Source organism: Rosa chinensis, chromosome 2 (genome assembly GCF_002994745.2).
Source record: "Rosa chinensis cultivar Old Blush chromosome 2, RchiOBHm-V2, whole genome shotgun sequence".
Taxonomy (NCBI): domain Eukaryota; kingdom Viridiplantae; phylum Streptophyta; class Magnoliopsida; order Rosales; family Rosaceae; genus Rosa; species Rosa chinensis.
The window spans coordinates 27,073,251-27,130,496 of record NC_037089.1 but is presented as its reverse complement, the minus strand read 5'-3'; the positions used below and the strand labels follow the sequence as shown (position 1 = coordinate 27,130,496).

Below are 57,246 nucleotides of genomic sequence, written 5' to 3'. Positions count from 1 at the left end.
CTGCCTTTGTGGCAAAAGACTACACTGCCACCATTACCGATCCCAAAGATGATGAACTATCTAATAAGGTGAAAGCAAATGCCTTAATGTTTCTAAGGTGACATATTGATCCTAGCTTACGCTAGGAGTACCTTCAGTTGAAGACACCCAAAGAACTGTGGGATGCCCTTAAGGGACGTTTTGGGAACATTCATGACACTTTGCTCCCAGAACTGGTCATTCAGTGGAATGGAATTCGCTTGCTTGACTACAAAAGGGTCAATGACTTCAACAAGGACATGTTGAACCTAAAGGCACGTCTCAATTTCTGTGGAAGGGAAATCACAGAAGATGATATGATCTACAAGACTCTTTCCACCTTTCCTACTTCAGCGCTTATACTAGCGGACCAGTATAGGCTGGATTATGACAACAAAAGAATCACAACCTTCAATAAGCTGATCAGCCTACTGCAAGTGGCTAAGAGACATAATGAGGTTCTCTTGAACAACAATGCCAGGCCCACTGGGACAAAGAAAATTCCCAAGGCTAATTATGGAAAAATGAAAGGTGGAAAGAACTCTAATGCAAGGGGGTTTAGACGTGCTGATCCCTACCCACGTCGCAACAATGCACCACGTGGAAGGGGACATGGGGATCGTGGAAACAAGATGCAAAAGGAAAGAGTTGACAATGAACCATGCTATAAGTGTGGATTCATTGGGCATTGGTACAAGAACTGCCAAGCAAACAACAGAGTAGCAGCCAATTACAAGAGGTATAGAGAGTCTAAAGAACAAGAGGCTCACTATATGGAAGAAGGAGGTCATGACCTAGACGTCAACCTTACAATTGCAGACTTTAATGGCAAAGAGGAACTTGCTAAGTCAATGGATGCTCTCAATCTTGACTGATCTGCTTTATTTTCCAAAGACAATTGTGAAGGCATAATGCTTCATTTTTAATTAGACTACTACTTGGTCTTAAAGTTTATTTCAATAATGGTTTGATAAATTAGATTTCTGAACAAGACCTTGATTGGATTATCGTTGGCTTACTAATAAATTTTGGATTTTATTCTAAAGCATTGAATTTATTCGATTTTATTTACTACATGCATGGTTCGAAATAGCACTATAAAGATGTAAAGCAATACATCTAGAAAAAGGAAAAATTATTAGAATGAAAAGAATACCATTCTACGCAAATAGAAATACTCTAAAGAATATGAGTTATATTTTCTAAATACCTCCCATTTATTTGTAGGAATGAATGGAGGAGAACTTGAGTGCTTAGTTGATAGTGGGACTATCCACACAATATTAAGAAATATGCAATTATTCATTGAATTAATAGCCTATAATTCCTCTGTGACTACGATGATTAGATTATCACAAGTAATAAAAGGGCAAGCAACTGCCAAATTTTTACTGCCTGATGGCACAACATTTCAAGTCACAGACCCTCTATATGCACCACGAGCTAATCGAACTTCGTTAAGTTTCAAAGCTATTTGTGCCAACGGTTATCCAGTAGAAACACACTGTGAGAATGGAATTGAATACCTTGATATTAACTCTAATGAATGTGGAAGGAAACGCATTTTAGAGAAACTTATGAGTCAATCTAGTGGACTGTACCTCACTACGATTCGGATCATTGAATCCTATGCTACCACCAACAATGAAATGTGGAACACCGACTCATATAGGCTTTGGCATGACCGCCTAGGGCACCCCGATTTTGACATGATAATCCGTATTTAAAATAAAAGAACTCATACGGACATCTCTTCTTTCGAGTGAAAAATAAAATGGGACAAAAATCCGTCACACTGCAAGGTGTCGGTCCTAGTACTACTTCAATGTAGCCACTGACTTCTGACGTACCAGAAACACTACCTCCCTCCCATTATGCCTCATTGACCATTTCAAAGGCACATCACTCGTTTTGCACAGCCTGCTCTTTAGCAAAAACAAGATCGAGACCTTCCTATGCTAAAGATACAAAACAAAACATTCCATTCTTACAAAGGATACAAAGAGATATCTCTGGACCTATCCATCCAAAATGCAGACCATTCAAGTACTTTATGGTTCTGGTGGATACTTCGACAATCTGGTCACATGTCGTTTTATTGTCCACAAGAAATGCTGCATTTGTAAAACTCATAGCACATATTATATGTTTAAGGACTCACCACCCTGATCACCCTATCAAGTCTATTAGGCTTGATAATGCTGGAGAGTTTACATCAAAATCATTTGATGATTATTGCATGTCTATCAGGATCGATGTAGAGCATCATGTACCCCATGTGCATACACAAAATGGTCTCGTAGAAGCCACCATTAAAAGGCTACATATGGTGGCTAGGGCATTGGTTATGCGCACCAACCTGCCTATATCTGCCTGGGGTTATGCAATATTACACGCAGCTTTACTTATTCGTTTCAGACACACTGCTAGCCAACCATTTTCTGCGTACTAGTTGGTAACTGGATATGAGCCTGACATTTCACACTTACGCATATTTGGTTGCGCAGTATATGTGCCTATTGCGACCCCACAGCGCACCAAAATGGGTCATCAGAGATGATTAAGTATATATGTTGAATACGAATCCCCAACAATTATCTGCTATTTGGAACTCTTGACAGGCGATCTCTTTACCGCTAGATTTGCGGATTGTCACTTTGATGAGACAGTCTTCCAGTCGTTAGGGGGAGATAGGAAAAAGGATTTTCCAAGGGAACGACAGGAATTGTCATGGTTTGTCCCCACTCTGTCTTATTTTGATCCCCACACTTCACAATGTGAAAGTGAAGTGAAAAGAATAATCGATCTTCAAAACGTAGCAGATTTGATGCCTGATGCGTTTACTGATATCGCAAAAGTGACGAGATCACATATACCAACTAAAAATATGCCTGCAAGGTTAGAAGTCCCCAACAAGGGGCATGGTGCCCCAGATAGAGGCACCGCAACCACACTTAGTGGAGGTGTGGTTGAGGCCGTGGCTTCCCAAAGGAAGAGGGGGAGGCCACTTGGTTCGATTGACACTCACCCAAGGAAGAAGAGTGTGAGTAAGGCACAAACCGATCCATTAATCATCAATGTAGAGAATCCCTCTCAAGAGATTGTCTCTGATTACAGTTATGTCTATGAATCAATACTGAAGGACGCTCCGATGTTTGAAATGATTCCAGAAAACAAAGAAATCTCAATGGATTATGAGAGTGCGTATGAGTTGATAGAAAGATTTTCCATACACATTGATGATGAATTTGCATACATTGTTGCTCAAGAAATCATAAAGCACGATGATATCGAACCATGCTCTGTTGCAGAATGTCAACAAAGAGCAGATCGACCTAAATGGAAAGAAGCAATCTAGGCAGAATTAGATTCTCTGATAAAGAGACAGGTATTTGGTCAGATAGTGCTAACCCCACAAAGTGTAAAGCCTGTAGGACATAAATGAGTCTTTGTCAAAAAGCGTAATGAGAAGAATGAAGTCCTGAGGTACAAGGCTCGCCTTGTGGTACAAGGTTTCTCACATCACCCTGGAATTGACTACGAGGAAACATACTCTCCCGTAATGGACGTTATAACGTTTCGCTACTTAGTTAGCTTAGTAGTTTCCAAAGGACTGGAAATGCAGCTCATGGATGTGGTTACTGCATATCTCTATGGGGATTTTGATTCATATATATATATATATGAAAGTGCCTGATGGCCTTACATTACCCAAGTCAAGTGACTCTAAACCACGGAGTGCGTTTGCAATTAGGTTGAAACGCTCACTTTACAGATTGAAATAATCCGGGCAGATGTGGTATACCCGTCTAAGTGACTACTTGATTGAGAAGGGATATAAGAACGATGAATTATGCCCCTGCGTATTCATAAAGAAAACAAGTTCCGGATTTGCAATTGTAGCAGTATATGTCAATGATCTGAACATAATAGGTACTCTTGATGAAATAAAAGAAACCGCGAGCTATTTGAAATCCGAATTTGAGATGAAGGATCTTGGGAAAACTCAATTTTGTCTAGGCCTTGAACTAGAACACCGAGTTTGTGGAATACTATTCCACCAATCTGCGTATGTCCAAAAGTCAGGAAATTTAACATGGACAAAGTGCATCCTGCTAGCACTCCCATGATCGGTTGAAGTTTGGATGCAAAGAAAGATTCATTTCGTCCAAATGAAGATGACAAAGAGGTGTTGGGAGATGAAATTATTATTGTACTTAGCCCAATGTACTCGACCAGACATTGCATTCTCAGTGAACTTGTTAGCTAGATTTAGCTCAGCGCCAACGCAGCGTCACTGGAATGGTATCAAGAACAATTTTCGATACCTAAAAAGAGCTATTGACTTGGGACTGTTCTTTCCCTATAGAGAGACAAGAGGGATCGCAGATGGAACTGCAATCCCTATAGGAAATGTTGATGGCAAAAATGCCACTCACTACACTAAAACTCCAAATGACGTTTTGGTCGGTTTTGCTGATGCTGGATACATCTCTGACCCACATAAAGATCGTTTCCAAACTGGTTATGTATTTACCAATGGGAACACGGCGATATCTTGGAGATCAACCAAGCAAACCCTTGTGGCTACCTCCTCGAACCACTCAGAGATCATTGCTCTACGTGAGGCAGTTCGTGAGTGTGTATGGTTAAGAACTATCATTACACATATTCGAGGGACTAGTGGTTTGAGTTCTACCACTGATACTACTTGCATTTATGAAAATAATGCAGCTTGCATCGAACAAATGAAGCTAGGATATATCAAGGGTGATAATACAAAACACATATTGCCAAAATATTTCTACTATCAGCAACAACAGGCCCTCCTCAAGATTCAAGTGAATCAAGTAAGGTTTGAGGAGAATGTAGCAGATTTGTTCACCAAATCATTGCCTAAGGCCATATTTGAGAAACATGTGAAAAGCATAGGAATGCGAAAACTTTCCAAGCTCCCTTGATTAATGTAAGGATCAAGGGGAGGTGTAGACGTCAGGGGGGAGTCTAATACACAAATGTCATACTCAAACGTAGAAGGTGCGTTGTGCTCTTTTCCTTCGACCAAGGTGTATTTTTTTGTCCCACAAAGTTTTTATTGTTACTTGGCAAGGTTTTTAGTGAGGCAACAACTCATGCACCATTTCGTCTTTGACTTGGCGCAAGGGGGAGTGTTAAAGGAAAAACATATTATGTACCTTCATCAAAGTGACTGACAGAGAGGGAATAAAGGAATTAGCGATTACCATCAATCAGCACAATTACGGATCAATCAGCATTTAATGTTATCATTGTAATTGATATTTCCGTTATAATTCCATCCCTATATAAGGGGACTATGAAATAAAATAAGCAAACCAATTCCATCTCAATTTTACTTTAACATACTCTTATTTTTATTTTTTTGAAAAGGGTCTCAGACATATGAATGGATAATTGAATACTAGTCAAAGCTATTTCTATTTAATTAAAAAAATAGTTAATTATATATATATAGTTAAATATAATAAAAATTAAAATATAAATTAAAAAAAATACAAAACCGCTTAGGCACTAGTCTCCTATCTACCGCCCGACTAGCGCCTAGTGTTTTTTCGAACTTTGAGTACATCTCTAATTTACTTTTTAGAATACTTAAAAAGCTGAGTAGACACCCTTATTTTTACTAAAACACCCTTAAACATGAAATACAACAATATGTTACTCTACTTTTTATATCTATCTTCAACCATGAGAAGAAGAATGAATCAAAATGACATGATATTGCTCTCTTATGAGTAGGTCTCTCCCTCACCAAAATTAATCAAAGGTTAGTTTTCAATCTTAACATGTTCCTGGAATCCCTTTGAATTTGCTAAAAGAAGGATTTCAAGGGTTTTGAGTTGGAAGATCGAGTAATAACTATATTATAATATTCAATGAATTTAGTTAAGGAAATTTCAAATCAGATTATTTTAAATTTACTTTTGTATTAAATGGATCATGTATAGAAATTATTATTTTTACCTAATTGTTTTAGGTAAATTATAAAATAATATAGGCAATATAAGGAAATTCCGGAATTTTTTTTTTAATTGAATGTTATATTTGTGGGAGGTACGAAGAGTGTGTGTGTGTGTGTGTATTCATTTTTCTCTCATTATCCTTATTTGTCTTATGACTTGACATAATCTATTAATAATTGAAAAAAAAAACTGGAGGCCTAAATATCAAATTTAGAGATCCAACTAGAATCACCATACGTAGAAAACACAAAGTAATTAACTAGAAAATATCGAGAACTACGCTAACCACTAAGATATAGAGGAATTTGATATAATTAAATAGTGTACAATTACACTCTTATCATGTGGCCTTGTGGGGTCTTTGGTCCATTAGTTTTGCCTTTTTCTGAAATCCAATTTAGTCTCTACTTGTCTTCTCATTTGGCCTACCATAATAGTTTTCAACCAAGGAAACAAAAGTCAAAAGACTCAAAACCTCCAAAGACGAGAACTAATGACGTTATCTTGGAACTAAAGACGGTGTATCCTTTTCGGACAAGGATTGCTAGTGGTAGCTAGAGTCCAAAGGTATTCCTCCTAGAGTGTAAAATTGAAAAACTAATTAGACCACCAAAAAAAAAAAAAATCACTATGTTTTTTAGTGGATTCATTTTTCAACCTCATAATATTACTTGTGAGAAATGCAGACACTTTGCTAGTAATAATAATCGTTGGGATCACTTTTTATTTTTATATTTTTTAGAGGATAATTTTTTACTCTTAGTAACCGAGTCGTCCTCTTCTATCTTATCATCCATCATTGTTTTGTTTTTCTTTCCCCTCTATCTTTCTTGTCCATGTAAAAAGATTATTTTTTAGAGGATCTTTTTACATGGACAAAAAGAAAGCTTCTATTCAGACCACAATTTTTTGCAAGGATTGGTTTTCCATTCTGCCCCTATAGAAACTTGAAAAAAAAAAAAAAATCAATGCGTGCTTGACCTTTCTCTCTCTCTCTCTCTCTCTCTCTCTTTTCTTTCTCTGACTCTCTTCGTTTCTCTTCTTCTCTCTATGTTGATTCACTAGCCCTATTTTGTTTGGATTTGAAAAGACTTGGGTGACTTTAGTTGAATTTAAAAAAAAAACAAAAAAAAAATTCGAATGAGTCTCCATCTTGGTAATGTTGGTACGTGATTACTTTCTTAGAATTGGATGGCAGTATTAGTCAGGAGAAAAAATTGTCTTCTCATTAACAAGAAAGATAAAGGGGAAAGAAAAACAAAACAATGATGGATGATAAGATAGAAGAGGACGACTCGGTTATTATATTTGTTTTTTGTTAAGATATTTAGAGGGATAAAGTGGGAAATAAAATCTAACAAAATTGGAAGAAGTCTATATACCAAATGTGGATGCCCTATGGTACTGCTGGTAAAGGAAAGAAGGCAAAGGATGCAGGTTATGAGAAGAAGAAGACCTCTAAGGTCAGGAAGAATTTGACTGAGGACTTGGTTAATGCCCTTGACTCCAAGCCTAACCGGAAGGAGTTGGTCCTATTTTAAGTTTCTTTAAATTTTCAAGCTTGGTGTGTGTAATGGTAGCTTCTAGGAGTTCTCTGAGATGTTTCTATGTTCTCGGTTATACCACAATTGTGTGCCTGGAAGGTGAGGCATAGATGATTGATTTTTCCTTAGGAGGCGGGTCTATTATAGCATGTACCAGGCTTGCTTTTAAGCTAGCATTATTGGTTTGTAATGAGCTGCGATGCTTGGGTAAAGTTTTGGTTTTTTCCCCGCCAATTTCTTTTCTCTTAAGTGTTGTTAGTCTCTAGCCTATTAATGTCTGTGGATCTAATGTAATCAACTTTTTTTTTTTTAAATGTGGAGGTATGAATAGAACTTCCCGGACAAAAATGAAACGACAACGACATCACAGTTGGGTTTGAATTCGGGTTGTGAACAAACGGTTTCTCCTCTTTGCCGTCCTAATTAAGTTCTCCGAAAGCCTTGGCGCCAAAATCTCATCTTTCCAAACAGAAAACACAGAAAAGGAAAAAGAAAGGGAAAATCATTGATCACATCAAACAAGATCAGCAAGACCCAAAAACAGAAAATTACAGATCATTTGTATTCACCAACAGACCAAACCCGGAAAAGAAAACTCGCTCATTTTCAGAGATAATATCAAAAAATACGCTCACTGAAAGTGTGTGTGTGACCTAATCTTTATCAAATACTCTATCAATGAATGAATGTCTTCCCCTGGTGGAGATGCCAACCTCGATATGACCAAAGCCACCGACACCGTCATCATCACAAGCGACACCGCCATCACACCTGATAGTTCCGTCAAGAACGAAAAGAAAAAGAAGGTATATGGCGTTAATCATGTTTCTTTAGGTTCTTCTGTTAAGATTTTGTGATTTAATTGTTTTTTGTATTTTTCATTATATTTTTTGGGGTGAAGTCTATCATTCCTAGACTTTTTGGTGCAAAGCGAACCGCGCGTGAAAGCTCAGAATCAGATGGTGATGGAGATCTCGGTATATCTCTTTCCTTTTCTTTCTCTCTCTTTCTGTCTCTCTCGTGCTCTTTCAATAAGTTTTTTTCCTTAATAGATTTGGAGAAAAAGATTGAAGAAAGGAAAAAAGCTTTCATGGAGGCAGCCCCAATGATGAGAAAGAGTTTTTCAGGTATCTCATTATGCCAGAAATTAATTAATTAGGTGCCATAATAATTCATTAGTACAGAGATCTCAGAAACATACCATGTTATGGAAATTGTTTTTATGTACTTAAAAATATTGATGGGTAAGTTATTTTGGATTGGATATGAATGATGGAGACATGCCACTTACCATTAATAGAAGGAATTTTCCTTATCTTTCATGAATAGTTTTGGTAGCTTACCTAATACCGATGATGTGTTCTGATTATGGTCAATAACCTAATACCGATGATGTGTTCTGATTATGGTCAATATATTTGTATTTAAGGGATAGACATCAATGGGAACTTGAAAATTTCTTGCTTGATTTGACCCTTGGGACTTAGGCCTTTGCTTGACTAGAGAAACATTGAGTTTTAAAAAAAAATATACTCGCAGAAAGACATACAAGTCAAAAAAAAATATGATGGCTCCCCTTTCTTCTCTACTCGCAGAAAGACATACAAGTCCGGGGATTCAAAGCCTAAACCTATCAAACTTTGAACAACACTCTATGTTGCCATCAATTGAGACTAAAGAATTCAGGTAACGATTCTTGTCACAAGAGAAAGTTTACATATATATATAGTCGAAAATTGAACATAAGACGGGCGTAATTCGGGTGCAGGATATTCGTGGCCACATGGAATGTAGGAGGAAAGTCTCCCAACAATGGCCTCAACCTTGAAGATTTCTTGCAGGTCGAAGGCTCTTCAGACATCTATGTGTTAGGGTATGATTCTTAGTTAATGTGGGACAATTAATTTTTCATATACTAAGTTTACTAAAATATTGTTGCCAATTGACTGTGGTTTTCCATATTTCGGATGTTTTTTAACACTAAAGTTTTCTTCATTAGGTTTCAGGAAATCGTCCCTTTAAGTGCTGGAAACGTGTTAGTGATCGAGGACAACGAACCAGCTGCAAAATGGCTAACCCTTATAAGCCAAGCCCTAAATAAACCCCAGAATGCGTGCACCAATACGTTTTGTTGTTCTTCAGATTCTTCGAGTCATGGTTCCAATAAGTCCTCACATAACAAGGAATCCAAGTCCCCAGGCAGTCTCAACTTCTTTCAGAAGCCTTCTCTCAAAGTTATCAGCAAAAGCTTCAGGGCAGACAGTAGAATTCTCAAGTCTTGTAACTGCCCCTTTGAATTTCCATCTCGTGAAAGACGGCGGCTAAGAAAACTCAGTGATCCTGCAGATAGTAAATTAGACTCCTCATATGGTTCTTGTGACGGTAGGGTAGACGAATTTCTTGCAACTGCAGGGTTACAGTCGCTTCCTTCCTCCGAGATGAGTTACTCTCTCATAACAAGCAAGAAGATGGTAGGGATTTTCGTATCAGTTTGGGTTCGAAGAGAGTTGGTACAACACGTTGGCCATCTTAGAGTTTCTACCGTGGGAAGAGGAATAATGGGTTGCCTTGGAAATAAGGTTAGTAAAGCCAGTGTATTCTTGAGCCTGTGTTCATGTGTACCTGAATAAAACATTTGTGTACTGATTATATATATTGTAGCTCATATCTTTGACATAGGCGGGTCCTTTCTAATATAAGTTAGAAATATCTAGTCTACAATGTAATGGGCAAATGTCATATAAAGATAATCTAAATAACTCGATATTTGAACAGTGACTTGATTATTTTTGCAGGGATGCATATCAATAAGCATGACGTTGCACCAAACAAGCTTTTGTTTCGTGTGCAGTCACTTGGCTTCCGGCGAGAAGGAAGGCGATGAACTGAAGAGGAATGCGGATGTGGTGGAGATCCTGAAGGGCACACAATTCCCCAAGATTTGCAAGAATCCAAATCGTCTTCCTTGCGAAAGAATAGTTGACCATGAGTACGTTTTACCGGTTCACTGTCTATTGAGTTTTTTTTTTTTCCATTAATTTCATTATTTACTTTCATGATTCGATCAGTTTGTTACTAATGAATCAAATGTGTTCTTCTGATAAATGAAACTGTTGCAGTCGCGTAATATGGCTAGGAGATTTGAATTATCGGGTGGCTTTGAGCTATGAAGAAACTAGGGTTTTGTTGGAGGACAATGATTGGGATGCACTTCTAGAGAAAGATCAGGTTGGTTCTGTCAAGCACCATTCTAGCTAGATGATTGAGTAACTTAAATTTCATTATAAACAATACTGTAGAATGCAGACTACATGAGGCGAGCTGAGTGGTAGAATACTATTCTAGTTATAATATATGATGTATGTATGTGGTATACAATTTCAATACTACAAAAGAAAACCATTTTAGTATTAATTGTTAATTTAGATATGATTCACTTACAAGATCTGGTTTGATTTATGAGTACAGTTGAATATAGAGAGAGAAGCTGGGAGAGTATTTGATGGGTTCAAAGAGGGACAAATCTACTTTGCCCCCACTTATAAGTATTCCCATAATTCAGACTCTTACGCAGGAGAAACTGCCAAGTCCAAGAAGAAACGACGAACCCCTGCATGGTATATATCCTTCTCCTTGAATAAGAGTTTTCTTGGGCCCTAGTTTTACATTGAATCTTGATTATTAGGCTTTATGTTAACAAGATAAGTTTACAGGTGTGATAGGATACTATGGCGCGGTGAAGGTTTCGAACAGTTGTCCTATATCCGGGGTGAATCAAGATTCTCCGATCACAGACCTGTTTGTGCTGTGTTTTCAGTTGAAGTGAACCTACTTAGAAGCAAAAACAACAGATTCAGAAAGGGTTACTCGTGTGCTGCTCCAAGATTCGAATTTGATGCCTGCATGCCTCAAAGACACAGCTTCTATGAGTTATAATAGAAACATCAGATCGCTCAATCAAAATATTGTACATTGCATTAGGGAAGTTAGGAATTACTTTTCCACCCTTTTTTTTTTTTTTTGCTTCGTAAATTTTCTGGTTCTTTTGTAGAAGAGAAAGAAGATTAAACAAATGAACAAAATAGGGAACATTCATGTAACCGGTGAGGCTTTGTTACGGTGTAAGGAGGTAGAAAGGTTGACGTTTATAGATTACAATGTAGACGAGGACATTACTAATATAAATAGGAATAAGTAAACAAAAGAATTAATCCAGATGTGATCGATGAATAAATGTGGGACAAAAAAGTTTAGTGATACATAGCAACAAGCCAACAAACAGAAATTGTGAACATTTGACCTTATAAATTATCATAATCATATCCCATGTCCCAAATTGAAGTTGAGTCTTGATTCACCTGTGAGATCCCTTCTTCTGGACATAAATTCAAATCCATTTTTTGCCTTTGAATCTCAAATGCTGCATCCAAAGCTAATTCTTCCATTCCACCTTCCCAGTAAGTATTTGGAAAACCAGACAGGCCGGACCACTCCACCGACTTCGTTTATGCTGGCCTTTTGTAAGTCCATATTAATCCATTCCACCACACTTTCGAATCCTGAATCATTTGAGGAATGATCATACGAAGAACTTGTGTCAACCTCCCGCATTGAATCAGAAACATTATTTTGATCATGGCCTGCCCTTGATTTCTTATCCACAAAGCCTAAACCTAATTCACTGTTTGAAGTTTTTGGAAGAACATGTGGAGCATCGATCCAATTCAGAGCAATCGTCATCAAACATGCACTTCCTCTTTTCGTTAGAATGTAAGGCCGTGGTGCCCGCGATTTCGGGGCAGCTGATTGGTTTCTGATCAGTAATAAGTTGGAGAATTGCTTCTTCTTGGTTAACCACTTTTGACCAAATCGCGGTCTCCTTAGCAGTCATTTTATCTTGCAAGCACTTGGACTGCTTTACTAGCCTTCTAACCCTGTCCAAATTAGGAACCATATGCTTAATCACTGCAGCCAAAGAACTTACTATCCAAGCCTTTTTGAGATCATGAGGTTTCCTATATGGAGGAGGCCCATGCTCTTGAGAAACCCCTTGTTCACCCCACCATATCTCATTTCCGTTAGGCCACCACGGCGGAGCCAAACCTTTCTCCAACGGAAACCGCCTCTGTGGAGGCTTACAGTGTTGCATTAAAGCTGAAAGCAGCGACCCCTGCGTCGTGTCTTGCAAGTCATGAAGGAGATGGACATAAGAGTTGTCATGATCTAGCCCACTAGTACCTGCTTGTTCCGAAAGCACTTCAGGTAGATACTTGGATATTGCAAGTGGAGCGTTCTGGTCGAACCGGAGTTTGTCTTTCCACCACTCTCATAAGCTATCCGACGATCCTGTCACCGGCTTCCCCTTCTTCAGAACTATCCCATAGACGAAGCCTCGTGCTTGGCAAACTTCCATGATCTTCACCATGTATTTGAGTATGGAATCTTGAACTCGATCTAGAAATCTTCTTTCGGCGAGACGCCTCTTCTTTAGCCAAAGACTCAGGTTCTTCGCTCTTTCGGATTTCCTTGAGCTTCTCTAAGCGTAAACGATCCTTCCACATTCGCTTCTTGAGATCCTCGTAGCTGATATCTTCAGCTTCTTCATCTTCCAAGCTTCGAGGATCAACTTCTTCAAGGATCTCTACCATGATTATTGATGCAGTTACTACTTATGTGACTATGTTCTCTACCACATCACCACGTTAATATTGATTTGTGTGTTCATAAACAACCAAATCCAGTGGCGGTGGGAGAACATAAATGTGAAGTCGGCGGAGGAAATATGACAATTCACGAGGTTAAAGGAAAATTTGGAAGATTCTGAGGATTTCCAGGAACTACTGATGATTCAGTGAAGGTGGTTTTTTTGAATTATGGGTGCTAGGTTGCTTTTGTTGCATATTTTATAAGTGTTGCATGCATGTGGGACACATGGGTGTACTTGGTGCTTGCAAGCCACTTATTCATTGCAAGATTGATGACTAAATAATTGTTACCGATCAAAGCAGTACATTGATATGGAAGAGGTGAAGATTTAACCAAACTATAACAAGAGGATCGAGGTGCATATAAACTTATAAAGAATATTGTGATGCAAGTCACCGGCCAAAAAAACTGAAACGAACTTTGATATGGTGAGTCGATTTCAAACAATACATGCGTAAGAAATTGCTTCGCAGACCTAGAGAGTGATGTTGGCGGGTGTGAGCGGGATGATGCTCCAGTCCTCCACGGTCTTCGTTTTACACACTCCACTCGATTGTAAGGGCTAATCATTGTTACTATACTAATCTTAAAGGTTTAACCAATTATATTATTACTATGTTGAGATCTCATTCCTTTGTTCAGTCTTTTTAATTTTCTTTTTTTCCTTCTTTACACTACTGTCAGATTTTTTAGTATCTGTGTGTTAGTTTAGACTTTTTTTATAGGGTAAAGTTATGGTATGTTTACATTTCTCATACATCAACTATTTTTACAACTTTAGGGACTCATGTTACCACTTTGAGGACTAATATTACTATTTTGAAGACTCATATAGTAAATTGAGAAAATTTACCACTTTAAGGACTCATGTTACCACTTTGAGGACTAATTAATATTACTATTTTGAGGACTCATGTGGTAACTAAGAAAATTTACCACTTTAAGAACTCATGTTACCACTTTAAGGACTAATATTACTATTTTGAGGACTCATTTTACCACTTTTAAGGCAATTGTATGCATGTCATACGTTAACACATTGTAGAATTTTTCTTTTTTATAATTGCATTCCCTATATAAAATCTAGAGTTATAGGACTAAGCTATAAGTATGTGAACGGTTAAAGTGAAGATCCAACTGAATGAAAAGAAAGATAGATCATAAGATCAACATCTGAACTAACTCTTTCATATGTATACATTTTGGGTCTCACTCATAAGATTTATATATAGTTTAGTGCATGTTGGAATTCAAGACTGCTTTAACGTCAGTGAGGTTAGTCTTTCTCTCTTTTCTTAATTGTCAACATTTGCCGGAAAGCATATGTACATATCGTTTTGGTCACTGAGTTTTAGGATCATAGTTTAACTGATTGTTTTTTTTTTTTAAGGAAAACCACAATATATTAAGATATGTCGCAGGGAAATTAGATTTGGTGTGACTAGTCTAAATAAAAATGTGAAACCAATGTCAACTATTTCTTGTAAGGCATGGATTGGTGGACGAATGTGTGCCTTACACTAGCTAATACACCTCTCTGCAAACCTTCATCATTGTAAAAAACTGATGGTGCAGGGATCAGAACAAAAAAATCACCATCATTGAGTCTGTCATTGAAACACCATGTCTAGGTTGCTTAATGAACGAATATACTACGTACTGCTTCCAAATATCTAATTCAAACAGAACTGCACGTACAATAGAATTGTAAGAACCAGAGCAGTGAAACCATCAAAGTAGAGCTGCCACCACCATAGCCACCAAAGATAGTCAATTCTCAATCTAGACCACCATCGAGACCTTCGAATCACCTAAAAACGGCTCCAATCAAATAGATCTATTATCCACCAAGGTCACTACTACTTTTTCCACTAAACACACTTGATTGGACAAGCACCTCAATGATGTGCAACGCTATACAAGGGCTAGAAAACCCCAAGGCAAAACCTTAGTACCTAAGGAACACAAAACCGGACAAAAACCATTGAAAAAGGGGAGAGATGAGCTCTAGCTACTAGATCCACCCAAACCACATGGAAAACAAGGGGAAAACCTCAATTCGTGATCAAAATTTTGAAGGAAATTGTTGTCCAAACTTATGGTACTCTACCCTAGCTACTAGAACAAAGGAACGGGAAGCCGAGAATGTAGTATCTTTATCAAACTTTAATAGGTATATCGTTTGCTTTAGGTATAAAACTCATGTTTTATTTATTAAATTCTCTTAGAAAATTTTCTAGAATTCATGAAGTTACGCTATGAGAGATTGGAATTGTATGCATCCATTGTGCATGTTTGTCAGTTTATTTTATTTTATTTATTATTACTTTTATTTTTAAAGTAAGGGCCAGTGCGGCTATCATTAGACCTTGATTCATGATATTGCATAATACAAAAGGTATATGGTACCTATACCCCAGAATTTATGAGGTTTTTATTTATATTTAAAAACCATGAGATTCATAGAGTCGTTGATTTACTTGTTCCAAAGATAAATTAGTAAGACAAGCAAACAATTTGTTCAAAATGCATTTCATTATGCATATCAAAGCACCACACGGTCAGTTGGGTGTCATCTGTTTAGTAGCGAAGTCAAAATTTCATATTAGGTGGGGCCTTAGTTAAAAGAAAACTTTCTCAGAAAGAAATAGTTATGAATATAAAATGCTTTCTAGTACCGTTTGGAATTGAATATATGATCAGAATTGTGTTTGGTTTAATAATCTTCCAAAGGCTTTGTATCAAGTAATTTTGTTTGATAATATGTTATATAAGGTGCCACGAGGATTTTCTTTGCAATTTTATTTCTATAATTTAAAAAAAATTACACCAGACTAAACTATTATAAATTTAATTTATGAAGAGGCTTTGTTCTTTATGTCATCATATTCTTTGGGTCAGATCTCGGAGGTTTGTAGAAAGGAATCGGGTCAAGTCTTCAATCTTCCAGTTTCCGGCTGGTCCAGCGCTGTGTTGAAGGTGGTGTGTTAAAGGCGGAAGAGTGGCGTGCAGGTGAATTGGAATTGGTGCCAGTACGGGTGATTGGAGGCGATTCTTGGGCTACTGAAGTTTCTGTTTTTGGCTAGTGTTGATTGCAATTTGTGAAGGACATGCTTGGGTTCACCATGATCAGGTCTGACACTGATTGCGATCGGTCACCAAAAGGGTTGGTGGCGGTAGTGGTAGGTTGGCAACAGGGGTATATTTCTCTGGCCAACCTCTTTGCCTGGGTTTGGGCCTCGATTTGGGCCTGGATCATATGGGCTCAGCCTACTTTGGGCCCAATAGGTCTGATTCTATTCAGAATTGGTTCAGGTTGGAGAGTGCCTTGACACTTTCATCCATTGTGTAGTGCTTTGGGCTTGTCTGGCTTAAGAATTTGACCTGCTTGAGCAGTTTGGGCTTTTTATGGTCTCTAAAGTGCCAATTTTCATATTATGGTTCCAATGGAATTAGTAATTATCTCATATTAGACTGGTGTATCTCAAGCGACTTATGGATAAGAACTTGACTCCTATTTGTTTGTTGGGAAGTAGCATTCTTTTTTGTACCACAATTGTGTGTAGGCGGATGGAGGGCTAGTTGATTGTTTTTCCCTATAAGACATGAAGTTAGTCTTTTTCATAGGTTCGCTTTAAAAAGCGAGCTCAAATAGACTTGTAGTGAGTATCCACTACTTAGATAGGAATTTGGTTGTTATCCTGGCATTTTTTCTGTTTTCAAGTGTTTGTAGAATCTGATTTTTCAGTTGTTGATCTAATGCATTCAACTTCTGTTTAAAAAAAAAAAATTAGTTTTCTAAATATCAGGGTTCACCTCTAATGAAATGAAGTTCAAAGAAAAAATCGAGTGTAATTTCCCTTATATACACACACACACACACACATGTAATCATGAATGTACAATTGTTTCATAAAATTCACGAATTAATTCTTTTATTAATGTTATCAACGCTCTCGTCTCTCTCTCAAGTCATAGCCGCCGGGGCTTGATTGTCTGCATCTGCATCTCCATCTCTGATTGAATATGGATCACAATCCTGGTGTTTGTACGAGGCACTTGCACCCACCTTCTCCATCTTTCTTGGTGGGTAGTCTATGTCCTCTATGGCCGACGACAGAGGTGGATTTGGTTCGTTGTCCGGTTGAGAGTGGCGATCTCAATTGTATTGGTCATTCTTTTGTGGAAGATCGAGTGGAGGAGGACTGCAGAGGCTCTGGTGCTGGAGGGCTGAAAGTAGGGCTGCAATTTTTCTATTTTGTTTACTTTGGTGTTGGTTCGATGGAGAGGCAACCGCTCCTTTTCAATGGCCAGTGGATGATGGCCTTTGAGCAGCTTCTTGTGCCTCTGTTTTCCAGGGCTGGCATGGGTGGGATGGACCGTGTCACTATGGTGCTCAAGACTGTTGGCGGTGGACTAACTCTGATTTGGGTCATGGGCTTGCTTTGCTGCTAGGTCTGCTGCTTTGGATACGGGCTTTGGGTCTAAAACTAAGGTTTAGGTCGATTTCTTGGGCTATTTGGTTGGGTACTCGGTTTGACCCAATAATTTAGTGTTTTTGGCCCTTGCAGCTAGTATAGACCTTAGGGATACCCTCTCTACGTAGGGAGGTCCCAGGTGTTTTTGAATAAGTTAGGGCAGACTTGGGTCCATCACTCTAACATTGTCTTGGTAACTCTGGTTCTTGTGCTTATTTTAGGGTAGTGACATTTAGGTAGCTTTAGGGTTACCTTGCATGGCTCAATTTTGACGTAGCCTGGTAGGGTGAGTCAAGTTTATGTTATTACCTACATATTAATGAATGGCTTGACAACCCTTTAAAAAAATAATAATAATAATAAGAATAAGATTTATGTTTAAGGAAAAGAGAATGCAAGAGAGACTGTAGAGAATAGTTATATCTTTCATTGATAATAGAAGCTCCTATATAGGGAGTACAAGTACATAATATTTGAGTATAAGGAATCCTATTCTAATTAGAACTAGGAATCTAGAACATTATCTCCTATTACAATAATAGAAAGTAATCCTAGTTTGGTAAAGCACACATAATCTTGATATCCTTCAACTATCCCCCTTGTGTCATCCAAACGTGATGTTATCGTGACACCATGACACTTTAAATCTTGCCTCATTAAAAACTTTTCTCGAGTAATAAAAACCTTGTGGGACAAAAACAACCTCGAGGAGGAGAAAATGAGTACAACACGCCCTTCACTATTCAAGATCAAACATGTAGACATCATGCGTCTCCCTAATGTCGAGATCCTCTAGCAATCATGGGAGTTTGGATAATTTTCTCATTCTGATACTCTTCACATGTTTCTCAAAAGAGGATTTAGGTAATAACTTAGTAAATAAGTCTGTTACATTATTCTCAGATCGGATTTAATTCACTTCAATCTTTAGAAGTATTTGTTATTGCTGATTTAAAAAATAACTTAGGTGATGTATGCTTGGTGTTGTCGCTCGTGATGAAACCTTGCTTCATTTGTTCAATGCAAGCTGCATTATCCTCATAAATTCACGTAGGTTCATCTATGGTAGACTTCAAACCACAAGTTCTTCGAATGTGTGCAACTATGGACCTTAACCATATGCATTCATGATCTGCTTCATGTAGAGCAATAATCTCTACATGATTCGAAGAAGTAGCGACGAGGGTCTGCTATGTAGACCTTCAAGATATCTCGGTGCTTTCTATGGTAAAGACATAACCAGTTTGGGAACAACTTTTAAGAGGGTCAGAGAGACATCCTGCATCAGCAAAACTCATCAAAACGTCACCATCATTGTGAAGAAGGAAGGGAGGACACCGGCCACCGTAGCGGCGGCAGGGTTGTGCTCCCTGATCTTTAGCCGGCGGCGTGCAGTGTTGATGATGGCCTTCAGGCCAATAGAGTCCGATTCCATTCTTTCGTTCTTTCTTTTCTCTCTGTAGGGATAGAACAAGCCCATATCTATCGTACCTTTTAAATATTGAAAGATTGTCTTTTCACCAATCCAATGGTGTCACGTTAGCGTGGGGCTACATCTAACCAACAAGTTTATAACAATTGAGGTGTCTGGTCTTGTATTGTGTTAAGTGCAATAATGCACCCATCGTACTTAGGTAAGACACTTCTGCCACTAACACGTTTTCAACATCATCCCTGGAATGAAGTTCAGTGGCAGAGCCAAAAAATTTAGTTTGTTGGGGCACAAAAAAAAATATTAATCATAGCAAAACATTAAAAAAAAAATGTATATGTAATCTTTATATTACAACGGTGCGTAATTTTCTTCAATGAGATTTCATTGGTGTGAAAACTACATGAAAAATATAGAAAACAGAGCTAGAAGAAGCCTATAGCACGAATATTAGTATTGTATTGTATGAAGATGTCATAGGTATTGTATATTTGTATTGTATGGAGATTTGTATATTGTCCCTTTTATATATAAAAAAAAAACAAAAGAAGGAAAAAACCAGTATAATGCATGACTCGAACTAGGGACTTGGTGTCCACAACAAAAGGTGTAGGACCACTATGCCAAATTGGAAACTAGTAATGTGTGTAATCTTAGTTGTATTTGTATCAATCTTAGTGGGGCATAGGACCCACTAGGCCCCTATGTGGCTCTGCCTCTGATGAAGTGGATCCCTCTTAGGGTCAAGATTACAGGTGACCATGGGGGTGCTTTACAGGCTTGAATTTATCAAAATGCCTAAGCATCCATTGATACGGTATTCAAGTTCTAAACCGAGAATCATGTTCTCCCAAGGTCCTTCATCTCAAACTCGGATTTTAGGTGTTCAATGGTTTCCCTTAACTCATCAAATGTTCCAATTATATTCATCAACATAAACCGCGAGAATTGCAAATCCGAAACTTGTCATGGAAATGCGCGGGCATAGTTCATCATATCCCTTCCCAATCAAGTAGTCACTTTAGTGAGCATTTCAATCTCATTGCAAATGCGCTCTGTGGTTTAGAGCCACTTGACTTAAGTAAATGAAATCCACAAGAACCTTCATTATATTCCGTATCTAGATCCCCATAAAGATACGTAGTGACCACATTCGTCAGCTGTATGTTCAGTTATTCAGAAACTACCAAATTGTCAAGGTAGTGGAGTGCCATGACATCTATTACGGGAGAATATGTCTTCTCGTAGTCAATTCTACGGCTTTTTGTGAGAACCCTTGCGCCATAAGGCGAGATTACCCTTTTTCTCATCATGCTATCTAACGAAGACCTATTAATATCAACAGGTTTTATATTAGGAGGTGTTGGCATCTTAGGCCCGAAATCATTCCTCTTCATTAGTGAATCGAATTCAATCTAGATCACATTTTTCCATTTAGGCCAATTTTCTCTACGTTGACATTCTTCAACGGAGCAATGTTCGATGTCATTGGTCTTAATAATCCCATGTCCTCATGTACACTAGTGTAGTTTGTAGAGATCTCTATATTCTCATGAATTGGTTCTAACATTGAGGCGTCCCCAACAATGTCTCTTGGACATAACCACAATCCCTAATATTCTCATGAGATAAATTTTGAGTATCAATGATCAATGGATCAAGTTGTGCCAAACTCGCACTCTTCCTAGGGCGAGAATCCATCGAACTTATAGGTCTCTTATGCTCTCTAGCTATGACGCCATTATGCTACCTTGTGGCTTCACCATGTCACCATCCATGCACTACTAGAAAAATCCCCCCAATGCACACAGATAACATTCACACGGAGAGAAGTCTATGTGAAAAACACTGTGATACACACAGATGTTCGTGTGAAAATTATATTCACACAGTCATCTGTGTGAAATGTATTCTTAAAAGTGGGGCAGCAAAAATACACACGGATTTCCGTATGAATTAGAGTTCACACGGACAAAAATCTGTGTAAATTGTATTTCAAAATAAAAGAAAAATAAATTAACTGATTATTTGTATGAATTAGTGTTCACACAGACAAAAATCCGTGTGAATTGTGTTTCAAAATAAAAGGAAAATAAATTAACTAAATATAAATTAATAAACATATTTATATTTGGCATATTGTTCCCCACAAATATTTAATTTTACATAGATATCCATGTGAATTTTTTGTTGTACACAATAATCCGTGTGAATTTTTTTCAATTACTTTATGCAAATTTTATTTATTCTTCATTATCTCATTGGCATACTCTCTCTCTGTCTCATAGATCTGAGATCTCTCTCTCAGATCTCTTCATCATCTTCTAACTTCTCTCTTTCTCACAGGAACAGCTAGGTTATTAGGTTTGTAAACTAGTTCGCCGGCAACAAACCTCCTTCAACATAATCATCGAACCCTTCAGGGGAAACCCTAGTTTTGCAGTCAATCGTTTCATTTCTCAGATGCCCAAGCTGTTGATTGTTGAGGTTCTCCATCCTTTTTTATTTCCGGTATTGATTTCTAGGTTTTAGATATGAGTGGGTATTGATTTTAGTTTTCTTGGATTCCTTTGCAGATTTATGTTTTTTGCTCTGCTTGGTTTTGTTATCTGCTTCAATTTGTGTCAAAGAAAATGTCTTTTTTGTTGAAAAGTGATTCGGAATATCGATTGGAAGCGCAAGGAACAGATCCAGTGGAAGCGCCATTATGGCAAGTACAAGCCCCTAAAGAAACTAAGGTTGGCGGAGGTTGAAACCGAGCAAAAGGAGCTCCAGGAGGCTATCAAAAATGCAAGACAAAGAGGCTTGAATTGAAATGGTTTGAAGCATTTTCATTGCAGATTGTTCACTTGAATGCTTGTTATTTGTCTCTATTACTGTATCATCTATATCATTGGTTTTTGTACTTCCCTCCATGATAATTCAGGTAAGTATATATACTACATATTGATATGCTAATGTTTTTCTTTATCTTGTAGTTACTGCCCTTAATGGTGATGTATAACAGCTTAACCTGTAAGTCAAAACCAAGTGGTTGGAAATCAAGTGGCCGTGACCCTTGTGGTGATTCAAATTGATGGAAGTGTGCATATCATAGTCTCAAATTTGTCTTGCAATAGATGAGTTCAGGTAAATCAATGAAGACTACAATTGAGAAAGAACACAAGGTAGATAAGGCTGGGGATTTGGCCCTCTCTGCTTCACTAGAGGAACACGCAGAGGCAAGTCAGGCAACTAGAGATGATAATGGTGCTTCTGATGGTGATGATGAAGAAGAGGATAGGGAGGGTGTTCGTAATTAACATAAGTGCAACTTTTAGTAAAATTGCAAGATGTTTTGACTCATCAATTTTGTAGAAGCATCGTTCTTATGTGTATATCAATCGAGTTCGTATGTGTATATCAATTGAGTTCAATGAGTTTCTATTGTGAAGCAAAAAGAAATAAAAAATATTAAATAAAATATGTACATATTTAAATCATTCAATAAGCAAAAAACTGTATAAATATGTTCACACAGATTTTTGGGTGACTGGACGTAGGAGCAATAGTTGTGATTTAAGTGGGACCCACTAAATGCATTCACACAGACAACAAAAATCCGTGTGTAAATAGTATTAGCAACGCCAGTAATACGTACGGAGTTTTAATCCGTTGTTGTACTGTGTGTATTGATGTATTCACACGGATTTCCGTATAGAATACTATGTTTTCACATCCGTGTGTGATGGGGGGTTTTTCTAGTAGTGATGGTGGTGGTACCGTGCCCATCTCCTCTGGATGGCGCCATGTCCTCTTGTGGGGACATCACTCATTGTAGGCATGTTTGTAACAGGCATATGTGATCTTGTCACTTTTAGGGGATCGAGATAAAACATAGTGAGGACAGAGCACGACAATTCTTGTCGTTCCTGTTGAATGTTCACGTTCTAATCTCTCTCTAACGACGAGAAGACTGTCTTATCCAAATAATAATCCGCAAATCTAGAGAAAAATAGATCGCCTATTAAGGCTTCTACATAGTGGAATTATAGTTGGAAATTTATATCCAGCATATATATATATATATGCATTCGTTGCAATGACCCATTTTGATACGCTGTGGCGGAGCGATTGGCACATAAACCGCACAATCTAATATGTGTAAGTACGAGATATTAGACTCGCAACTAGTCACTAGCTATAACACAAATAAAGGTTGGGTGGCTATGGGTCGTAGAAGAATTAGTATAGCTGCATGCGATATTGCATAACTCCAAGCGGAAATATTAGTGCGTATTACCAATGTTCGGGCTACCATCTTAGTCGTTTAATCGTGGCTTTTTTGCGAGACCATTGGGGTGTGTATATGGAAATATGATGTCTAATATTAATACCCAATGATATGCAATAGGCATCGAAAATTTTCGATGTAAACTCTCTAGCATTATCAAGTCGAATTAACTAAATGAGATGATCCGGGTAGTGAACCCGTAGCCATATGATCTGGGCTAGGAGTTTATCATAAGCAGCATTATGAGTGGACGATAACGCGACACATGACCAGCGTGTTCGCACATCAACCAACACCATAAAACATCTAAGCAGTCTGCAAGTTGGTTGAATCGATCTACAAAATCTCCTTGGATTCTATGTAAGAATGAAATTATTTTCTTAGTGTCCTTTGCATAGGATGGTCTCGATCCTAAAGAGCAGGCTTTATAGAATGAAAGATGGGCCTTATAATCAACCAATGAAGATTTTGGTTGAACCACAATGTCACAATTAACTTGAGAAGTAGAGAAAGGAGGCAAGGAAGCAACTTTTGGTGTCAAAGCCATGCTTGGACCGTAGGGGGTGGGCAGTGTCGGCATTAGCCGGCCGGTGGTGCATGGCAGTGGCTCCCCAAGGCGCAGCGGCGGTGACTTTCTCTCCTTGAATCAATTATTGATCTTTACTTCTCTTCTTTCTATATGAAGTCTTTAGTATTACGGATCATATCATGACCTGGGTGTCCCAAACAGTCATGCTAAAGCCTATATGTGTCGGTGTCCCAAAAGTCATCTCTTATGATGTCATTGGACTTCATTCCTCGAATAGTGGATACATATAACCTACTAGAGTGAGACATAAGCTTCTCTAATACTTGTTTTCGTCCGTAGTCATTAGAGGTAATGCAAATGAACTTATGTCCATTCTCACTATGTATTTTCCACATAAAAACCATTGGCTCTAATATCTTTAGAATAATAAAGTTCAAATTAAAGAATCGACACTTTATTAATAATAATAGCCAATGATTACATCAAAGTTTCTTGACCAAAATCTAATCCAAAATAATAAAATCAAAAGTAGACAAATAGTAATTACTCAATCCTGTCAGCAATTCCAATTAAACATTACCAGGAAAGTAAGAAGAGATGTCGGTGAAGCAAAACTCGCTTAAGTACCACTAATCTCAACTAGTTTACTAGACATCATATTTAATTGGATGAGCCTAGTGGTGAAAGAGTCAAAACAATTGTCATTTATTGATTTAAGGCATAATTACCATTACATAATTCTTAGAAAATAAAAGACTGTACTAAAAATCTGTGGCATTTTATCTTTATCGCTAGATTTAAAGTCTTCCATAACTTGATATCTTGATCACCATTGATCAGATACTTCATAAAATACCATGAAGAGGATGATGCTCTCTTGATTGAGGTGTATTAACACAATACATATGTTCCCTAGGACCAATGGCGTTGGAATAGCATCACCATGGCTAGAAGTGGCGCTATGGTGTCCAACCCTTATGCCCTCAACGTCATGACTCCTTTGGTCATGTATTCGCCAATTTTGGCGATTACTTGCTTGAGCATGTTGATCATATGAATCATATCGTCCATGGTGACTTCTTCTAGCCAATGATTGGTGCTTATGGTAGCCATCTTGAGGCCTACCGTATTCTTTATTCACAAATTCGTGGTTGTGCCTTTCAACACATGCCATAGCTCCAATTAGCTGATGGAGATTTGTGGTCCGTCCTTCGTTGATTAAGATTCGAAAAATTTAGAGAATCTTAATCCAGTGACGGCGAAGGTAGGTAGGGTTTTCTCAATCAATTGTCCTTCTGTGATAGTTTTTCCACAGGCATGCATCAATGATCTGACGTGGAGAGCTTCCAAACAATATTCTGTAACTATTTCAAAGTTGGAGAATTCCATCGTGCTTTTAAGTTCGGAAGATGGTGAATGTTTACTAAAATGTTCACGAAGCGCTACCCAAAGGTTTCTAGCCCTATCCTCATTCACATACTCAAACTGGAGTGCCATCCCTATGTGGCGCATCATCAGGGTAAGTGCCATGGAATTATCTATCATACTTTGAGAGTCTTGAGCGGTTCCTTCATAACAAGGCTCTTGGATTGTAGTTAATAAATCAAGGGCAATTAGGTGGAGCTCAACATTATGAGCCCACATGAAATATCTCATGCCTATAGAATCCAATGGAGTAAAATCGAGCTCATTCAAGTTTGACATCCTTAAAAAGGGAAACAAGAACGAATTAGTTTCGGAGTCAATGCTTCCACGAAAACTAATAATAAGATTTCCGATATAATGATGTTTGAGTGGTCAAATCTGGATTCTTATGAACTCTCTTAGTCTGTAGCTTACGAACATTCTTAGTCCGTAATATTTTGATGCTCATGAACACTCTTAGTTCATGGTTTACGAACACTCTTAGTTCATAATTTAGCGTGAACTCCCCACAGTTTTGCTTTTATGAATCAATCACACATTATAGAAATGTGGGATGTAGAAGAAGGGAGGTTGCAAGTCCCCGAAGAAAAAGTAAGAGAAAAGTAAATTATTGAAAGCAGGAACGTTTATAAAAACTTACTAAGATGTCTTTTCTTGTTCTTCTTTGATCTTGGTCTTGATCTTGAACTTGAAGATGATGGCACACAGGTGTGTGGGAGGGGGAGGACTTGCGGGGATGGAGGTGGTGTGCACGGGTTCCTAGGGTTTGATGTTGCGCAGAGGATGCTTTGCAGAAAGTATTTGGCTTCTGATTTCAGTGTTAGAACTCGTGCTGATAACGTGTTTAAGGAAAAGAAAATGCAAGAGAGATTGTAGAGAATAGTTGTATCTTTCATTGATAATAGGAGCCCTTATATATAGGGAGTACAAAGACATAATCTTTGAGTACAAGGAATCCTGTTCTAATTAGAACTATGAATCTAGAACATTCTTTCCTATTACAACAATAGAAAGTAATCCTAGTTTAGTAAGACACACATAATCCTGATATCCTTCAACAATTTATATTATTAGTTTTTGAGCGCATTGGTATTAGGCTGATTAGCCATGGACGGGATAGTCTGATATCAGATACTGCCAGAGATGAGTTATATAAGAGCAGTGCCAAAAAAAAAAAAAAGGAAAAAAAAGACATGGCAACAAATTTGAGCAAGACCAAAAGAAAAGGTTGAGAAAAGAAAGACAGAGAAAGGAAAATCAAAAGGTCGATTACCCAAAGCAAATGGAAATCGCATCAATAATGCTACCTCCTTTGTTTTTTTTTTGTTTTCTCTCTCCCTTTATCTTTACCCTAAGAACCTAAAGAGAATTATAGTCATGGGGATGAGTAGCAAAGAGTCCGTGAGGATAAATATTAATCCAAAAGATAGATGTATACAAATGGAAAACTCTACCAAACAGACCAACCACCACTGAGTTCTGTCCCAGATTTACAAATCCAGTCACAAATGACCACTGCAATCCATATTTTCATGCCCTTATTTATGTTCTCTTTGCCTTTTATCATCTACCAATATTAATGGAGCGTTTGAACCAAAATAGGTAATATTTTGGTTCCAGTTTTCTCAGCTTTGAGGCCCCTAAAGTACCCGGTACAGGCATACAGCTATTCGGCCTATTCCTTTTGACTCTTCTGCTAAAGAACCAGTAGATTTATAATTGATGTTAAGCCAATGCTTAACCCCATTAATAAACTAAGATGCTATTAATAAAGAAATAATTAACTACATAGTCTTACATAGATTGCTAGATCTCTTCACCTCAACAAAACATGCATTCCTCTATCCAAAGACTCGTTGCCCATCAAAGATTGTCACCCCCTTTGATTAGTTTATGGAATCCCATACAGCACAAAGTGGAATACTATATGGAACTTGTATATACTGGAAGATTCAATCAGAGGTTTAATCAGAAAAATATGAGAAATTAGAAAAGAAGAGGGAAAAGAATATTCAGCTAGTGGGTTCACTTCTCCTTTTTCAATGAAAAAATAGGGTTTAGGAGACTTGGAGTTGTGCCACCACTGTCACAGTCCCACCTCCACTGCCGATTGGTAATATAATTGCAGAGCATTTCACAACCCACCTGGCAAATTCCAAAAGTGTCGACAATTCCCTCTTAAATTCATAGTTGAAAAAAAAGGCATCAAAAAATAATAAGGGTGTGATAACGAAATTAGAGTCATTTTTCACTCCACAAAGGATGCACCCGAGTTTTGAACTCAAAACAAAATCATACCTAAGGTCTTAGATTTGAGACTCGGGACGTCTACCTCCATAGTGAAGATTGGAAAGCAATCAAAACTAAGAATACATTCACCAAATTTGATTTGCAATGTATTATATCTAAACTTAAACCACCTCATACAATGTGCGATATGTTGGAAGAGCGTCAAAAAATTCAACCTTTTAACAATTTTGGTGTGTTACATCTTGTGCATATGACTGATATGAGCCGCTATAAGCCTATAACTATAACTATCTCAGAATTTTATTCAACCAACAGACTTACTTGCCTTTCCAGATCCAGATGAAGGCCACAAAAACCGGTGTTGGATATATTAAGGTTTTTATTACAAATTCCTTAGCCGAAGCCTAACATACAACTTGATTTGCCCCTTCTAATGACGGAATGTATTTTTCCAAAATTTGTAGGACATTATTATTAAAAAAGAAAAAGAGAGTGGGAGTCCCAATATGAGAAAGTCGACTCATTTTCTGTGCAGGGAAAGACCTAAAACAAGCGGATATTAAGGAGCCGTTAGAGCGTCCTCTCTCGTGAAGGAAAAAAAAAAAAAAACTGAGGACAATTCTGTCATCTTCTCACCATTTCCAACACTCCTCGGTCCTCACTGGTATGAATGCATTTTCTGAGCTTCTGACACCTCCACTGCCCTCTCTCTGTCTCTCTCTGGTTTGGATTAACGCAGCGTTAATGGTGATACTCAACCTCCTCCGCCGTAATCACAAACAAAGAAACTCTCAAATTTAATCACCAAAAAGAAAAAGAAAAAACAGATAGAGACGAAGCAGAGGGCTTTATTGAATTATATATTTTGGAAAATATCAGACACACACTACGAGGCTCCTTTTGCTCTCTCTTCTCTTCTCTTCTCTTTGTGCTTCTTTTTCTCACATTGATTGGGGTAATATTTGGCTCCTTTCATCATTTTAATATCAAGTTTTGGCCAAAATCCTTTGTATCAGATAAAAAGGTATCTGCTTCACATTGATTGCTTTCAAGTTTCAACCTTTCTGTTAATGGGTCTTCTTTTATGACTCTCCCAACAACTCCCTCTACACAGCTTTGCTCTCCTGCTCCCTTTCTTCCATGAAAGCCAGAAAGCAACCAATCCTCCCCTCTCTGTTTTGCTCTGTCTAGTCTGAACCCCATAGTCTTAGCTTTGCTCTGTAACAAAGTTCAACCATTTCTGCCTTCTGGGTCCTTGAAACCAAGCTTTTCCCCAACTGGGTTTTTCGTCTCCTGCAAAACCCATATACCATTTTGGTGCTGTGACTCTGTTTTCGTCTGATCAGGGTTTAGGGTTTAAAGAAAGGGTTTTTATTGGTTTTCTTAAACCCTTGTGTTCACTTTTCTTGGTCCAGTTGAGCTGGGATTTCTTCTTGAACATCTTTCAGTGGAAAGTTTGCGTTTTTTTTTTTTTTGGTTACCAAGCAACTGAGCTTATTTTCATGAACTGGGTCTCCACATTTCCGTCCAAAAATGGGTATTGCCAACTCTAAAAGTGAGAAGGACGCAGCTCTGTGTCTCTGTAGAGAGCGCAAAAGGTTCATCAAGCAAGCAATTGATTCAAGGTATGCTTTAGCAGCTTCTCATGTCTCTTATACCAACTCTCTTCGAAGCATTGGCATCGCTCTCCGGCGTTACGCCGAGGCCGAGGTGTTGATAGAGTCCTCTCTGTCCACCTCGGACAAAACCCCATCACACTCCTCCTACCCTTCGCCGTCGCCGTCGCCGAAGATTTCGGGCTCCCCCATGCACAATGAGAGGCCCATTTCGCCTCCGGGGGTGGCGACTTTGAGTTACATGAGGTCAGGAGGAGGTAGTGCTGCTGTGACCATGAGGTTCAATCCTGTTAGTAGTAGCTATGTGGATGAGGAGATTCCACTGCCGCCGCCGCCGCCTCCGCTGCTGGGGGAGGCGGAGGCGGATTCTTCTTGGGATTACTTTGATCCTGTTGATGCTGAAGAGAGTGAGAGCTTTCGGTTTGTGGGGAGTAGTGGAGTGGATGTGAATTGTGATGATGTCAAAGGGTGGAGACAGATGAGCAGTGAAGAAGGTAACTATAGTGTGGGGGAGAGTAGGGGAAGATGGGCAAAGGCGGGAAGTAATGAACTTGATGAAGGAACTAAGTTTTTGGAGCAGAGGAATTGCGAAGATTCGGGTGATTTGACTCAATATGAAAGTGAAGAGCATAATGCCAATACACTGAGCTCGGGAGGAGTTGATGGTGGATCCAGACAGTTAGTGGTGGGACGACGAAATCCCAATGGGGATTCAAAGAGGGAGAAGAGTGTAGGAGAGAAGGATTTATGTGATGAGAGAGAGGACCCTTCGGAGTTTATTACCCACAGAGCTAAAGACTTTCTTTCGAGCATAAAGGATATTGATAATCGGTTTGTCAAAGCTTCGGAATCTGGGAGAGAGGTCTCAAGGATGCTTGAGTCAAATAAAATCCGGGTTGGATATTCGGTGGCAAAAGGTAATGTTTATTTCTTTACTTTGTAAGAATGCAGTCCAGTTAAAGAGCTGAATTTGATGCAGAGCTTTTAATTGTTTTGTATTAACACCAGTAGTGATTTTAGTTTTCTTCATTTTTAGCTTCTGCTTTGCTTCATGAACCTTTATGTTCAATTTTGTAGGTAGGTCATCAGGGTCGGCTCTTCTTGGGACTTTCCAGCTTGTTTGTTGCCAGGGAAAGACTTCACTTGTTTCTAGTGGTAAGTAATAGCAATTGATTGATCACTTCACTAGCTAATTTCCAAGGCTGTAGCTCTAAGGTTGAATATGCATTTATATCTTTAGCAAATGCAAGAACTTCCTTATGCTTTACCTACTAATCAAAGATGAGGTCTTTTACATTGATTCACCACTTTTTGGGTGTGTCGAATTCCAAAAATCCTTTCATAAGTCGAACTTCTTTTTATCAAGGCTAGAAATTTATTCTTTGGTAAAAAGAATCAGATAAACACAGTGGATCCATTTAATTTTGATTCGTTGTGTAGAATAGATTGCGGAGTCATTTGATTTATATGTATTATTTTGTTTGTGCATACATACTGCCAAATAAATATGTATTATTTTGTTTGTGCATACATACTGCCAAATAAATGAAAGCCTCATTCTACCTGCATTTTACAGTCTGTTTGCAATCTCGTCCATTTTTTCCTACCATAATTTTGATATATTGATGTTTGTGTAGAACCTGAACATGTTACCAAAGTAATTACTTGGAAGCGGACAACATCTTCGAGATCTTCATCATCAAGGAATCCTCTTGCCACAGCATCAAAAGATGATGCTGATGATAGTGGAAGTGACTTTATCGAAGAGTTCTGTATGATTGCAGGAAGCCATTCCTCCACTCTAGATAGACTGTATGCATGGGAAAGAAAGCTATATGATGAAGTGAAGGTACATATGCCAAAGCTTCTTTATTTGAGTGAATCAGCTGGCTCCAGAATCTTATTGAACCTCTTGATTATAACCTGTTGCTGCATGGTTTAAATGATCTGCCATATGATTTGTGTGCTACTATATATGATTCAGAAAATAACTGTGAATATGACATCATGCTTTCCAAAGTAGTGTTAGTGTAATATATGAAATGGGATATTCCAACCCCTCTTTCCATATGTTGTACAACTGGGTTTTGAGTACCACCCCATAGTATCTTGTGCAAATAGTACTGTAGAGAGAGAGAGAGAGAGAGAGAGAGAGAGAGAGTAGTTCAGTTGGTAGAAATTTTGTAAACATCTGAGATTATTGACCAGTTGATTAAGTTTTAGTCCTTATATGGAAAAACCATGTCGATGATTGGTAGCAGAAATCTTACAAAGCTTCTTAAATCATTTCTTCTTTCTGTTTATTTTGTTGATGGTAGTGCTTTCAATAATATGAGAGAGAGAGAGAGAGAGAGAGAGAGAGAGAGAGAGAGAGAGTAGTTCAGTTGGTAGAAATTTTGTAAACATCTGAGATTATTGACCAGTTGATTAAGTTTTAGTCCTTATATGGAAAAACCATGTCGATGATTGGTAGCAGAAATCTTACAAAGCTTCTTAAATCATTTCTTCTTTCTGTTTATTTTGTTGATGGTAGTGCTTTCAATAATATGAGAGAGAGAGAGAGAGAGAGAGAGAGAGAGAGAGAGAGAGAGAGTAGTTCAGTTGGTAGAAATTTTGTAAACATCTGAGATTATTGACCAGTTGATTAAGTTTTAGTCCTTATATGGAAAAACCATGTCGATGATTGGTAGCAGAAATCTTACAAAGCTTCTTAAATCATTTCTTCTTTCTGTTTATATTGTTGATGCTAATGCTTTCAATAATGAATATTCTAACAAGCTAGCTACAAAATTTCCTATTCTAGTGATGATTTGCATTTTTTTAATCCATCTTCCTATAAACCAAAGTTCCAATCTTTGAGATACTCCTCAATGTGCTTTAAATGCATGCGTTTTAATTTGTCCCAAAAATCTGTGACCTTTTGGCCATCAAACAATCAACTTGGCAAAGGGATGGACTGGGAATTGCTGGAAACATTAACTTTTTATGGTATCTTGTGAATTTTGCTTCTCTCTGACATGAAGTTGAAATTATTAAGGTTTTTTGTTTTATAGTACTTTTGCTTAATCATCCTCTCACTTCTTGGTTCCTCGTGTAGGCTAGTGAATCTATCAGGAAGGTGTATGATGTGAAGTGTGATCAACTTAGGAATCAATTTGCAAAGGATTGTAGCAGTCAAATTATTGATAAAACCAGGGCAACTGTAAAGGACCTACATTCACGAATAAGAGTGGCACTTCATGCTGTTGATTCAATATCAAAGCGGATTGAGAAAATGAGGGATGATGAATTGCTTCCACAACTTTTAGAACTTAATCAGGGGTTAGTATGGTCCTTTTGTTTCTTTAATGCACATTGAAGATAATTCTCATGGCCGCTTGATGTCATTTATATCCCAGCCATTGAAGATCATATTAATTGTTTTCAAAGCAGGAGTAACCATGAATTCATTAATGGTGTTTCTGACTTTCTGTGCAGATTGACCAGGATGTGGAAGGCTATGCTTGAATGCCATCATGCACAATATATTACTATCTCGCTCGCATATCATTCAAAGAGCTCAACTGTAACTTCCCAAGGAGACACCCGCAGGCATATCATGGCTCAACTTTTGGAGGAGATTGAATGCTTTGGCCTAAGCTTTGCAAACTGGATCAACAGCCTTACTTCATATGTAGAAGCTCTGAATGGTTGGCTGCAACACTGCATTATGCAACCTCAGGAGCGTTCCAAAAGCAGAAGGCCATTCTCCCCTCGTCGAGCTATTGCCCCACCTATATTTGTTCTCTTTCGTGATTGGGCAGCTGGGATCAGAGGATTGCCATCTACTGAAGTTACTGATGCAGTCAGAACCTTCTTATCAGATCTGCGTCATATGATGGAACAAGCAAGTGCACAGAAACGACAGAGGGCAGCTGATACAAACAACGGAGAATCAGAGAACAAAGAAGATGAGGAGAACAAAGAAGATGAGAACCGTGAAGAATCATCTTCAAACCTGAGCTGCATACATTCGAGTTTGACAAAGGTTCTGGATAGACTGACTAAATTTTCCGAGGCATCATTGAAGATGTATGAGGATATCAGACAGAAAAGCGAAGCAGCAAGAAATGCATATTCAAACTTCAACAGGCCAAATAGAAACTAGGTTCATGTAATTATCACATACAAGCATCTCTTTTAAGTTTGTCATTCGAAACACTGTGTGTAAAGTTGGAGTGTTCCAAAGAGCGAGGTAGGAAAACGGCATAATTTGGGGCAGCGTGTGTTGGATGATTGAGAACTGAACCAAAAGGAAGAGTTTGCAAGCCAAAAGTTATGGGGTTTTTGTTCCTGATTGGATTTATTACTATTTTATCTAGTCTTGGAAAATACTTTGTTTTCTTTGCTTGTTTAGTTGAAACTTGACCTTGGTAATCTGTTAGTAAAAGCCCCAACCGACGAATAATTCATTGCAAAAATCCCTTGCCGGCAAAAATTGGTGCGGACTGGAAAAACCTTGCCGACGAAACAAAAGTCTGCCTTAAACAATGAGGGTTTAGACTAGTTGGATCATTCTACTCTCAATCCACAAGCAACTTCACCTTCATTTATCAACAATCGAACATTCTACTCTTTCACAACCTTTAAATTTTGCTTATCATCTTCAATGCCTCTTAAAAATTACAATCCGCCTCTTAAAAATTACAATCCAGTGAGGTTCTCTTCTGCTGCAATTCACAAGCAACTTGACCTCCTATATCAATATTGAAACACAAAGAAACATAAATTTGTGTGAAGCAAAAACTGCTCGTTGTATTAGAATTGCAGGTTCGTAATGTTACAAATAGAAGTGCAAGATTATATTCGTTCCCAGAGATATCACATCGACTGTGAGTTGAGACCATTAATTTGAGAAAAGGAAGGAAAAAAAAATATGGTAACAAACAATAGAGTACTCCCTTCATCGTTTGTTCCCATGTTTAGCCAACGTGGCACCAACAATTATTTGAAACCTATATTTCCTGTGTTTTGTTTCCCCATAAGGGATTAAAATCCCACATGCTGTGTGTACTGAGAATAGGCATCTGACTGCATTGCAATTGGGGCACGCGTAACATAATCTGGAATATCAAATGCGTCTATGAGTTCCCCTGCTATATTTCTCACTCGGAAACTCAGGTATGCAGTGAGCTTGTGGATTGCCTGCAAGAAACAGAGATGCATTAGTTAGAAACATATGAACCCCAATTTGAATAAACAGAATGCATTAGTCAAAACTTGAAAACATATATACTTTTAAAGTTTAAATTGAATAGAAAGAAAAACAAAAGAATCATATTTATTTCAAAAGCATGCTATCTAGTGATGTAGATCTCTGTTTCAAAACCAACTTAGTTTCAAGATCAACTCAATATGTGGATAGCATTCTATCAAGATGGACCCTTGAGCATTTTTCTGGCAGTGGTGAACTGGTGCATGACGCACGAGTTCGGTTTGGTTAGATGCAGAAATGCAGATTCAGAAAAAAAAAAAAAAAAAAAAACAATTTATTTATTCATGCTCAATTGGATTACCAAGGAATTTGTATACCTTAGCTTTGTTTGGTGCAACATAATCAACATTACGATAGGTTCCTATGTCTTTCCATATTTGATCCAAGGCATAAAGATCACAGACGAGTTTCAAAGCTGCTCGAGAACTTGCATCTGGACAGCTGAAAGAAAATAGCTCAAATTAGAATCTCACAAGCACAAAGCAAAGTAAAAGAATGTAAAACATGAGACAGAGATTGGAACTAGGAAGTACTTCTGCACAGCTTCTATAAACTTGGCAAGGATGACAGATTCAATATGGGACTCTGCAAGTGTCAAAAGGTGGTTTAAGCATCTATTCCAAGCGCCAAAACTTCCAAGAGTTTTAGAGTGCTTGCGAAGTCTAACAGCAACACTTTGAAGTAGTCGAGAAGTTCGGTACTGCAAGAAGAAAACCAAGCCAATCAAAATTCAGTTTTGAAATTTAATTATGCTAAAATGATGATTTCGATCAAAGAAGCAAACTCACTCTGAAAGCATCCAACTGGAACTTTGGATCTCGCAAATGGTCTTCACTTTCCCATCGAGCAGTCACTGGATTTGGCTGAGATAGGTATGAGTTCATGGATTCTCTAAGGTAATTCCAGGTAACTGTGAGTGTCCCGCCTTGAAACTTCTCCTTGTATTGCTTCAACAGATCACCTGCTACCTGCGTTACCACTGAAAATCTCAGAAAAAGAATTGTTTCATAAATTTAGTAGAATGTCTATTTCACATATTCAAACTCAACATTAATGCCAATATCCAAAATGCAGTTTCATGTAGAAATGGTAGAAGTGGCATTACTAAAGTAGCATAAACCATGAGAATATTATCTTTGAAACTTTTCTATTTAAAAAAAAAAAATTCAGTTTAAAAGCCTTGGAGAAACTAGTATGCTGATATAAAAACTGAGATATTAGAAAGTGATGCGATAGCAACCTGCTGTAGAAGCACCGTGTTGTCCCCTTCGAATGTCTGAAAAATGTCATGGTCATTCCTCAAACTGCCAAAGCGGTTGACAGCAGCGTACCCATGGCCTCCACAAGCTTCCCTACAGATACTCAATGACTTTGCTGTATATGACGTCACATAAGCCTTGAGCCCTGCTGAAAGAGAATGGACATCTGCAACCAATTGTTCATCATGAGTCTTCTTCATCTCTGAATATTTCTCCACCAAATGTAGTGTGGCAAAATGGAATGCGTAAGTTGAAGCCAGCATTGGCATCAACTTGTGCTGCTGGGATTGGTAATCAAGAATACTGACTTCAGGTTGCTTTGGAGGACCAAACTGCTGACGCAGTAGAGAATATCGGATTGCAATTGTGCCAGCAACCTTCAAGACACTGCCTGAAGAATATGCAAGGCCGACCCTCCCACCTACAAGTTCTCCTAGTGTGGCAGCAAATCTTTTATTTATAGATGGTAAGCTACTTGTGTATTTACCATCCCGAGAGACATCTCCAAAGCGATTAAGAAGATTATCACGAGGGATTCTCACTGCGCGGAATCTTAATGCTCCATTGTCCACCCCATTCAGACCAACCTTATGGCCACAATCGTTTATCTCAATTCCTGGAAGAGTTTGATGAGTCTTCATATCCCTTATTGGTACAATGAAGGCGTGGACACCCATATCAGATACTCCTCTTTCATCATGTGTCGGCAACATCAGCTTAGCAAAAACAGTGGCAAACTTGCCATGAACAGCAGCATTGCCAATCCACCATTTGATGGCCCCATCATTTGGTGTGTCAATTACAAACTCATCTGTGATCGGATCAAATGTTGCCATTGTTTGTAGACCTTGAACATTTGAGCCTTTACACACCAAATTGAACAAAAATGAATTAAGACATGAAATCTAAGTAAAGCAACATCCTGTTCAAATAAAAGCAAACTTGCACAATTACTTGTAATCAAATCCAAAAATATGTAAAAGTAGAATCTATGAACTAGATAATTGAAAGAAAATGTGAAACAAAAGAAGGTAGATAATTACCATCAAGCAGTCATCCATAATGATATGGACCAAGTGAAAGATGATAACCTTGTTTGCATTCCATACTATTTCAATACTTGGCAATTTTAATTGATATTTATATGAAGTGTGGAGGAAATAAAATCAAACTGGACCACCAGTCCATATAAGATAAAGAAGTACACCAAAACCTACAGAAAACAAACCATCTGAAACAAGATAGAAGCAAAACAACATAAACCATGTCAAAGAAATAGAAAAGTGAACAACAAAACTCCTCTACTCATGCCAAAATTACTTCCCAGTCAAGATCGATCAACCTAACTAACAAGACTTTGAAGATTCCATACTACTGCATCTCCATAAAGAAATCATCTTCCCTCTTAACTTCCAAAATCCTTCTTTTTTTTTCTTTTTTTTTTCATAACACATAAAATTCTAGCCTTACTCACTCAATCTAACCCCAAGATTCAGAACGATGGAGTAGCAATTTCTAGTCCGGCACACTCACAAGAGAAAAAATTTGCAGCAATTTCCCCCACAAAACAGAAGTGAAAAAAAAAAAATACTGTAGAAGTATCGATACTCTCAGCACCATTGCAGCACACAGAATATCAATGAGAAAAAGCAAGTATAAGGCCTTCTTTCTCGGAGAAGATTAAAAGTACTAATTCTGCCACAGGCCAAATCCAAACAAAATTCTGAATATTAGTGGGGATGAAAGCTCATCTAAGGAAATGAGCCAATGCTCCAAAAAAGGCTCAAGGAAAACATTTCAGGTGATAGTAGGAAATGTAAATACGACTGCAAGAAATGATTACTGATGTAGAAGGATTCCCACTCATTTATCAGGAATTATAGCATTTAAAGAGAAAGGACCCAGGTAAGACTAGAGCTTGGGAAATCTTCCCGTTTCCTTCTCATTCAAATTGTGCCTAAAAGTACCAAGAAACATGACTAGAGTGAAGTGGATAAGCAACAGAAGAAGTCATAGTAAAATGGTACAGAGTATAGTGGGACTCCCAGTACACATGAAGAGATAAGGATGAAGAGGAAGAACTTCCTGAGCAAACAAAATCCCAAAAATCTGATTGTAGAACCGTTATTGTCAGCATGACATTAAAACCCCTGAAAAGAAGTATGACAAATGAATTGCTGCAGCCTATGAAATGAACCATTGTAGGATCTCTTTTCAGCTGAAAGCAATCCAAATTTGCTTCAAACAACATAACCACACAAATGGAAATGCTACTTTAGACAGACTGAAGTAAGACACGCCTGTAGAAAGGAAATCCTTCCTCAATCCATCCAGACATAACCTCACTATCTCCACTGCGGGATCCAAGAAAACAAGACAAAACAGAATGCCTGAAAAATACTCAAAAGAACCTGAACTCCTGAAAAAGGTCAAGACTCCTAGTCTCAACTCACATTAATTCACATTAAACACTCTTGGACATATTTACCTTTAACACCTTAAATTAACCCAAACAACTCGATTATCAGAAGAAGGCTTCCGCATCTAAACTCATCATCTAAAATTTATAAACTAAGGTTGTCCGCAAACTGGAGGGTGGGGCAACTGAGTCGACTCACAACCCACCTCTGCTCAAGACATGGACGACTAAGGTAGAAGGAAATGATCCACAATGCAGACTTACAAATTTTTGAGCTCAAACAACCACTAATCCAAGTCCTCCAATTACTTATGAAACCTTTCATAGCCAAACTAAATTCAAGGAAGCCTCCATCAACATGATCATAAGCTTTCTCAAAACCAATTCTGAACACCGCAGCATCTTTAGAATGTTACTAGACTCTGTCCATACCAATTCTGACATTTTAAAACATTGACTAACAACTCATCAAGATAAATCTCTTATCCATCAAAAAGCTGTTGCTCATTGGATGCCCCTTTTTTTTTCATTTGATTTTATTGAGGCTATATTATCACTAAGATTAAATTTATTTTTTCTGTTAAAAGCATAGATGTGGGACATACTAATTTGGAAAATCAAGATGCTTTAACACACAATTGTTGTATAATTCATACCAATTAAGTTTCATCTTAACCATACGCTTAGAAATAAACAAGGAAATAGGTAAAGGACTGGCAGTAACAAAACAACTCACCATGATGCAGTTCAGTCATAGCAAAACAACCTGGATACTCCAGATTGTCAATACCATCGAAGTACTTATCCTTGTGTTTCTTAGTTCCTAAGTTGATTACAGAACCTCCCCAAAGACTGCATAAGAAAGTACTAAAAATCAGTGGAAGATAAAAGACAAACTCTAAACAACATTCAGTTGGGTGCCAAACAATGTACAAGCATTAACTGGAAGAGAATTGGTCCTATGAGAAGTTTATGTAAATTAAAGAAGCTGCAATTAATCACTTTGATCCAAGCTTCAGAAATCGACAATAAAAAAGTGATGTATTTTTTAATTTTTCCTATTGGTGACTAAGACTGCTCTTTAGAGTTTAGAATGCAGACCACCAATGTTTCACATCGTAACACCCTCTCTCACAAGGGAGACCTAACACGTGAACTATTGGAATTAAAAGGGAAGAATATCCAGTAGAGCACTAATTTGAACAGCTGACCTACTCTGCACTCGTGGAATATTTATTGGTGAATGACTGCTCCCAAAAATCCAAGCTTTTTGGATGTGGAACAGCAACTATTTTTTAGTGTAATAGTTCTTTTCACAGACATCTCATAGCACTCAGAAACAACACTCTACCCCATCTCATTTCAACTGATTTTTGTCAAATTCTCCCTCCTCCTGTCCATCAACTCTATTCAATAACATCAAAAGTTAAAGGTATTTCACATTGGAGATAAGTCATCAACCAACAAACAACACCAAACAATGGCCATATATGGGATCACCAATTACTCAAATTGTATCCTCGTTAACATAACTTTCAGTAGCATTTCTGTGTTTGTATATCTGTAAAACCACCATTACACTATCATATCTCTTTTCGGATGTTCCCACTATAATATCAATCAGTATCTGTGTAGCTCTACCTCTACGCCCCGCATCTGTGCACAACATTTTGTGGCGCATGAAGCAAAACCTAGCATACACTCGCAGCTAATCAACCTGAACTACAATGAATATAATCCAAATACTAAAATTGGCAGATCCCTACCAAAAGAACAAAGGGATTGGAAGGCTAGTTGACTTTGCGTAACGGTAACAAGACAATTCAAACAATAATCAAAGGTGATTTTCTTCTCCTCAACACCAAAAACCATCTCATTTCCAATCTAAACTAAACCAAACATATCAATGCCAAAATAATTCACAATTCCAAGCCAATTCATCCAAAACCAGAAAACCACAACAACAAAAAAAGGAGCAACAATCACCTGTACTGCACCCCCATCTTGATCCCAAGCGACATGTCGACGCCGCCCACGGCTTCCAGAACCGCAAAGTACTTGGCCGGATCTTCGACGATGTACCGGAACGGTCTGATTCCGGCCTCCCTAACCAAACCAGTAAGCTGCCTCATACAAAGCTCGCGGTGATCGTCCTTCAAAATCTCCACCGGAGTCTGAAGGTCAGGCCTGTTGTTGAAGTAGTCCATAACCTTATCTTGGATTTCCCTGTGCTTTCCTCTCATGTAGCTCGACAGACTCTTCGTGTCCACGTTGAGCTTCGCCGCCGCCTTGGCGCACTCCAGCCTCGAGATTTGGCGGTGGTCGTCCGGTGAAATCGCGGCCGGCGTCAGGTGGAGGGACAGCCGTTGGATGCGCCGCGCGGCGGACTGAGAGTCGTCCTCCGCCGTTGGATCTCGGTTCGGGGCCTGCATATTGTTTTGAGAGAGAGAGAGAGAGAGAGAGAGAGATTTTGGAAAGAGGACGATGATCGAGTTCGTTGCTTATAAGGCAGAGGTGATGACGTGGAGGGTGATTTATCGATTGGGTATTGGTTGAGGGGTTTGGCAGTTGGTTTTGGCGCGCCTTTCAATGTCATGGGATATGTTTGACGACTAAGCAGGGAACCCGATCAGATTTGTCGTTGCGACGTCGTTTTCATTGACGATCCTTTTGGATTTTTTTTCTTTTTTTTAGAGAGAAGGGTATCCGGAGATTTGAAGGCACGTTTACTTAATCATGAATCGGAAATAACTAGAATGAATTATTTTATATATATATATATATATATATATATTTTAGGAATAATGTCAAATATTATATCCAATAAGCAAATGGAAAATTACAACCACATGCGGTGGTCGAGTTGGTGAATTCAACTATCTAAATGTTCGGACGAAAGCACGGTGGGAACTCCCCACCTGCGTTCGAAACCCAACTTAGTAAATTTTGGTAGCTAGCGGCAATCCGTTCCGCAAAGTAAGATTTCTCTTCTAGCTAACCATTGGGTAGGTGACAAAACTAATGAGAATTATCAGACATATCATGTTTTATTCTTCTCCCTTATATATATTCAATATCAAAGACCCTACAAGACAACTAATTATTATAGAAAACAGAATCCAATATAAGGTATGCATAAAAACTCTACCAAAGCAAAATGGAAAGTATTTTAAAAAAAATACAAAATACAATTTTTTTTTAAAATGTCAATACGTGTTATATTCGCGTTTACGGCAAATTATTACCATAGGGAGAGAGTAAAAGTAAAATACTTAAGTGTATTAGTGGGCCCCATTTTTGTTGGGTTGGGTCTTTGGCTACGTTTTCAAATTTGTTCGGGCGCGGTCAAGGTCAGAATCACAAGACTCCCGCCTCAACAAAATTTTGATTTTCAGATTCTGATTTCTCTCTCTCTCTCTCTCTCTCTCTCTCTCTCTCGCCTCACCTTTCTTCAAATCCAGATCCTCTCTGAGATTCCCTTCCCAAACACAAAGGTCAGTCTCTCTAATGAACCCATGTATATTCTCAAGGATTTTCTAATTTTCCTTCTTTATTGCTTCGGTTTAATTGCATATCTACCGTTAAATCTGTACTTAGATTCTTAATTTTTTGAAGTTTCTGACTTTGGGTTTTGTAATTGACTGATTTTTGATTCTGGGTTTTTCATTTTACTGCATAATTCGTTGTTTTAGGTGAACGGGAGAGGTGGGTGTTGAGGGTTTCGAGATTTTGAAGTTGAAAATCTAAGTGGGTTGAGAAGATTTCTTTGTTTTTCGTTTTTGGGGAAGTGAATTTCATTATGAGCAACGATAATTCAGCAGATGGGTCTTGCAAAACCCGTTCGGCTCTTGGTGATTTGACCAATCGGCCCCTCAAAAGGGGGTTTTTGAAGATTTCTGCAGATTCTGAACCGAAATCTGGAGATGGGTATGGGGGAAATGTGGGTTGTAGAGATGGGGTTTCGCGTAAATTGGCAAAGCAAGTGTCTTTGGGGGATGAGAATATGGTTCGAGAGAAATTGGGGGAAGATTGTAACCCTAAAGGTTTATCTTCGCCAAAGGGGATGCCAGATTCTGTGATTTCACCCACTTGCAGTGCAGGGGATTCGACGAATGACAACAATGCATCTGTTGTTGTGCTTGATGATGACATTGGGGAAAAGTCCAATGACAGTGTTATGGAAGTTGGTGATGCGTCGAGGGATAATTGCTTGTCGGTAGCTTCAATGTCCACATGCTCAGAGCTGTGCAAGAATGGCTGCTGTGATGGCGGTGGGAAATGTCAATATGAGAAACCGGGACAGACCTCTGATGATGCTCAGAGCACTCCTACATGTGAAGGATTAGGCAATGTTGTTCCCAGGAATGATGAAAGGGATCCTGCTGTTGGCAAAGTGGGTGCGACTAAATATGGCTCTACCGAGTGGTCTAAGATGCCTACCTCACTGGGTTCTTCAATGGCAAGATGCACAACTGTTAATAGTGCTGCTGATTTGAATGCAGGCGATGACTTGCTCAATGATTGCTCTTGTTCATTTTGCTTGCAAGGTATTACAACTCCTCATTATCTGACTTGTGATGTAGAAGTTCAAATATAGACTAACATGAGTTTGGTTGTTTCGAAATGTGATAATCAGCTGCTCACATTCTGTCAGACCTCCAATACCAGGATATAAAGGGTCGAATTTCTGGTAAGTTTTTGCAGAATGTGTAAAATTTTACTAGGGAGCATCTTAAAGTTGTTTTTGGACATTTGTATATTCTGATATATTTTGTTGTTCATTTGTGTTTTGTTTTAACACCTTTCCATAGCTTTAAAGAAAAGTCAAAAAGAAGCGGGCATATTGGTTCAGAAAAGTTTTAGGGGAAAGGAGATTGATCCTAAGGGACCACGGTACGCAAACAAAACATCAAAACTTGAATCTGATCTCTCAAGTCAGTGGAGATCACTCTTTCTTCACATGGAGGATATCTTTGTAAATGAAGGCAACCACCTTGTGAGTGTCGCCACCTTGTTGTTTCATTTATTATAAACTTATCTATGTTTGAGCACTTTTCATGCTCTCCAATGTTTCAATTTTTATGAAAATGATCCAAACTCTTTTGCTCCACAAACCAAATTAAATGATATAGTCTGTTGAAGTTTCCCAACCTATTACGAGCCATAAGGCAGTCCCCATTTATATGTGACTAATTCATTTGATGGTTTGCTGGCTCTTTGTTGTTGCTCTAGCCTGTTTTAGTGGAATCTTATAGTTAGCCTAAGTTTGTCAGATCTTTAATTCAGATTGTGATCTTTTGCTCTTTCTGTCGAGTGGTGACATCTTTCTTTTGGGGTCTTATTCTGATAAATATTCTTGATTCTGCTTGGCAGCACGACAAATTTGTCACGCTAAAAGATTTGAGAGACAACTGCAAGATGGAACTGGAAACAGCTGTTGGAGTGCCCTCAGAGAGACTGTAGTGCGTTTCTGATGATTGTGCTATTGTAAGATTTTTGTTAGTTTCTGCCTACATGGGGTGCATCTACGCACGGTGTATTCTTGTATTGTTGTTTTAGAGAGTACTATGTTCTTCACCAGTTTTCTTAATAAGCTGTAATCTTTCAGAAGATTTGTGTATTATCATTCTGACCAAATTGTTGCATGGAAATAATCTCCCTACATTGAAGAATGATAAGTTTACCTTTTATATACTCTCATTCCTGGTGGTAAACTGTGCCTCTCCTCATGTGACTCAGCATTTTCATTTCAATAAGCTTTTAGATGGATCTTATAAGTGTGGTTGTAAAATTTTGTTATGTAATAGGATTCCAGTTTTATCAATTGTAGCTTTTTCTTGATCATGTTTATATAGAATCTAGTCTGTTGTTTGAAGTCCCACTTCATATTGCAGGCCACACAACGTGGTTGAAGAAAATTACCATCCTTGTGACATTAGAATTGTGTATCCTGGCTCTTTGTAATGCTTACCTAATGTATGTGACTGTGTGTCATAGCTAATGTCACTGTCTCCTTATCCTCAGCTTAGCTAAGTCTATAGGATATCTCCCTTCTGTAATCTCACTTCGATCATGGATTGAAATCTTTTCACTATCAGTTAAATGTTGGCTTTTTTCTTTTGGGGTCTTTATGTGATTTAAGAGGCAGTAATGTGCAATCTGATGTTTGCCTTATTGTAAGATTGTTGTTGCTTCAGATTGTGCTTGCTTGTGCATGTGCGCAACTGCACAAGTATATTTTGTGTTGTTTCGAGGATTATAGTGTTCTCGCCAGTTTCCTTAATAAGCTGCTAACTTTCAATTTGTGTATTCTCACTTCGATCATGTATTGCAGGGACATAATCTCCCTTCTGTAATCTCACTTCAACCATAGATTGAGATCTTTTCACTATCAGCTAAATGTTGGCTTTTTTCTTTTGGGGTCTTATTGTGATTTAAGAGGCAGTAATGTGCAATCTGATGCTTGCCTTATTGTAAGATTGTTGTTGCTTCAGATTGTGCTTACTTGTGCATGTGAGCAACTGCACAAGTGTATTCTTGTGTGGTTCGAGGATTATATAGGTTCTGACCATTTTTCTTAATAAGCTGCTACCTTTCAGTGAATTTGTGTACTCTCACTTCGATCATGTATTGTAGGGACATAATCTCCCTTCTGTTAAGGATAACTTTGCCTTCAATCTACTTTCCTTGTCAGTTTTGCTCCTGTGGTGAGTTGCTTATATACAGTATAGAGCATTTGTGGACTCACTCTGTGTTTTGGCTTTCCTTGCATTCCCATGGTCACTTGCCCTGTATTTCTATAACCTTTCCAACCCAATGTGGCAATGACCTTCTCTCTCCTAAACCCTCTGGTTTTCTCTCTCTAAACCACGTTTTTCTTCCTTAACTAATCACCCCCCATCCTCGTCAACTTCAGAGATGCCTTAATTTAAAACACTAATATTAATTCAAAGCCTTCATTTTAAAAATCATTATACACGTAAAGTTTAATAAAAAAGAAGTGTTTTTAGAAGTAAAAGAAATTAAGTTCTATTCCTTTGGTTGATAGGAATATAAAAGAAAATTTACCGTGTTTACCTATTCCTCTGGAGAGTAGGAAAGGGTATGCGCCAAAAACCATAGAAACCGCCCACTAACCCTAAAAGGAATTAGGAAGATATGCCCTCGAATCGTGCCTCCAAAGAGTCTGCCTCCACCCATCTACAGATGTTCCACCACAGCTGTTGCTCGACCTCTTATGCTTGGTATCAAATTCTGTCTCTAGAAAAGTTCTGCACGCGCATGAGGGGGCAACCACGTCCTCATTGCTCAACAGTGGAGTGGCAAAAGTTTATTCCTCCAACAGGGGAATCTGTGTGAGTAAACTCGCTCTTGTGTTCGATGCACTTAAAATTTTGATGGGGAAACCTGTACAAGAGGACGAGGGATATATAGAAGAGGATATTGATGCCGCAGCACACACATTCAAGTGTCTTATTCATGCTTGCATCGATCAACTATAGTTGAAATGCTGTGTTTTATAGTTCAAAGCTTACTTGGTTATCACCGCACAAATGCTCCTGCTCTCAGCATGGACCTTGCATTTGAAATTGTTTCAACAATGTTTGATAAATTAGGGGCATACGCTTCTTAATTCATGAGGGGCACGCTGGAGAACTTGGCAGACATGCACAAGTTGCCTGATGAAGACTTCCCGTTTAGGAAGCAGGCCACTCTTCTTCTAGGATCGCTTGTCGAGGAGAAATGTGGGCTAAATGATGTTAATATTACTGCTGTCCTGCCTCAAGGACAACTCAGGGAACTGCTTGCAGATTCTAGGGGACTTAAAGGCATATCAAGGTTGGAACTTTCTCATCGAAAATGGAAGATGGGGTTAAATATTGAGCCCTTTCTAGGAAGGGACTGGTCAGAGGAGATGAGGGCTGAGGAAGCTACAATTACAGCCATATCTGGTGCAGCGCAAATGACAAAGATTCAAAGAAGATTAAACTCGATAACCAGGCTTCCTTAACTTCTTAAAGACAGCTGCTCATGATGAGATCTTTTTAATTTACACAAATTTACAGTAGTATGTACAGACTATTATTATTCTTAACAATCTCCTTTGTAGACCAAAGCCATAATTGTTGGATCATCTTTGTTGGTTTGCTTTTCATTATCAATTGTCTTATATGACCATTTAACCCTAATCCTACGCCTTACTCCATTGTTTTCGGAATTCTAGTTCTCTCAATGCTGTGCAGCTAGCTTTGCACAGTGCACAGTACTGAGTATATAGTATACATTGCTGAAGTTGGCTGCTATGACAAACTAATTCAACATCCAGATGTCCCTGTTCAAAGAAACTAAGTTTTAGTTTTCTACGAATGAAAAGAATAGTGAAATGAACATATGAACCTTGAACTTTACTGATTGTAGTGTCATCACATATACACATGTGCACCGACACTTTTATGAATGATTATGGCTTCCTTGGTTATTATTTCTTAGTCCAAAGCGGTACAATACTATGGCCTTACTAACTGAATAGTCTGCTTTTCTGCCACACTTTCTTCCACTAATCTGAAAATAACACTCTTAGTCAAACATTATAATATTATCTCGACTCTAAACATACAGTGCCTTACATTTTAGGACACCCTGGTGTTTTGCAGAGCCACACTACTCAAGTTTGTTTCAGGAGAAGGGTGGTTCTATGCCGTACGCCCTTCATGCTTATAAAGCAGATGAGGCAAAACCCACAGAGTCAGCCGTTAATCTGCCCTGATGATGACATGTAACAGCCCCTTTAAAGTTAACAACAGCCAATATGTATACTACCACCTTTGACTTTGAAATAACATTATGGAATGCTTCATTAGTTTACTAACTTCTAGTTTAATCGCATTATTTTCACTTCAAAAACGATAATATTATTGGTTATCCACTAAGGTTTGAAATTAGGTTTAATTCTTCAGTACTGAAGACTTTTTTTTTTTTTTTTTTACTCAGCAATGAATGCAGGATTACATGATATTTAAAGCATCAGTGTACTGTTGGACTGAGCAAAAAGTCATGAACAATCATATTTAGGAGAAGGTTGTGGGGGGAGAGGAAGAGATTCTTAATTAGAAATTCTTTCACATAAGTATTCTATGCTATATGTCTTTATATATTTTGTATTACAAATTTGCTTCAACAATGTTTCACTAAATAGCACAATACACCCCTTCTAATACCGTAGGCCCTTATATTCTTGACTAATGAAATATATGTGCAAAGACAGATTACATCTTGTCATGTCCATTACCATGTATGAACATTGAACTTCACCATTACTAATTTCACACTCTTCTACTCCTTTATTCACGCAGCTTCAGAGTAACCGTAATTATAGAAGATGAATTTGATGAATGCACCGCTGTCATTATGGGAAAACAAGCTGAAGAGCGGTCTGGAACAACTTGCAAAGATTTAATCATCAAGATAAACTACAAAGATCTAAAGGTGCTGCCACCAGAAATCCTGCAAGAAGAAGGACAAATTAAATTGCTGAAACTGAAACAGGGAACTTCACAAAAATTCATTGTGAAGTGAGTATTCCAAGACACTCAACCATTCACTCCAACACAGCAAAGACGTCCTTCAAGCTCGACACCTGACCAGGTCTCATTAGCAAAGATAAGAAACCTTGACTCCATTAGCAAGCAACTGTTCAGATCAACCCCTAACAAAAATCCAAAGAGGTAACTTTCTATACTCACAACCTTTACATAAAAGTTGTGTATTTCCTAACTGTTTTTTTTTTTTTATAGAAGTTCTTTTGTTTTGATTTCAATGAAAATGACTAATTCACATGCACAAAAAAGGCAATGACATAATCTCTATGTTTGATCACTTATCAGAACATACTTTTCCTCAAACAGAAGTTTGATCAATATAGCCTTATCAAACAAAAGAAACCAGGCTGTAACTAAATCCTTCCCTATGACTCTATACTAATGAAGACTGCAAGGAATTCATAAATCACAAGGCTTGTACTTCTAGGTTTCAAGAAGAGATGGAACTACTGCACTGTGAAAAGTATTGTGCCGAAATGAAAAAGATGAAATAGATGGTTACTTTTTTTACGGCTGCTAACAGCAGCATCCATCTATTATTCTGCACAAGAGATGTTAGATAAAATATTATTAAAATAATATTATTATCATCCATTCAATATTATTACAAACCACACACCCTTCTATTATTTTAATAATATTTTATCTAACATCTCTTTTCACTTCCTAAAATGCCCTTGAGTAAGATTGGAGAGCATGAAAAATGCTCAAACATTGGTAAATTTATAATAAATCAAATAACAAGGTGGTCACACTCACAAGGTTGGATCATTTAGTTTGGATCGTTTTCATATATGCAATTGGACCTTGAGCATTTTAACCTACCCTACGCTAACAAAGTAAAAGATCCAATACATCTTACTTGAGGTCAAGGCTCTATGTCCCCCTCGAGATATGTTCTAAATTCTAATGCAATAAATCAGGCGTGGGGATGAGCCTCCCAGTTCTGCTAGGTTCCAAACCCCTTTTCAAAAAAAAAAAAAACACATATCTATAGCACTTAGTTTAGTTTTTCCTCATTAATCATGAAAGATTGACTATTTTGTTTGTATTGATTATGAATCCTTTATTGGTTGTTATGAGAAAAGAAATAGAGTATTGTGAAGGAGATTGAACAAGAATAATCAAATCCCTCAATTTTGTTTATAAAATATATCATATGAAGTTGTAAGCTCTTGAATCCTTAGTTCAAAAAGATAATTCAATCAAATGTCTCAACCTTAGTTGTTAATTCCTCTTGCCCATGAAATAATCCAATTATATTGAAGCATAAAATACCGAAACTTTCACCCTAAATCATCCGTATGAATTAGATCTGACACGTGAAAGAGGGATTTTCTAAATCCTTCATTCTTCTCTCTATATATGATTCTGCAAGTTTCAATTGATTGAAAAAGACGGGGAAGAAGAAAGTTCAAACAACAGATAAAGTAGATGAGATCATGAGAAGAGAGGATAAGTCTCAATGGGAATTGTGGGAAAGAAAGAGAGAGAGATCAAAAGAGAGGAGAAGAGTTTGTGGATCTATGTGCATAAAAGTTAAAAAAAAAATCACTTTCTCTAATTGCAGGACAGGTTGTTTTCAGGAAACAATGAAAACGTCAAAAAGTCATTTCCCATATTTATTCATAGTTCTTGAATTGTTTCCTAAAATTCATTTTCTTTGTTTTTCAAATTTAATGCACCGAACGCAAATTACATAAGTTTTTGAATTTATAAAACAAAAAACAGTATCGCAAAATGATACCGAACGAGCCCTTAAAATCTAGAATTGCTGAAATTATCTTAGAAGTTAGAGGTTTAGATTAATTGTCTAAAGAAATTAATAATTTATTCTATCAAACAGCGTATTAATAATAAAAAAAGTATAGAAGAACTAAAATCAACTCCAGTCGAGTTGGTTGGGGTGTTTTTTGACTTAATATTGGAGGAGAGGTTCGAATCCTAACTGTGTCAAGTTTTTCTATGTTATTTTGTTTGAGGATTCGCGAATATTCCCTAAAATTTCGGAGATATCGCAGATTGTTCGAAAATATTGCGAAGTTCCAAAAATATAGCACGAAACATTGTTGGAAGTCATCCAAAATTTTGGAGCCTCAAAAAAACGAAAATTTCACCTAAATATCAGCGAAATTATCGATTTTTTAGTCAAGGCCAATTATTGTTAACCCAAAAAACAGCACAGCTGTAACTCAAAAACCACAATGCTTCATTGATTAGAATCTGACATTATGGAAGTAGTAAACCTTTAGTATTAAAGCAAGAGTTACTTCACTTCTCCTTCCACATCTCCATTTCAGCTTTCACCTCTGTTTTCATATTCACCTCTTCACTTCTCCTTCCATTTCAGCTTTCATCTCAGTTTTCAGTTTTCACATTTACGTTTGATTTCACATCATGCCTTTCTCTTTTTCTGATAGCCAAAGGTTGATTCTCCTTCTTGAAGTTTCTGAGATGAAAGGCATCCACAAACACCTCCCAGTGAGCACTTGCTAGGAGTTGGTCAGATCGTCATCTGACCTACTAAATCAACCTCTCCTGCAATGTCTGTGAGAGTCATCCCAAGCCTTTCTCCTTCACCCCATCCGATGGAGACTTGGACATTGAGTGCCCCATTAGTGATGAAGGGAATCGTCCAAATGTGGGAAAGCTCCGAATTTTAAGGAGAGGAGAGGAAGCTGTCAAGCCAGGAGAGCTGAAGAAAGCTCTCCTGGAAGTGGAGCTCACTGGAGAGTTCGCCTTGGGCGTGGGCGGATGAGACCGATCTTCCACCTTGGTTGACTTGCTGGCAGCTGTAGGCGACGATATCCACCCGATTGTGGGAAAACATTATGGAGGTTATGAGGTGGCATCTCTACCCGCAGAAGAGTTCTGCATTGCAAGGATTGACTGCCGCTGGACCATGGCGGATGGAACTACGAGCCGACCTATGAACTCTTTGGCTTGCCCGCCCACGGCAACAGCTACGCCTGGAGGCCAGTGGCGTTTCACTGAATCGTAGTTGTCGCCGACTTATAGTTCCATTCCGCCTTGGTCCAGCGACAATCGATCTTTGCAATCGAGAAGTCTTCTGCGGGTAGAGATCCCACCTCATAACCTCCATGAGGTTTTCCGTGAGAGAAGGATGACGAGGGAAAGCAACTACATCTGATCCAAACATGTATGCATCCATAAGAACGCAATGTTTTATGAATCATTAAATATGAACGCAACATTAAATATGAATCATTAATTGCAATTAGAATTCTGAATTCAAACATGTATGCATCCATAAGAAGTTACAAACACACGAAACATGTAGCATATAATCTCGACCATTGTACATAGCCTTTACCACTTCAATTTCTACCCTAAAACGATTAGGTGAATTAGAACACAAATTTGGCTTTATTAACCTGCAGATTAATATCATTGTTCAACCAAAATCATATGCTTAAAGATATAAAAGAATGGCACAAAATCAGATTGTAGAGATATCATAAACAACTTAAGAACATGAAGAAAAGAATCTGAAAATTACTAATATAAACTCGTTCTCAACAAAAATCCACTCCAATAACAAAGTTCATAATCAAAATATGAAATTCAATACTAAAGAGTACGAAAACAGTAATAAGGGCCATGGATTACACTTTTTGATCTTCAAGGAAGCTTGGAGAACGTCAAGAGAATATAGGGCTAGGCCTTCAAGAACATGAACAGCCTTGGAGAAGTCCTAAGGCTCTTCACGACAAGAGATTTTTCTGAATTTTGGAGAGGGTTTTGGAGAGAAGAGAGTTAGGCTAATTTTGCATGAAGAAGTGATGATTTTGAAGTCAAGAATTGCTGCTATTTATAGTGGAATCCTCTTCTCTTGTGATGCAATCATGGCCATTCATCTAGAGGTGATTTCTCCTCCAAATTTCCTTGATTTTCTCCTGACAGAGTCTTGATTTTTTTTATCTCTTCTCCGTTAATATATTTCCTGGATGTCTCTAGAGTTAATCATGCAATGCTCATCTTTCCCTTGAATAGTGACCAGATACATCCCTGAGATCCTTTGAATTGCACTAATTTCTTCTTCGGTTCTTCCAAGAATTGTGCACACAATGAACTCCAATCATCAAGAAAAATCAGAAATTAATTAGTGTCTATAATTAATAGAAAATAAGATAATTAGGAATAAATATTGACTATAAACACTCCCTTTTATCTCCATGAAATAAGAAGAATTTGTGTGAATGAAAACTCCTTGAATTCCTCCTAATTTATGCAAGTCTTCTTATCCTTCAAGTTTCCTTGATTTCATCACTCAAGAGTTTTCAGTGGGATGGACTCCTAAATTCTCTCTTTAAAACAAGAAAATCAGAAATAGGAAAGTTCAAAGGAAGAAAGTTCCCTAAAACAAAATAGGAAATATTTCCTAAAATGAAAGAGGAAAGTTCCTAAAATGACTTATCCTTCATTTATACTCATTTATGTTCTTTTTCGCCTCTTTTTTCCATATCCGTTCTTGAAGTACCTAAAAACAAAAACTATGTTAGAGTTAGTAATTTTTAGAGAATAACTTAGCCAAATGAGGGAAAATACATATTAAAAATGTCACACTTTGCACTCCTATCAAATTCCCCCACACTTAGGTTTTGCTAGTCTCTTAGGAAAATCAAAACGAAAGAGTCAACCAAAACAAACAAGTCACTACTAGACTCTACACAAGTGACACACAAAGACTATATTGCCCTTAACATTTGTCTCATAAATCCTTACTCTCATGGCATCAAAATTAGCACTTAATCAAGAATCAATATTTAGATATTCGAGAGTTAATTGAAGCATATAATCCACATACAAATAAGTAGGACTTGGTTGTAATAATGGTGATGAGTGGTGCTCAGCATGTTTCAAACTAATATGATTCATATCCTCACAAGGTATATCCACTCTTTTTTCACTCAGATGAAGGCAATGCTTAAAAGCTTATAATCACTCAATTATATGTGAGAGAAAATATTTTGAAGCAATCAAATAACTCACATATATAAGAAAAGAAAAGCACTTTGTGAATATAATTTTTCAAGCTCTCATGAAATATATCAACTACTTGCACAAATGGACCCAAGCCATAGGTTTAACTCTTATAACTCATCTCCACAGATCAAAGGTTATCTCATCTTAAGGATAAAAAAGGTCTTATCACTACAACAGAAAGTCTTTTTAGTGACTAAGTTTTTTGTGAGGAATTTAGTTTCCTCAATAAATGACACATTTTACGAGGAATATTTCAGTTCCTCACTAAATGCTATTAAGTTTTCTACGAGGAATATATTTTCCACACTATATATCACTTTCTACGACGAATATTTCAGTTCATCACTAAAGGTGACCATAAGTTGGTCTCCCGAAACGTCATGTTATTAGCGAGGAAATATGAGACTTAGGTGACGAATTGTTTCATCATGAAAACAGCATTCAGCGAAGAAATAACGATTTGTCGTTATTGTTTTGGCAGAAAACTATGTAAGACCCACCAAATTCAAGGGCGACAAAACTAGTTTTCCTCATTAAAAGTTTGTGTTCTACGAGGAATCATTTCCTAGTCAAATGCAGCAATTAGCGAGGAAATAACGCTTTCCTCATTATTAGTTTGGCGGAAAATTGTATAAAACCCGCTAAATTCAATGGCGAAAAAACTATAGTTTCCTCGCAAAAAGTCTATATTCTACGAGGAACCATTTCCTCGTCAAAAGAAACAATTAGTGAGGAAATAATGATTTCGTCGTTATTAATTTGGCGGAAAATTGTGTAAGACCCGCCAAATTTAACGGCGACAAAACTATAGTTTTCTCGCAAAAAGTCTATGTTCTACGAGGAACCATTTCTTTGTCAAAAGAAACAATTAACGAGGAAATAATGATATCATGGTTATTAGTTTTGGCGGAAAATTTAGTAAGACCCACCAAATTTAATGACTACGAATTTGAGCAGTCGTTGCTAACAGTATCATTTAAGCGATGAATGATTTCCTCACCCCTGATACATTTAGCGAGGATCTATTTATTTAGTCATTCTAGGTTTTGCAGGGGAAAAATTTGTGGTATTAAAAACGAAAAGAGTGGGCATATATTTTTTTAAACTTACCTTGCACACAATACTCAAATAGAAAATGTAAGTTTCAATTAAAGAAAAAGGATGCAAAAAAAAAAAGAATAAAAAAAACGAAAAAAAAAAGGCCTGGTTAATTCACAAAAGGGACTCGAACCCTAGATAGCCACAGGCCCACAACAATACCCAATTGCTTAACCAACTCCCCTGAAATTTTTATGTTGCATTTGTAGGACCTTTTTTTATTTTATATGAGTACTTGACTAATTACAGGAACAGAGACTTGTTGCTACTACGTTACCCGAACCACCTCAAGGACCCTACTAATAATAAATAGGAAAATTTGAGATGAAGAAATAGATTGACCTGCGATAAATAAATATTTAAATAATATTATACTACAAGTAAGTTTAATAATGAACCACATGTGCTACGTGTTCGTATTTGTTGTAATCAGTTTTTTTTTTCCTATTTAAGTGTGAAACGTGCTAGATGATATATTTGATTTCACACTCATTATTCACATATATGAGCATTATTCATATTTTTGCTTTTAAAAATATGATTGAATATCATGAACTTCTCTAAAATCATAAGGCGTGTCTGTAGGAATGATTTCATAGTTACTAAACAAGTTAATAAACATTGATGGTCCTTCAGGATACTAATTTGGTATGTTAGTTTGTAAACATTAGTATGAATGACTTATTTTCACTCTCCAGTTTTCTACAATTGCATGAGCTTCACTCTACTTTGTTTCTCTCCTACATAACTCATTACATGACCTATATTGTATGTATGTGGATAAATTGTTGTTCAATAATGGAATTATGGAAGTCTTCCTTTTTGCAATTTTAGGGACCACACATGGAACTCACTATAAAATAGAATTCTGACGATGTAACCACTAATTTGAGAGATTATACGTTGGACATATTATGCAATACATACTTGACGATGCAAATTATGTTTAATTTAAGTATTTAGTTATAAATTATAAAAAGAAACATTGAATCATTAAGCTATATGTTTGTGAATAGACACTTTATACCCTAAACCCCAAACCCCAAACCTTAATTCTATTTTTTTTTATTTTTATAAACGGCATAGTCGAGGATTAGAGAAAAATAAAAAGAACTTCTTTAAGCGGGATATTTGGGTTTTAATTGATCAAAGGCGGGGAGAAAAGAAAAGGCGCTAATCCAAAGGAAAAATAAACGAAGATAAAAAACCTAATCTTTAGATAGAGTTCTATCTTTTTCACACTATTCCATCTTTGACGGCATTCTCCTATTGAAGCTCCGTCTTTGGCTCCCTCTCTGAATCTACCATATTTGAAGCTCTCATATCTGTAAGTAGGATTAGATTCATCTGTCTTCCTCCCTGAATCTCATTCTTGTATAGCTTGATTAATCAAGGTCTTTTTATTTTTTGCTAAATCTAAATGTGAGTTGTCGTGGTTTATATATTTGGTTTTATTTCAATTAAATGCACCCCAATTGAAGATCAATAGTTACACAGATTGAAGGGCAACTATTCAAGATCAATAGTTACACAGATGGGTATGCCTTCGCCTCTTAACACAGACTTGCCATGAATGAGAAGAAGACAAGAAGCGTGAGAGGTATAGTTTCTTATTGTTACCGTCCGTGGTTGCATTAAATAGAATGGTCCAAGGTTGTTCCCCTTTAGTTACTGGGCTATCTCATCGTTGTGTGTTACAGAAAATGTATTAATCTGATCACATCAATTACTTGAGAGTATATTGTGGTGACCTTAATTGTAAGGCTGCAAACAGTTATCTTGACCGGAGAATCCAACTCCTTTTCTAGTTCATCAGATGGGCTATGCAATGAATGGGTCTAAATTGTTTGCAGCTAGAAGATTTCTGTTCAATAATACGTTGTGGCACTGTGGATACGTTTTATGAAAGGGCAACGTTTTAGAGGCCTAAAAAAGCTTTCTATCTCCCCCATGTTTTTGTCCAATATTATTGTCCATGTTAAAATTGCATAGTGTTTGAGAGAAAACAACAGTTACATACTAGTGTTAAATTAACAAAGATTGTTCTGATTTTCTTGTGAGTCCAGGTCAAGGAGTTGTTGATTCAAGCTTTTCTCTAGCTGCACCACCAATTGCTCTGTTATTCTGGGTTTCAATTGGGTTTGTGCTACCATATTTTAGTTCCATGATTCAAGTTGGGTCTCAACTTTCACAAGGTCAGTTCGTATTCTCACTCTCTAATTTGGTGCCTGCATTTTTGGATTTCTGATTTTGGTGTGGTTTGGGTGATTTGGTATTTTGGTGGGTTAATTCTCAGTTACTAATGATAATTGGGCTATGGTATTCTTCTTCATGAATGACAGAGATTGTGCAAAGGGAAATGCAGGACAATTTTCCTTAGATATGGTAAGTCCAATGCTTATTCTCATATTGACTATTTTGTTATCTTTCTTTAGCATCATATCGTGTCCTTTTTAACATGTCAGGAGGTCTCTTTTCTCCTTTTCAATACCTAAGCAGTGGAAACTCTGTTGCCTACCTTCAAATCTGCTAAATATGCATAGTGTATGAAGTGAATTATATTTGAACCCTGAACCTCCTTATTTATCAAATTTACAGATACAGTATTTGTTAAGAGTCTATGAGACAAGGATGGAACTTTTGAGAGCTATAATTGTTGGAGCTGGGTACTGTTTTGTCATCGCTAGCTGCTGCTAGTGTTTTTTGCTTTTTGTTTTTTACTTCTTGTTTTCAGAAGTTTATGTTGCCTCTTTGTATAATGAAGTTGCTTAAAGTATATTTTGTTGCATTCTCCTTAACATTAAATCATATTTCTTTATCTTTTTCATTTGCAGAGTGGTGCTTGGTGGTAAAAATTCAGAAGTGCAGCACTGTAGCATCTCTCAAATAGTTAGGGTTCTTCACATATGGTTTCTTTTAGTGCTATCTCTGTTAGCTAGGTGTTCTTTTGAAGATTATTCATTACAAATGTTCAAGTGTAATGGAGACCAAAATTAAAAGGCTTGGAAAGCCTATTTGTTTTTTTTATTCGCAGATTTATATTTTCTTTTCGATGTTCAATGTATTAGCTGTCTGTCAACATTTTCACTAATATATATGAGGTTTAGCGACCAAAAACCTGAAAGCTATTTATAACGACGAAAATATTTTTGTCCCAAAAACGTTAGTCCATACACTGACGAAAAACACATTCCTCATTGTTGAGTATCTTTATCGAGAAAACTTTTTCTCATTGAAAAGATACATTTTACAAAGAAACAAAATTTCCTCGCTAAAAACAATTTATAGCAAAGAAAAACTTGGTCGCCCAAAGCTATTTATAACGACGAAAACAAAA

General features: G+C 37.6%; 4 protein-coding genes, 2 long non-coding RNA genes and 1 pseudogene across 7 annotated transcripts; 5 read left to right on the top strand and 2 right to left on the bottom strand.

Moving 5' to 3' along the window:
• The first annotated feature begins 8,057 nt into the window (after positions 1 to 8,057).
• On the top strand, positions 8,058 to 12,314 carry LOC112190860 (type I inositol polyphosphate 5-phosphatase 5). 2 transcript variants are annotated; one of them, XM_040515309.1, is made up of 10 exons: positions 8,060 to 8,370; positions 8,466 to 8,541; positions 8,617 to 8,691; positions 9,160 to 9,250; positions 9,333 to 9,437; positions 9,564 to 10,143; positions 10,360 to 10,553; positions 10,684 to 10,792; positions 11,033 to 11,181; positions 11,278 to 12,312. In XM_040515309.1, exons 1-10 carry the CDS (start codon positions 8,251 to 8,253, stop codon positions 11,498 to 11,500), a joined length of 1,722 nt encoding a protein of 573 aa, XP_040371243.1. In that variant the 5' UTR covers positions 8,060 to 8,250; the 3' UTR covers positions 11,501 to 12,312. The 2 variants fall into 2 exon arrangements, with proteins under 2 accessions (XP_024186131.2, XP_040371243.1); XM_024330363.2 differs by having other exon boundaries at positions 8,058 to 8,370; positions 8,466 to 8,691; positions 11,278 to 12,314.
• LOC112185644 lies at positions 12,243 to 13,212 on the bottom strand (annotated as a pseudogene).
• Positions 13,213 to 21,474: 8,262 nt separating this feature from the next.
• Positions 21,475 to 22,521, top strand: LOC121051394. The gene is made up of 3 exons (XR_005805570.1): positions 21,475 to 21,667; positions 21,757 to 21,998; positions 22,159 to 22,521. It is a non-coding gene; the product is annotated as an uncharacterized LOC121051394 (long non-coding RNA).
• A 5,787-nt stretch (positions 22,522 to 28,308) lies between these two features.
• LOC112186190 (protein ALTERED PHOSPHATE STARVATION RESPONSE 1) lies at positions 28,309 to 33,626 on the top strand. Its single transcript, XM_024324544.2, has 5 exons — positions 28,309 to 30,190; positions 30,351 to 30,428; positions 30,911 to 31,122; positions 32,371 to 32,594; positions 32,751 to 33,626. The coding sequence occupies exons 1-5, from the start codon at positions 29,191 to 29,193 to the stop codon at positions 33,418 to 33,420; spliced, it is 2,184 nt and encodes a 727-aa protein (XP_024180312.1). The 5' UTR covers positions 28,309 to 29,190; the 3' UTR covers positions 33,421 to 33,626.
• Positions 33,627 to 34,031: 405 nt separating this feature from the next.
• Positions 34,032 to 40,711, bottom strand: LOC112186191 (acyl-coenzyme A oxidase 2, peroxisomal). The gene is made up of 7 exons (XM_024324545.2): positions 40,192 to 40,711; positions 38,942 to 39,057; positions 35,768 to 36,648; positions 35,316 to 35,495; positions 35,061 to 35,227; positions 34,845 to 34,968; positions 34,032 to 34,457 (listed from the first exon to the last, which is right to left on the bottom strand). The coding sequence occupies exons 1-7, from the start codon at positions 40,635 to 40,637 to the stop codon at positions 34,302 to 34,304; spliced, it is 2,070 nt and encodes a 689-aa protein (XP_024180313.1). The 5' UTR covers positions 40,638 to 40,711; the 3' UTR covers positions 34,032 to 34,301.
• Positions 40,712 to 41,552: 841 nt separating this feature from the next.
• On the top strand, positions 41,553 to 43,961 carry LOC112189144. The gene is made up of 5 exons (XM_024328418.2): positions 41,553 to 41,699; positions 41,898 to 42,752; positions 42,842 to 42,895; positions 43,017 to 43,201; positions 43,579 to 43,961. The coding sequence occupies exons 2-5, from the start codon at positions 42,005 to 42,007 to the stop codon at positions 43,666 to 43,668; spliced, it is 1,077 nt and encodes a 358-aa protein (XP_024184186.1). The 5' UTR covers positions 41,553 to 41,699; positions 41,898 to 42,004; the 3' UTR covers positions 43,669 to 43,961.
• An 11,233-nt stretch (positions 43,962 to 55,194) lies between these two features.
• On the top strand, positions 55,195 to 56,545 carry LOC121051543. The gene is made up of 3 exons (XR_005806059.1): positions 55,195 to 55,236; positions 55,407 to 55,509; positions 55,976 to 56,545. It is a non-coding gene; the product is annotated as an uncharacterized LOC121051543 (long non-coding RNA).
• The last annotated feature ends 701 nt before the right edge of the window (positions 56,546 to 57,246 follow it).

Excerpts from the sequence above, each read along its gene's own strand:
- LOC112190860 (XM_024330363.2), top strand. The coding sequence starts at position 8,251 with ATGTCTTCCCCTGGTGGAGATGCCAACCTCGATATGACCAAAGCCACC. Across the intron at positions 8,371-8,465 it reads AGAACGAAAAGAAAAAGAAG|TCTATCATTCCTAGACTTTT; the intron begins GTATATGGCGTT and ends TTTGGGGTGAAG. Across the intron at positions 9,251-9,332 it reads ATTGAGACTAAAGAATTCAG|GATATTCGTGGCCACATGGA; the intron begins GTAACGATTCTT and ends ATTCGGGTGCAG.
- LOC112186190 (XM_024324544.2), top strand. The coding sequence starts at position 29,191 with ATGGGTATTGCCAACTCTAAAAGTGAGAAGGACGCAGCTCTGTGTCTC. Across the intron at positions 30,429-30,910 it reads GACTTCACTTGTTTCTAGTG|AACCTGAACATGTTACCAAA; the intron begins GTAAGTAATAGC and ends ATGTTTGTGTAG. Across the intron at positions 31,123-32,370 it reads AGCTATATGATGAAGTGAAG|GCTAGTGAATCTATCAGGAA; the intron begins GTACATATGCCA and ends TTCCTCGTGTAG.
- LOC112186191 (XM_024324545.2), bottom strand. The coding sequence starts at position 40,637 with ATGCAGGCCCCGAACCGAGATCCAACGGCGGAGGACGACTCTCAGTCC. Across the intron at positions 39,058-40,191 it reads AAGATGGGGGTGCAGTACAG|TCTTTGGGGAGGTTCTGTAA; the intron begins GTGATTGTTGCT and ends TTTCTTATGCAG. Across the intron at positions 35,228-35,315 it reads TCCAGTTGGATGCTTTCAGA|TACCGAACTTCTCGACTACT; the intron begins GTGAGTTTGCTT and ends TTCTTCTTGCAG.
- LOC112189144 (XM_024328418.2), top strand. The coding sequence starts at position 42,005 with ATGAGCAACGATAATTCAGCAGATGGGTCTTGCAAAACCCGTTCGGCT. Across the intron at positions 42,896-43,016 it reads TATAAAGGGTCGAATTTCTG|CTTTAAAGAAAAGTCAAAAA; the intron begins GTAAGTTTTTGC and ends ACCTTTCCATAG. Across the intron at positions 43,202-43,578 it reads TAAATGAAGGCAACCACCTT|CACGACAAATTTGTCACGCT; the intron begins GTGAGTGTCGCC and ends TCTGCTTGGCAG.